Source organism: Ambystoma mexicanum, chromosome 10 (genome assembly GCF_040938575.1).
Source record: "Ambystoma mexicanum isolate Mex_15411 chromosome 10, UKY_AmexF1_1, whole genome shotgun sequence".
NCBI classification, from domain to species: Eukaryota; Metazoa; Chordata; class Amphibia; order Caudata; family Ambystomatidae; genus Ambystoma; species Ambystoma mexicanum.
In genome coordinates this window covers 472,868,555-472,940,643 of record NC_090932.1, presented here as the reverse complement: position 1 = coordinate 472,940,643, position 72,089 = coordinate 472,868,555, and the positions used below count along the sequence as shown (strand labels likewise).

At 44.9% G+C, this 72,089-nt stretch overlaps 1 protein-coding gene across 1 annotated transcript; it reads right to left on the bottom strand.

Annotated features, from left to right (window-relative positions):
• Window positions 1–22,391: 22,391 nt before the first annotated feature.
• On the bottom strand, window positions 22,392–55,521 carry LOC138492889 (alpha-1,4-N-acetylglucosaminyltransferase-like). The gene is made up of 3 exons (XM_069620202.1): window positions 55,453–55,521; window positions 51,856–52,297; window positions 22,392–22,976 (listed from the first exon to the last, which is right to left on the bottom strand). The coding sequence occupies exons 2-3, from the start codon at window positions 52,279–52,281 to the stop codon at window positions 22,392–22,394; spliced, it is 1,011 nt and encodes a 336-aa protein (XP_069476303.1). The 5' UTR covers window positions 52,282–52,297; window positions 55,453–55,521.
• Between the last annotated feature and the right edge of the window lie 16,568 nt (window positions 55,522–72,089).

Genomic DNA, 72,089 nt, shown 5'->3' with positions numbered 1-72,089 from the left:
CGCATCTAGATAGGACTTTGAAGGTTAGCAAGAGCCGCACTTAAATGGAATTGTGAATGTTAGCAAATCCCACACTCAGTACTGTGTATATTAGCCTGGTGAAGCAGAATCCAGGCACAGCCTCCATACCTGCCTATCATATGCAGAAACCCACTTACTGTAGAACCAGCACCTTGCCTACTTCACAGGACCCTCAACTCTAGGTATAGCCTCCATCTTTGTCTGTTGTATGGTGAAACATAATGCATTATGAGACCTGCCCTCTGCCTGATCACAACGGGTACCTAACTCTAGGCACTTAGGCAAACTGAGATTGCCAGCTTTGAGACATAAAACCCACTAACCAAAAAAGCTCAAATTCTGCATACCTAACTCACACAGAAACCTACACAACGACCTATCGCGCAGCAAGACGCACACACTTCGCCACACCGCAACAACAAACAAACAACACATAAGCTGCAACAACAGCACACGAGGCCTGACTTTGATCCGATAATCGCACCAAAGCTCAGCGCACAGTGTATACCGAACTGAAGCCGCCAACAGGGCACCACCTCTCTCACAATCCTACTCCCTCTTCACCTTACTAACCAACCCACCTTCTCGTTTACAGATCCGCCTGAGCGCCTGGGGACCAATTCCGTTGGTGACGGTGTGCTATACAAATACCTTTAAAATGACATATCATAACATTGTTCCTTCCCAAGGACTTAGTTTTACAGCCATCTCTGCCCTTTTGCTTAAAAAGGTCTCCCATTTTCATCCATACAAGGGGCTTGTTTTCACTTTCACTCAAAGTCCTACTCATTTGGAAGATCTGTCCCATTTACTGGATGCCTGTAGTGAAGGGTCGATCTTTTTCAAATATGTAGAGGTGATCCATGGACTTCTCCAGTTGCATTCATTATTTATTACAAACTTCAGATTTCGAATTTGATGAAGACAGATTCCCGTTCAGTAGTTGGTAGTTCAGCCAATTGAAATTATTTGGCTCTTTATGTGGTTCTTTATTAATTAGACACTTTGTAACAGACTGCTGGTTCGTCATTTTCTTGGCGTCAAGACAGATGTTTTCAATATCCTCACATGATAGGACTTTGATGAGTGAGTTGGGGGGTAATGCCATGATTACTTACTGGCTATCTGCTTTACACTGAGTCCAATGCTTCCTGGCAACAGTCCACTTTCCATACACCATCCCATGTAATAACCAACCTTTGTGTATGCTTAAGTGGTAGACATACAGGGGGATTTAGGAGCAGGGGTAGGGCTATTTAAGTCTCCTCTGGTAGTGGTTCTTAATTGAAACAATAAAGAGCTTTTTTAAAGCTATGGGCTTTGTGCATTGTCTTGGAAGGTGAATGTGGCTCACAGGTTGGTACTGTGGTTAGGAAGAGTCATACACAATATGATGGAAACTTTAATTATTTATGTTTTTATTTATTTATATATAGGAGCAACAATGCTCTTTTGATCACAAAAGTGCATACAATAGATAAGAAATCAGATATGACAGGCAGCAAAGTGCTTCTTACAATGGGGTGAGTTTGAGGGACATTCTGACCAAATTGTGATGGGGAGTAAATGGAACAGTCACCTGTGACAATACATAAGTGCACATACATATAGTACGGACAAGCAACATAAGACATTTTTAAGTGCAGATAGGTGGTACGACCAGCTGTACTTGGGATGTGACCATGATGGGTGAAGTGCTAGATAGGAGGCAGAGGAAGTGAGAGACAGAGGCAGGTTAGAGGCTAGGGACAAATGTTAGCTAGAAGGCAGATGAAAGGTAGGTTAAGAGGGTAACTCAGAGGCGAGGAGGTAGGATTTTAGCTTGGTTTTGAACAAATCCATGTGGACTGTTTCTCGAATGTCAGAGGGAAGAGAATTCCATGCAAGTGGAGCAAGAAGAGAGAAAGAGTGGAAGTGAGCGTAAGCATAGGGAGGGCAGGGAGCCACAAGGGTAGTGGAGAAGGCTTATAGAGTTGGATAAAGGAGGATAGAAACAGTGGTGTGTTACTCTGAATAGATTTGTGAACCAGGAGAAGAAATGTAACTCTTATTTTGCATCATCATCCATCCAGCATGGTGACGGTACAAGGAAGTAGGTGTGAAATGAGGAAGTCCTGGTAGCAAAGTTAATGATCTTGTTGAGAGCACAGAAAGCATAGTTGGGGAGGCCAAAGAGGATACTGGCACAGTAGTCCAGTTTAGAGAAGACAATAGTGGTTACGAGATGCTTGGCGGTGTTGAAAGAAGGCGGTGCCTGATTTTCCTAATATTTAGGAAGTTGAGTCGAGCTGTTGTTCCAGTTTTAGAGATGAAAGTAGAGAAGTGTCATAGATGACTCTGAGGTTCCTAGCTGAAGAAGAGTAGGGGAGAGTGTCATGTGGGAACTGCATAGGCAGAGGAAGAGATGAGCGAGAGCTTTTGTCAGGGAAGAAGAGTGCCTCTGTTTTGGTAGATTTTAACATCGGAGAGTGCAAAACCATCCAATATTTAATGGAAGAGAGACAGTTGGATATTTCGATAGAGAGAAAAGAGGAGAGTTCAGGAAAAGCAAGGAGGATTTGTCGTCCGTGAAGAGTTGGTACGAGAACCAACTGGACATTTCTATTGCAAAAGATTTGTCGACATTAAAGTACTGTGAACTAAATTAATGTTTTAAACCTAAACCATGAATAGAAAACAATGCATGTGTTGTTTTTTGGTTGGGGTGCTCTTTTTGTAGGCCCGTATACACACAATGTCTAACAGGTGTATATTTTTCGGACTTTAAAATAACACGTGAATCAGGGCCTTCTTCACTAGATGTCAATCAGAAGCCACTGGAACAGATGTTTTCACAGGAATTGGTGAGGTCCTTGGATTTCCATTCAAACAGTTGGCCTCATGCAGTCAGGATCATCACCATGCATGGATGTACGTATTTCAGTGATCGGTAATTGTGGCTGTGAAATCCACAGACAGATAACAAACACACAGATGGTTTGTCTCTGCATGTTTTTACTCATCCATTCCATTTACTGTCCTCATCAAAATTAGGAAAATACAGGTATGTAAATACACTAAAATAAGAGTGGTTCCAGGAGTGCCGTGAAATGCCAGGTAACATCAGAGAAAATGGCATTAAATGACTGTTAACCCTACTAATATTACTCAAAGTGGTTTCACATGAAACACCTGGCCATGATGGCATCACTAAGAAGGTAGAGAACCCATAGAGCATGAGTCCTCCCATCAAAAGCTGTCCTTTCATAGCCTTAGTGCTAGCATGTGACATCTCTATTACGTGTGTTCACTATATGGAGTGATGGCTACTCAAGTGAAGTGATGATTACTCTGATGTCGTCAATAGTTCCCTGAAATTGATGTAAATAACATAATGTTATTTAAACAGCTCTAGTGAATAAAAATTGCTGCATTCTATGGGTCTATATAGTATACTCAACCCGTTTACCTGTGGCGTATTAGAGTGGTGGCAGGCATGGTTGTGCTGATGCTTGCTGTGATAGGTACTGTAAACCCTGTGGTTTCTGAAAGCTTCACCCTTTGGACAACAAGCCGACACCTGAAATATAGGTAGGTGAGTTTTAGTGTGGATGGCTATCCATTTCGAGTACTCTGTATTATGATATAATTCCCCTACTCATGAGGGATTTCCACCTCATATTATTACACTATTTTTCCCCATATTGCTCACCTAATGCGTTTACGCTGTTTGTGCTGCTAGGCTTCAATATCGTATGTCATGTTCCTCGAGCTGCATTAGGGTCATGGAAAGTGACATCTTATTCTGTTAGAGATAATAGTAATTACGTATTAGGTTAGAATCTAAGTATGAGATGACCTATGTGCTGCTAATGCGGAGTAAGGAGAAATTTACTACGGCTCACCTGCGCCTGTGTTTTGCAAAACTCGGTTACAGTGTTACAGCCGCGTCCATGTGCAACAGAATCCTCGTTGCTAGGCGACTACCGTATTGTGAGCGGCGTGTCTGCTAAGTAAACATGCTCACGTTCACATTCAGAGCATTATGGGAAATTAAGTGCATAAGGCTGATTCTATATTAGTTCAGTCTTGTTGATGAGTTAAACAAGAAAATGGAGTACACACTACTGAAAAGATTTCAATGTGAAAAGTACAGAAACTGGTTGATACATATTATAGTTCAATTTTCATATTGATTTAAACCGAGGTGGAATAAGTTTTCATCTGTGTCGAGTAGTCGAAATAACCACTGGGAAAAGGTAATGAGCAGTTAATGTTCTTAATCAGTTGCCATCATTCCATATTGGTGAATAAAGCAGATTAAATTTAACAGTTTAGAACAAATTATCATCATACATGGAATTAATTCTTCAAATTGTGGTCAACTCATAAGCATCATGTTGTAATATTTCAAACCAAGATCTTGTACATGAAAATTATTCTCAATAAGGCAATCCACATTCTGTAGTATGAGTGTCTCAATTCTTAATCATGTACAGTAAACTGACCATCAAATAATAATACTGTTTCATAATTGATGATCTATTATACAGTGACACCATAGTGTCATGTTATCCTCATAGGTAGCACTGAGCTGATCTGTCCTCTTTGTGGGCATTGATTTAAAGAAATGCATTTAGAGAAAATTCTTCATTCATCCCTCAAGGTTCTAGGGATTCCAGTCTATGAATCCAAAACATTTCTCGACGCGATAGAATCTGATGCATCTTGCCCCCTCGTGGTGGTCTTGTCACCAATTCAAGAATTACAAACCTTAACTGTGAAATTGTGTGGTGTTTGTTTAGGAAATGTCTGGACACTGGAGATTTTAAATTTTTTGTTCGGATGTTTGATTTGTGTTCTGAAATCCTATCTCTGACCCTCCTCGTAGTTTGTCCTACATAATATTGTCCATATGCGCAAATTAATGCATACATTGCCCACTTGCTGTCACACGTTGCATAGTCATGGAGTCCAATTTTTTGTCCAGTGTATGGATGTCTCATGAGTTTGCCTTTCTGAACATTATTAGAGTGGCAACAGTTCAGACATGGGAATGTTCCCTTCACTGCTTTGGAAAGAAATCGCTTTTTGGGTTTGGACATTTTTTCAGCTTTCACTAAAGCATCTCTCAAATTGCGGCCTCTTCTGTATACCATCTATGGTTGATTTGGAAACAGTGTACATAATTGTGAGTCTAATCTTGTTATTTTCCAATCTTTCGTAACCATTCTTCTAATTTGTGTGCTCTGTTGTGAAAATTGCGATGAGTATATTAAGGGAAATTCATCTTTCTGAGCCTTATTACCTGGTTGTAGTAATTCTGTTCTTGTTTTTTGTCTGACTTTAGTGACTGCTCGCAACAGAGAGAGTCTCTTCTGGGAAGCCTCTTTCTTAAAAGCGTTTGATTTGTTCTACCTCCCCACTTGTGTATGATTCTTCTTCGGACACAATCCGTCTGATTCTCAATAGTTGACTCAATGGGAGATTGTTTTTGAGATGTTGTGGATGGTGGCTAGTGTAGAATAGGCTGTTATTGACATCTGTTGCTTTCCTGAAGATGGTGGTGTGTAGTTGATTGTTCTTCGGGATAACCTTGACATCCAGAAAATTCACCTCTCGTGTGCCTATTTCTAGGGGGAATTTAATCTTGGGGTTGCAGTTGTTCAGGTACCTTAGGCATTCTTCGATTTCAGCTGATGACATCACTGGCAGGAACACCATAGATGTATGAAAAGCTGCAATGATATGTTATGATGGGTTATTTATAACACGCTTAATACCCAGAGGTTTCTAAGCGTTGACCCGGGGATCAAACCTGTAGTGCTCTGTGTCATCTGTTTCTAAGACGAGCATGTTGGCCCTGAGCTATCCTTCAGAGACAATAAGCATAAAGAGTTACACATTTAGAAATGGCTACAATGGCACACAAAATGTTTTTTTAGTTACTTTGGATGAAAAATAAATTGCCATGAAATAAGTTAAAAAGAGAACCATGACCTGTAATTTAATGAGGCATTAGAAAGTTAGCCATGTTCGTTACCATAGTGAAGCACAAAAGGTTGTAAGTGATTCAGAGTAGAAAGTGGCATGGACAATGAAGTTGTGCAGAGAGTGGACCGCAGTAGCATGTGATTAGATGGAGCAAGGATGTCAACACAGGGCATGATAACACATGACTTAGTTAGACAGAAGTGTACAAGCAACAGATAGCAAGAGACGGTGCTTTATCGATAACATGTTTCTCTCCAAAAGGTCAAGAGAACCACTGTCTTACTACTCCCTGTATGTTAAGAAAATGTTAAACGAATTGATTGTTCTGTCGGGGAATACTCAACCTGATTGTTTCCTTGTAATGCATTGAAAATAGCTGACTTTGTTACCTGTTTTAAGACAAAATGGCAGAGTGGACTTTTTGCTTCAACAATTTACTGCCATGACTAGAACAAATGGAATCAGCCTTGACTAAATTGGAAAGAATTTGTACTGCAATCTTGCAGAATTTGGATGAATGTCAACAAACCCTTAGAATTTGAATGAATGTCAACAAACCCTTATTGGTAACCCGAATAAAATTAAAAGAAAAATCTACATCCAAGATTGGACATGCACACAGGATGAAAGACTGAAATGTAGATCTTAAGGGAAACCAATAGGAGAAACTTGCAAGTTAAATACCATACCGAAATATCTGCAGGCGTTCCCAAATAATTTTTTCAGAGATCAATTTCTGAAATTTCATTTGAACTTATATCCCACCAAAGAAACTTTCAAACTGAAAAAATCAGATCAAGATTCGATGATTTGTAGACTATGGGCCTTATTACCAGGAGGGCGGTAAGGGGTTAACGGCACCGGTAAAGGTGCCGAATCCGTTAATCCCTTACTGCCCTATTACGAGGTCTGCTCGTGGGACCCACTCAGGACGCCTGGTTTTAGCAGACGTCCTTAGCGGGTCCCGCGAGCGGCCCAGCATGCTAACAACGGGCCCATCATTAACGGGCCTGTTGTTAGCATGCTCTCCATTCCCATTGAGCCCTATAGGGGCTCAAATGGGAATGGGGATGGACCGGGTCCGCGTTCCCTGAATGGGGAAATACCAGGCCTTCCAAGGTCGGAATGGCCCGGTATTTCCCCATTCAGGGAACCTGGACCCGGACCCGAGTTTGGGGGTAGCCATGCCCTTATTAAGGGTATAGCTACCTCCAAACTCGTAATGAGGCGCTATGTCATGAAAGGGATTGTATGGAAACCTTAAATCATTTGGTAATGGACTGCTCAGCAGTAGAGCATCAGAGGCACAATCTAATGACAGAAGTGATCATTAAATTTGGCCACAGATCTAAAGAACAAAGGTGGAAAATGTTGCAGTCAGGTGAAAAACTCACAATAACATTGGCCCTAGTAACATTTTTCATCATTATCTTTCAAAGTATATCTAAAATACAAAAAAACAGATTGAATTATTGAATGTAATAATATTTGGATTTTCTTTTTTCGTTTCTCTCTGTTGCTTAACGTTTTTGTCATGATCTTCGTATCTCCTTTTAAATCATTTTCTTGTCTGATATTCCATTTTCATGTTTATTTTTTTTTTTACATGTACAGGTTTTGACATTTCATTTGCAGTATGCATGCAGCTAATACTACTGTTCAATATATTTTTATTTTTCACTCATACTCATTGTTTGTCACAGTTATTTTAGCTGTGTGCCGGTTTGGTGGTCCTTTTAGTAGCCCTGATTGTGTCCATTTTTAGTCATGTGCGTGGTTCCTTACATGCATGTGTGAGTTTTGTTGTGCTTTTGTGGGGTCAGTATACACATGTGGCAGATCCATGGTGATGTATGTAGTGTGAGTTTGGGTGTGCACGGTCAAAGGGAATATCGTTTGACATGTGCAGCATAAGTGTTTATTGGCCCTCACTGTGTTTGTGAGTGCGGTGGGTGGGGGCACTGTGGGAGTGTTGCATTTTCACAATATTGGCACTTGGTGACCTTGATGCTGTGTGACACACATCTACTGCTTTCCACTTCACCAGCATATGTTTCTGCTGTTAACATTGGCTCTAGTGTTGGTCGACCTCTTGCACTGGCATACACTATTGCCATTTCTTTGTATTTACACATTGGCTGACCTATGCAGCTGTCTCGGTGTGTGGTGCACTGTCTGATTGCCATGTCCTTCACACATGGGAGAAACAGTGATGTGTTTCTTTGGTTACCTATTCTAGTAATAGCACCTCATTCAGGCTCAGGCTGTGGGACACCAGGCTAGTGTATGTTCATGTGGCACACCTTGAAGCTGGTTTTCATGCTGTCATTGTAGGAATATTTGTCTCGGGTGATTCTAAACATGAAATTGTCAAGTGGACAGCAGGACCTCCCTTTGACATTGACTTGTTACATGTGCATGTTGTGAGATGGCTGCGGACAGCAATTCAGTTTGTGCAGCTGCCACACTCATGGATATGGCTGTAGTGTATGCATTTATTTTGGTTTACAGGATGCATGTACCAGTGTACATTCAGGTTGGTGTCAGAACACGGCAGTCAAGGTGCACGACACACCATCGATGGACTGATGATGTGTCACTATGTCAGCGGGAAGCATGCGGGTGATATCCTGTCTGGAGAGGGCTGCCTGCAGGCTGGGGTCACAGGTGATGGGGGCTGGGGGGTGCCATGTGGTGGGGGCTGCCTGCAGGTTGGCGTCATGAGTGATGGGGGCTGGGGTGTGGGTGTCCCATGTGGCGAGGGCTGCCTGCAGAGTGGCGCCCTGGGTGATGGGGGCTGGGGTATCCCATGTGGTGGGGGCTGCCTGCAGGGTGGCATCATAGGTGATGGGGCTGGGGTGTCCCATGTAGAGAGGGCAGCCTGCAGGGTGGCGTCATGTTTGATGGGGGCTGGTGCATTCCATGTGGAGAGGGCTGCCTGCAGGGTGGCATCTAGGGTGAAGGGGGCTGGGGTGTCCCATGTGTAGAGGGCTGCCTGCAGGGTGGCATCACGGGTGATGGGGGCTGGGGTGTCACATGTGGAGAGGGCTGCCTGCAGGGTGCCGTCACAGGTGATGGGGCGGGGGGTGCCTGCTCTGGAGGGGGCTGCCTGCAGGGTGGCATCATGGGTAATGGGGGCTGGGGAGTCCCATGTGAAGAGGGCTGCCTGCAGGGTGGAGTCTTGGGTAATGGGGGCTGGGGTGTGGATGTCCAATGAGGAGGGGTCTGCGCACAGAGGATGCCTGGTGCAGACACACTATTTGGCTCTGGTGCTGGCGGGGATCGCAGGGTGTTTTGCAGCAAAAACGCTGGGGTGCGACCGGGATACGCACAGAGTTTTCACACGATTTGGCTGGGGTGTGACCGGGGTATGCGCAGAGTTTTCACGCGACCACGCTGGGATGCGACTGGGGTATGCGCAAAGTTTTCACATGATTTGGCTGGGGTGCGACCGGGATACATTCAGAGTTTTCACGCGATTAGGCTGGGGAGCGGCCAGGGATTGCGGGGTGTTTTCATGCGATTACACTGGGGTGCGACCAGGGTATGCGGGGAGTTTTTACACGATTACGACGGAGGGCAACTGAGGTACGTGTGGAGTTTTCATGTGATTTGGCTGGGGTGCGACCGGGGTGCATGCAGAGTTTTCATGCGATTACGCTGGGGTGCGCCATGGGGTACGCGCAGAGTTTTCACATGATTTGGCTGGGGTACGACCGGGGTACACGCAGAGTTTTCACATGATTTGGCTGGGGTGCGACCAGGGTACACGCAGAGTTTTCACATGATTTGGCTGGGGTGCGGCCATGGATTGCGGGGTGTTTTCACGCGTTTACGCACAGGTACGACCGGGGTATGTGGGGAGCTTTTACACGATTACGATGGGGGGCGACTGGGGTACATGTGGAGTTTTCACACGATTTGGCTGGGGTGTGACCGGGGTACGCGCAGAGTTTTCATGTGATTTGGCTGAGGTGTGGCCTGGGATTGTGGGGTGTTTTGATGCGATTACGCTATGGTGCGACCGGGGTACATGCAGATTTTTCATGTGATTATGCTGGGGTGCGACCGGGGTGCGCGCTGAGTTTTCACACGATTACGCTAGGGTGCAACCCGGGTACATGCAGGGTTTTCACATGATTTGGCTGGGGTGCGACCAGGGTACGCATAGAGTTTTCACGTGATTTGGCTGGGGGGGGGGGTATTTTTGCATGATTACGCTGCGGTGCGATCGGGGTACATGCAGAATTTTCATGTGATTTGGCTGGGGTGCGACTGGGGTAAGCGCTTAGATTTCACAAGATTTGGCTGGGGTGTGGCCAAGGATTGCCTGGGTTCTTGCGCCATGTTAGGCATTTCGCTTGCTTTTTAATGCACATGGGGCGTGTTGGGGCTGTTACTGGCGCAGCTTGATGTTCCTTGCGCCACGGCTCCTGATGCCTCGGAAAAGCCATGAATACGCCTGCCGCACAATTGTTTCTCGGCGTCACGGCTGGGGCACACTCCTTCTCGGGGTGCAGTGCTTGCACCTTTTGTGTGCTGGATTCTATGAATTGGGCCCTTTGTGTCTTGTTAGTAAAACACAGAGAATATGTAAGCTACGTTTATTACGATTCAGAAGCAGACATTTCATCGTAAGGGGACAGGCTCTGCCAGGGGAAATTTGCAATGGTAGGAGAAGGGGCGAGAAAGGGGGGTTGTGAACACATTTAAAGGCTGAAGCACCAAGCAGAAGTATTGCATGTAATTATTAGGAAGAGGTCGGCCATTGAAGGTTTGTATTTCTAGCAGGCCACATTTTCCAACCCTGTTCCTTAATCCACATCCATTTCCAAAATGTTAAGATAACTCAACAGGTTGAACGCTCACTGATGCAATCTCTGTTTGGTCTGCAGGTCTCAGGTTTGAGTCCCAGCAAGGCCGTCTCCACCTTTCATCCTTCCAAGGTACATAATTGAGAATTAGCTTTGGTTGGGATGGATAATGTGTGTAAAAATGTTCTATGTACGGTGTTAGGCATAAGCGCTATATAAATGACAAATCATTATCATCCACATGTTGCCTACAAACCAAAACAATGACTGATTCAAGGAAAGATTCACATTAGGACAGCCATGGAGAAAGTAACCTTGCCATGAATCATTCAATTCCTGTTGATCAAAATGATCCCTTTGTGCAATGAATATTAGAAGCGAAACATGTAGCTTGTCTTGTAGACAGTGGACCGAGCAGATTGGCTCTTCGCTCTGAGAACATTCACACTGCTCCTGTTCCTTATACCTCTGATAAATCTGTCTGAATTTCCAAAACAACATGCTCTGCATACTCCAAATAAATTATACCACAAGTCTGTGGTTAGATTTTGTGCCAACTGAAAGCGTTTCCATGTGCCTGGTTCCTATTACAATTTTAGCAAATGTCGCAGTTGGTGTGGTGCAAAAAAGGGGCTTGTGACCCCAACCCCTTGGAAAGACAGTTAGAGATAATGCTCCACACTTCAGAAAACTGCGCCACACTTTTTGTTAAGCAGTTGATATTTATTGTGTTTCCCCCTTAGCGATAACACGTGTTTCGACACATCAGTGTCTTTCTCAAATCAGGGGTAATAGTAAAGCTATATTAGAATGAGCATATATTATAAATCAAAAAAGCGAATAGATATAAAAACAGATCATAAAATAAACATGGTGTAGTGTAATCACAGAGATACAAGGAAGGGGGAGGAGGTTGAAGGTAAGTGCAAGAAGAAAACAATAGAGAAAAAAATATAGAAACAATACGTTAATTGAATGCTTCAGTAAAGGTATCATTAATAGATAGATAAGTTGAAAGCAGTTTTGCCCAATGAGGCCTTACCTATATTCCAATTCAAAAATGTTCAATTCATTGTAAAAAACTGTCATGGGATAAATCCCCCTATCGAAAGCGAGGTCAAAAAGTCACGAGTTAACCAACAACTCCAATACATTTGGTTGAATTTAGGTATAATTTGTGATATATAAATGAATAGTATTAGTTGTGCCGTTAGGGGTCTTATTTGTTAATAATAGGATAAACCTTTAATATTTTATACATTGTTGATTAAACAACGGAACTTGCTAAAGCGTAGTCATGTGGCAGAAAAATGCTATTGCGAGCGCGCGTAACATAAACATTCAATTTAGAGCAAACACGGCAAACAAAAAGTGGTCAAAATAAGGCCGTGCGGTACACCCCGCTACAAATGCGCTCGTGTACAGTATATTTAAATGTGCGCGTTATGATTACGTTCGTAATATGGACAGCGTTAAAGTATCGCTCATGTTCATAATACCCCATGGTATGGTTTAAAAGACCATTAAATATGAGAAGCAAACTAGCCTGAAGCTTACCTCCACGTTGCACACCAAAAAATCTTCTGCCGTCTGATTCAAACTGAGAGCGACTTGTCCTGAGTTTACTAGGGTTGTCATAGAAACTCTAGTCCTCCTACCATTTCTATTAGGTCCAATTTAAAGAGTCAGGCAAGAAACGAGCGCCATGTTTTGGGCTCATGCATAGAGAACAATTGTTAATGTGGCTTACCTCCACGTTACACACAAGATCTACTACCGTCTAACTCCAAACTAAAAGCGGCTTGTCCTGATTTTGATCGGATTGTCATAACCATCTTAGTCCTGCTACTATTTCTATTAGGTCTTATTGAGAAAGTCAGCCAAAAGACGAGCGCCATATTTATTTATTTAATTATTTATTTATTCACATTTGTTTCGCGCACAGGCAGCCCAGAGGGCATTGTGGCGCTTGTTACAGATATGAAAATGACTTGTTGTACATACAGTGAAGTCATTACTTAGTTGCAAGAGAAGAGTAGTAGCTACAGGAAAGGAGGAGAAGAGAGGAGAGGAGGAGGAGAGAGTAAACGACACGAAGGAAGAGGAATTAGTTAAACAAGGTGGTTTTCAGTTTTTTTCGGAAGCCAGTGAGAGAGGTTTCTGCTCTGAGCGTGCTAGGTAGTGCGTTCCATAGTTTAGGGGCAATGCAGGGGAAACGTATTCCACCTGCTCTAGCTCGTTTGATGCGTGGGACCGTAAGTTGGTTGGTGTGGCATTGCCTAGCTGGTCTGGTGGAGTGAGATCTGGCTAGCGTATCAGACAGGTATGAGGGTTCAGACAGGTTGATACATTTGTGTGCGGTGGTAAGTATTTTAAATGTAATGCGCGCTTTGACAGGTAACCAGTGCGCTGCCTTTCTGGCTTGCGCAATTTGGTGGTCCCTTTTTGGTATATTGAGAGCTGCTCTTAGTGCATTATTCTGTGTTGTTTGGAGTTTATTGAGAATGGAGTTGGAGGTGCCAGCCAATAGAGCATTACAATAATCTAGTTTGGCTCCAATGGTGGCTCTGGCAATAGAAAGGCAATTATCTTTGGTTAGGAATGGTTTGATGGCATTGATGAGCTTAGTGCTCAGGGCGGAGGCAGAAACAATGAAGTTGACTTGCTTTTCCATGGAGAGTGAGGCGTCAATGTGGACTCCTAGTGTTTTAACAGAAGGGAAAACTGGGATGAGACAATTGTCTATGCAGAAGTTGGTGTAGAGTGGGTTGAGGTTCGTGAGAGTGGATTTTTGACCAAGGATGAGAATTTCGGTCTTATCTCCGTTAAGACATAGGCCGTTCGTGGCCATCCATGCTTGGATGGTGGCGTATATATTCTGGAGGGTGGCTGCGTCCTGATGGTAGAGTCCTGTGAGCGGGAGGAGTACTTGGGTAGCGTCAGCGTAGTTGGTGTATGTGATCCCAAGTGCGTCCAGTTTATCAAAGAGAGGTTTGGTAAAAAGATTATAGAGGGTAGGAGCCGTACATGAGCCCTGAGGGACTCCATACCTGATGATGGTAGGCTCTGCGTTAGCTATATTGGAAAACACTTTCATCGCTCTTCCTTCGAGGAAGGAGGTGATCCAGTGTGTGGCTTGTTTGGAGAAATGTGCGGCCTGAGTGAGATGGCATGATTGACTAAATCAAATGCCGCCGAGAGGTCTAGGAGGAGCAGAAGGGCCGGCTTGCCTTTATCTAAAATGAGGGTAATTTGGTTCTTCAGATCTAGTAAAGCAGTTTCAGTGCCATGACCTTTGCGGAATCTGGACTCCCTTTTACCTAGGACAGAGTTGTTTTCCAGGTAGGACTGTATCTGCATGTGTGCAGCTTTATCTAAGATTTTTAGAAGAAATGGAACCGTTGTAATGGGCCGGTAGTTGTTAGGTTGGGCAGGGTCCAGGGTTGGTTTCTTTAAGAGTGGGCGCACCCCCACCTCTTTAAGGCTGTCAGGGACTTTGCCCGTCTTGAATGAGGCGTTAATGAATGCTGTGATGATCGGTGTGAGGGGTGCCGTACACTCTTTAATGATGTTGGGGGGGCATATATCGCCTTTGCATTGAGATGGTTTGAGCTGTTTGAGGATGGGGAGAGCATCTGATTCGGTGATTGGAGAAAAATTGAATTTGGAGGTGTGCTTATCTTTAGTGGTATTGGCGGAGAGGGTCTGTTGGGGGTGCAGAGCCTTGAAGTGTTCTGCTATTTTATTTTGAAGAAGGTCTATTTTATTTAACATCGCTGTTTGGATGCTATTGCACCAGGCTTCATCCTTAACAATCTCATCTGTACAGATTGGGGGGACGGTGAGCTCTTTAAAGATGGTGAAAAGCTCTTTTGAGTGGGCGGTTGGCTTCCATGACACGTTTATTGTAGGTTTCTGACTTCGCCTTAAATATGGCACTTTTGTATTTTTTGGAAATACAAAGAAAGTCTACTTTGGTGGCATCACAGGGATTGGCCTGCCATGTTTTGAGGGCTTGGCGCTTGCATTGGCGTAGATATAATAAGTCCTCTGTGAACCATGAGTTGGAGTGAAACGATTTTTTTTTCTTTTTTGTTTTCAAAAGGAGCTGCGGCGTTGATGGCATGGGTGAGGGTGTCTTTGAAGATCTTTGCTAGAATGTTGGGGTCAGCGGAGAAAGGAGGTGCTAGACAGGGGTTGTTGAGAAAGGGACATATATTGTCTGCTGTAAGTTTTTTGGAACTTCTGGCTAGCTTGGCCGGTGCGGGTATAAGTGGTTTGGAGTATAAGGATATGGGGATGCAGAATTGAAAGCAGTTGTGATCAGACCATGGAAGGGCTGTGTTGGAGTTGAGGGTGGAGCCACAGGTGTGATCTGCCACCCAATCTAAGATACAGCCTTTTTTATGGGTCGGGGCAGTAACTATCTGTGTGAATCCTAGATCTGTGAGGTTTCTGGCGAGAGTGGTAGCTGCTTTGTCAAGTTTATCATTGTATCCAAGGTTTAGGTCTCCTAGAAGCAGTGATTTGGAAGTTTGTTTGATGTTTTTTCCAAGGAGATGGTTGACTATGCCTGTGAAGTTATTGACAGGGCCTGGGGGGTCTGTATATGACATGAATGTTTACTGTATCTTTAGGGGAGAGGGTGAATTTGGCTGAGAGGATGTCAGTGGTGTCTTCCCCGGTGGTGGGAGTCTGTCTTAAGGCTAGGGTGTCTTTAAAAATGAGTGCGACCCCACATCCTATTTTAGCTAATCTGTCCTGTCTTAAGATCGAGTAACCTGACGGTACAGCTAGGCTGATAGTAGGGCCAGAGGCACAATGCAACCATGTTTCTGTTATGGCTAACATATCTAAGTCTTGGCTGGTAATAATATAATTGACTTCTAAAGCTTGGGCGTTGAGTGAGCGAACATTTAATAGAGCACATTTAAGGTGTTGGAGCTTTTTTGATTGTGGTGGCTTGAGGTTGGGAGTTGGAATGAGCTTTTTGGTAGTGTGATTAGGCTTATTGGTCATGTGATGTCTGGGAGGAGCGACCGTCGGAGCCCTGTTTAGGTGCTTGTGGGTAATAGTGTAGGCTTGTGCACAAATAGTGTCGCTAGTGCGGAATATGGGTGGAATATTAGGCAGGAACCCCTAGGGTTTTCAATAACGATATAATATTATGGGTTAATAGAAATTGGACCTGATTATTCAAAAAATAGAAATATATGTATAATACAAAGCCCGGAATAACAGCTATATAGCTGATATTAGGGGCGGAAGTCCATAGGAGATGTGATATATATATATAATGTATAGCCAGAAAGCTAATAACAGCTATAAGGCTGATAGTAAACACGGGTGTCCAATGGGGAGACTGAACAAATGTCTGATTACGCTGCATAAATAAAACCTTTTAACCAACATCCATAATGCATCGTTTGAGCCTGCGAGTGGTAGTCAATGGGAAAAATGATAGCTTAGATGACACATTGTGCTGGTAAGACATCAAGTAAAGGTACATAGTACAAATCAATATAAACATTAGAATATTTAAAGAAAGTACGCCATCTCATGATCTTGGTTCAGGCCAAACTCGGTTGCCCTAAATTTGCAAATGGTGCGGGCTTCCATCTGGCGTAGGAGGACTTCTCTATTACCGCCTCTTTCACCCAGGGAGGCCTGTATGAGTCCAATAAATCTCACGTTCATTTTATTGTCCAATTGATGATTCATTCGCCAATGTTGAGCAAGTGGTAATGTACAGTCAGATTTATCCATGGTATAAACGTGTTCCCGTATTCTGTACCTAAGTTCTCTTATAGTACTACCAATATATATACGTGCACATGTGCATATAATGGCATAAACTATGTATTTGCTGTGACAATTTATAATGTCATTGATATGGAAAGTAGTTCCTCTTGAATCTGGCCATGTGCAAATTAGCGCATAATAACACAGAGACCTTTTCAGATTCAAGAGGAACTACTTTCCATATCAATGACATTATAAATTGCTGCAGCAAATACATAGTTTATGCCATTATATGCACATGTGCACGTATATATATTGGTAGTACTATAAGGGAACTTAGGTAAAGAATACGGGAACACGTTTATACCATTGACTACCACTCGCAGGCTCAAACGATGCATTATGGATGTTGGTTAAAAGGTTTTATTTATGCAGCGTAATCAGACATTTGTTCAGTCTTCCCATTAGACACCCGCGTTTACTATCAGCCTTGTAGCTGTTATTAGCCTTCTGGCTATACATTATATATATATCACATCTCCTATTTACTTCCGCCCCTAATATCAGCTATATAGCTGTTATTTCGGGCTTTGTATTATACATATATTTCTATTTTTTGAATAATCAGGTCCAATTTCTATTAACCCATAATATTATATCAATATTGAAAACCCTAGGGGTTCTTGCCTAATATTCCACCTATATTCCACACTAGCGACACTATTTGTGCACGAGCCTAAACTATGGCGCTCGTCTTTTGCCTGACTTTCTCAATAAAACCTAATAGAAATAGTAGCAGGACTAAGATCATTATGACAATCCGATCAAACTCAGGACAAGCCGCTTTTAGTTTGGAATTAGACAGTAGTAGATGTTGTGTGTAACGTGCAGGTAAGACACATTAACAATTGTTCTCTATGCATGAGCCCAAAACATGGCGCTCGTTTCTTGCCTGACTTTTTAAATAGGACCTAACAGAAATGGTAGGAGGACTAGGGTTGCTATGACAACCCTAGTAAACTCAGGACAAGTCGCTCTCAGTTTGAATCAGACGGCAGAAGATTTTTTGGTGTGCAACGTGGAGGTAAGCTTCAGGCTAGTTTGCTTCTCGTATTTAATGGTCTTTTAAACCATACCATGGGGTATTATGAACACGAGCAATACTTTAACGATGTCCATATTACGAATGTAATCATAACGCGCACATTTAAATATACTGTACACGAGCGCATTTGTAGCGGGGTGTACCGCACAGCCTTATTTCGACCACTTTTTGTTTGCCGTGTTTGCTCTAAATTGAAAGTTTATGTTACGCGCGCTCTCAATAGCATTTTTCTGCCACATGACTACGCATTAGCAAGTTCCGTTGTTTAATCAGCAATGTATAAAATATTAAAGGTTTATCCTATTATTAACAAATAAGACCCCTAACGGCAGAACTAATACTATTCATTTATATATCACAAATGATACCTAAAGTCAACCAAATGTATTGGAGTTGTTGGTTAACTCGTGATTTTTTGACCTCGCTTTCGATAGGGGGATTTGTCCCATGACAGTTTGTTACAATTAATTGAAAATGTTCGAATTGGAATATAGGTAAGGCCTCATTGGGCAAAACTGCTTTCAACTTATCTATCTATTAATGATACCTTTACTGAAGCATTCAATTAACGTATTGTTTCTATATTTTTTTCTCTATGGTTTTCTTCTTGCACTTACCTTCAACCTCCTCCCCTTTCCCCCTTCCCTGTATCTCTGTGATTACACTACACCATGTTTATTTTATGACCTGTTTTTATATTTATCCGCTTTTTTGATTTATAATATATGCTCATTCTAATATAGCTTTACTATTAGCCCTGATTTGAGAAAGACACTGATGTGTCGAAACACGTGTTATCGCTAAGGGGCAACACAATAAATATTAACTGCTTAACAAAAAGTGTGGCGCAGTTTCTGAAGTGTGGAGCATTATCTCTAACATACTCTGAATAAAAGCTACATCAGTTTCTCAGACTTCTATAGCAGACAAGCATGCTTTTCATATAAGTCCATCTTCACCTGTCAGGTGTGATTTCTTTTAAATCTATGTTATCTGTGCTATTCACTGGACACCTGATGGTTTTGGATATTGACTATGAAAACACGGCAACTGTGCTTGTGTCTCTACAAGAGGGTCCACTAACACTGCCAATAGCAATTTATGAAAATCTCAGAAAGGATCTTATTGATTTCATACTTCGAGTAACAGAGCCTTTTTGTCTCAGCATGACAACCGATTTCGGCACATGGAAAACATGTTAGAAGCTGGCTAGATCACTCTAAACTTCTTCTGAAGGCCATGCAATGTCCACTTCATCAAGTGACTGTAATTTACTCACTATTGCAATAATAAATGACTGTCCTCTCTACCAGCCTGGGCAACACCCCTATTTTACCTGTTAAAACATCTGTTGAGGAGCTATATCGCTTGTGTAGGACCTTTGTGGGGTCAATTATGTATTAGTGCCCCCCTTTTCCAGTATTCATAAATCCCACTAGTCTCTGTATTCCACTCTCTGCTACCTTCTTCACCATTGTAGATCTATGCTCTACTTTCCTTTCTATACCAATTAATTTCCCAATATATGTTTGCCTTCAAAATTCAAGGTTTACAATATACCTGGACTAGGCAGCCAAAAGGTTTCACATAATCCCAAATCTTGTTTTCTCAGGTGTTGAGAAAGGATCTGAGTGAAATTGTATTTCCTGGAAAGTCTGTGCTGATGATATGCAGAGGATTTACTCCAATCTTCACCACTTATGAAACTTTTAAACAAGACAGCTTAGTACTTTTAACCACCCTAGCCATGAGAGTTCACAAAGCCTCCGAACAAATATTGCTGCTATGTCAAGCCAGATAGGTAATTTGGGAAAATAATATTTCTGCAGAAAACCAACATTTTGCAGATACCTGGGTTCCTGCCATTGCAAACATGCTCAAACCTAGCACGATCACTCGGATGTAATCATTTTTAGAATTGCTGGCTATTGTCAACAAAGGACATTACATTATGCTGCCCCTGCACATCCATTTCAGGATCACACACATTTATATACACCCAAGCACTTACAGTGGTCGCTAGAAGCTACCAAACATAATCTCTATAGTGTTACACCATTAGGGCTGCCCAATTCGTAGAAGCCATTCACCATTTTATGCCATGAATGGGCAAGGGTAGTGTTGGCTGTGCTCCTACAGACACACAGGGCTACACCCAGCCCAATAGTTTATTATAGCACTGCACTGACCCCAAACATAGGGGTTCTTCATGCACAACTGATTGGAATATGGGTCAAGTGTCCCATAATACTATGCTGGTCTAAATTGGATTTCTGATTAACAATAACAGATTATGTTATTGGTAACTACCCTTAATCGAACTAAATCTCCCCCATATGCAAGTCCAAAACTACTAACCCCAGATTGCTAAAGTGTACACACTCAAAATCAAATGGCCCAAGTCATATCATACTAATATTTTACATTTTACAGGCAGCGGTAGGAGATGTCAAAGAATAATCAAGCACTGCATGGAAGGAAAAGTATTACATAGTGGTCATGATATTACAAACAAGACAAACTGTAAACAAGTTCAGATTTCTATTTCCATTTCTGATGAAAGAGACATGGTGTCTGCCATCAAGAATTTTGAGACTGTTAATAAGAAGGGACCTCATTGTTTTCTGTTAAAACACCTAATGCACAAAAAACACCTAATGCACAATGATACTTCTAATGAAAGGATATCTGCAAGAGAACAGATTAAGAGGGGTATAGCTTTCTCTGATTTGCAGAACTACTGAAATGTCTGGGAACAATCTGTGATGGAATTGACTACCATCTGTGACCAAAGGCTCATACAAATGAGGCCTGATCTATACCCATGGCCATAATTTAGGATATCTTCATCTAGCAAGGTAAGTACTGACAATGTTCGTATCACGTGTACAGGTCCACATACCAAATAATGGTAGGGCCCTGTGTAGGATGATAATGGGAAAGTGTTATTCAAAGTGGTGTTTAGGGGACTAAGACTCCTTTTGGTTGAGAATGGAAACCAGTAGAAATGGTAGCCAATGGTCCTTCCACAGCTTAATGCACGTGAAAGGTTAATCCTGGACAACTAGTAACAGTTGGTAGTAAGGTCTGTTGGGAAGGAGTAGGTAAACGTGTTTCCCTAGATGAGAAAACATTATTTGATGCAAGGTATAGCTGAATATGGGTTAATGATTCCAGCACAAATGACATCAATTTTACAACAAACACCATTTTCAAGGAGCACATTGACCAAGGACAGGATCAGAGATGTTTAGTATGAATTGTAATAACCCACTTAACTAGACCTCAAAATCTATTTGATCTACCACCACAGATAAAGAAGATCGTAAACGTAGAAAGAGGAATGAATCTGCTGTAGGTTACACATGACACAGAGAAGATTGCCTTCCATAGAGAATATAGTGCTGTCATCTTATGCACCACACGCCTGTCAACAACAGCATTCTCTATTGAACATTGTGTTGATAATGGTATCAATGTTGATTGTTTTCCTCTACTGTTGTTGCCTTAAACACGCAATATGTGTAGTGAGCACCAGTAACTGTAGATCTGTTTGGTACTATTTGTACAAACAAGATATGAGGTCCACACCCTAGTCCTCTTGCACTCGCACAACACAAATGAAAAATGCTCAAATATTGCCTAGCAAGTGTTTGTTAAGAAGTGGGTAAACCCATGCAGAAGCAACTGCTTCAGGCGGATTCAATTAAATGAAAACATTAAATTCAATGTCCTTGATATACTACACAACATGTATGCATAAAACAAGTCCTTTAATTGCAGGCTCAAATGTGTTGTTCAGTCCAGTGCATTTTGGATATTACAAACCATCCTTAGGGACATACCTGGGAAAGTGTCATGTACATAATTGTTGTTACATTATGGAAATCTACTTCTTTTGTCCGTATTAGTTGTGCAGTTGTTTCAAATTTACTTGCCTTCATCATGCCTGGTTATTGTTACGATACATACTATTGGAAATAAAATGTAAATATTTTCTTCCGAATATGCTCTTCTATCATAGTTTATTGTGTGTAATTTAAAAAAAAAAAACATTCACTAAACATACCTTCTAGTTGTTCATCACGCTACAGCATGTCATCAAAAGTCTGCTTGTGAATTAATATATTTAAATGAGGAACCCTTTTCTGTAAGAGCTTATAAAGTTCCTATCTAGGACAACATTTCGATTTTCGAAGTTATACTCGCCGAGTTGGTTTCTGCTAATGGCTCTTTACTTTGTTTAAGAGCAAACCATTGTCAGTGATTCCAGAAGAGGTTCATAACGGATACCTCTGTTGTGGAACGCTGAACAGCAATGTGCGCGTACTATGACATCATCATGATGTGACTTCACGCACGTCGTGATGTCATCACGCATGGGTCCCATGCATTGTTACTATTTTTTTATCTTGTTTTATATTGTGAATAACTTTGTCAACCAAATTGAACAAAATGTTTTTTGTAATTAACATGAACACTTTGTGATCCCTAAATTATAACCATGTGACATAAATAGTCAATTAAACTGCGTATTTATCACATTCAACACCTCATTTGCAGTCTGTTCAAGTTTCAATACCTAACATGCATGTTTTGCCCTCAGTGAGCATGCAAAGTGAGTAAGGGATAGTATCAGGTTTATTGAATTAACAACTAAATGTTACTATTTCAATCCTATCAGTTGAAGCTACTCCGAGAAAATGAGTTCAATCCTCTGCTGTTGTGTCCTCAAGTTACACCCTCAATGTATTTTCAATGAGAAATTCATATGTGCTAGGGCAGTACGTTTTGTACAAATGTTCCACCAGAGTTTTACTCCCTGGAACTACTGATCTCCCCTCGTTATTCAGATGTTTCCACAGATACAAGGCGTAAGAGTCACTAAAATCTGGGTAAGTCTCCCAGACCTCATAGTACTTCCTCCATGAACTAAAGCTAAATGGAAAGAAACGATTTGGATGCAGAAAAGCAATCTTCTGGCATTTGGAATCAGCTACTTCCTCAAACAGTGGGAGGGTACACAGTTCCTTCAGCCTCATGGTAAATAGAATGGGACCCGGGTTCACCCAAATGCTTGCATTGAAATGATCAGGAAAGTTGTTCATGCAATCCCAGATGAAGGTATTGTGGCGGCCAAAGCTGAAGACCGCATTGCTGGAATACCGTGGTGCTTCCGCAGCTAGAAAGTTTTCAGCGCGGATGGGTCTAATGGAGATGAGATCCGTATCCATGTAGATGCCACCATACTTCCATATGAGTGCGAGTCTGAGGGCATCGGAGATAACAGTCAGATGTTGCTTTTCGTTGCTGGGTTCAAACTGGAAAAATGAAAAAAATATATATTTTACCAAATATTTCATACATGTTGGACATCATTTGACTTGTTTATTACAAGAGTCTTTAATGGGAGTACCGAGGGTCATGAAGCTGATAGGGGAACCCGATGCTGAAAACCCTCAGTGGCTCCATGGATGTAAGTATGACATTGACCTGGCAAAACGGGGGAGGGGATTGTTTTTATATTGAGGGATTGTGATGCAATAAAGAGATAAATGTTAAAGAGATAGATTTTGACTAGGGTCAGGAAAGATCAAGTGGTAAACTGTGTTATGGGGTAATCAGAAGAAAAGACCAATTTAGAGTTGGGAAGACAGCTGTAGTGTATTTATTAGTGTAGTAAATGCTGGCTCCAGCCTCATGTTGTAAGACAGCTGTGAAAAGTGGACTTTTTGTGTACAATTGTATAGATTGTGGAGGATGTGAAGTTGTGGTGTGGATCGAGGAGTGTGGTCCAGTGTGGGAGCAGTGAGGTGGTGCTGCTTGGAGCATGAGTACAGTTGCGATGTCACTCAGAAGGTTTGAAGGGAACAGCAAGGAGGGGCTGTTTCAAGAATGAGTGTTGTTTGTGGTGCCGCTCTGAAACATTGGGCGATGCAGGAAGCGTGGTCTCAGAAAGAGACCCAGAAGTATGAAGTATGAAGTATGACATGCAAGAGAAGTATTCTTGTGGAAGGGTGTGAAATGGAGGTAAAAGTGGGTGAGGGAGAATTGAAATAAAATGTGCAAAGTATTGGTAAATTAAACTGTGACATGTTATCATGGGAGACACTCCATTATTCACCTGTGCAAAGTATTAACCCAGTATAATGACAAAAGTTTGAACTACCACACACAGTGGTTGAAGGACACATCAGGCCAAATGTTTATGCCTTGGCCGCAGGAAGGCACTCACTCAACGACAACAGTGCAACACATGTGCACCTATTTAAATGCCGCACATAAGGAAAAACAATTACAGAATAGATTAGCCATGTATGGGGAAGAGTCAGAGCAGCCACCCGTGAAATAATGGATGCTTAATCAGCATGATGAAGGGGGCATACCACCCATAGCTCCACTTCATCCGCCCCAGAGCAGTGATCCATCTTTGGAACCACAGGGATTATATCCGTTACGAGGATTAAAAGCAGCAGCAGGGTACAAAAATCCCACATATACGTGCCCTGCATACAGTAGTGAAGACCTTATAAGTGGAGAAAAAATAAGTAAGGAAGGACCAGTGTCCACTCATGTAGAATATGACAAGCATCACAATCTGAAGGCAAAATTGACAGAAGCTGAGGAGGAAGTCCAGAGAGAGAGAGAGAGGAAGACAGTGCAACAAGGATGAGATAGCGATTGTACCAAATGAATGGGTAGGAAGACAGATAATTCTCAAATTGGATGGAATGGGTATGAACGATTGTAAAGAAAGAGAAAGGGAAGTTAGAGAAAGACAGGAAGAGGAAGAAGACAAAATACAGGCGAGAAAGAAAGGAGGAATGAAGAAGAATGTGAGTGTGAAAGGAAGCAAGAGGCAGACAGGGAAAGGGAGATGAGAAGGAAGCAAACATGAAAAATGAAGAAGTGAGCAGAGGGAAAGAGAAAGGAAAAGAGAGGAAGATAGGGAAAGGAAGAGACAACAGGATTTAGAAAGAAGGGAACAGTGATGAAAAGAAGTTGATGATAATATTAGGGGAGGTATGCTCCCAGCAGAAAGAGAGAGAGAGAGAGAGAGAGAGAGAGAGAGAGAGAGAGAGAGAGAGAGAGGAAACAAGAACAGAGAGAATGAGTGAGGAGCCTAGAGAGATGCTACAAGTAAGTGGATGGTATCCTTAAAAAACATACTCTTGCAGATGAAAGAGAGGAAGGGGCTATATGAAGGAGGATTGGCCATCTGTACAGGAGCTGGAGGGGTGGTACCAGTAGCATAAAGGAGAGTAGAGGAGAGTCTTCGCAAAATGGGGAAAGACTATATATTGGAGGAGGTGATGAGTGGAACATATAGTACGAGTCCCCTTGGGAGACAAGAATTTGAAGATAGAGAAGAAAATAAAGGTGATGGCAGTGACGAGACTATGTTAAAAGATGCAGAGAGGAAAGTGGAGAGGAGAAGGCAGCACAAGTCCCTTCTATGAACGTGGGGGTAGGGAAAGAGATACTGTGGTTAGATTTGGAAGAACCAGCGAGGAGGCCTGAGCCCATTGAATATCCCAGATGCCCGAAGATGCAATCAAACAGTTTATAAAGTAGAGAACACTGTATGAGAATAGACTGAGGAATTTACCAGGATGGAAGAGAATTAGTATGACAGATGCCTGATCAAGAGTGTAGCACTCAGACAGGGCACTGGATTTAAACAAATCCAGGGGAGGACTGCCACAATGTATCTAGTGGCCCTAAATGGACAAATACAATTTTATTTTTAAATTGCATTACTTACGTTAATGGATCTGTGAATTAGAGAAAATTACAGCTGGGATGACCTTAGCAGTAGGTGACATAATAATACCGCTTTCTGCCATAGTAGGGGAGCAATCAGATGAAATTTGGAAGCAAGAATGATATTCTGGGGTGACAGCACAAAATACTAACCATGACAGAGCACCTTTTAATAGTAGTTAAGCTGGCCTATGGAGAGCCCTCAGGGTTCAGTACCCAGACTTGTCAGACATGACCACAATTATGATTCATAAAATGAGAGTAGATGAGGATCCCACAGCTCATATTTAGGATATTCTGAAAAAAATGGGGTTAGAAACAAGAGAACCGTGGGACAAAAATATAACTATTTCTTATCACATTTTATGTCAGGGACTTACTGAAGAAGTGAAAAGACAATTGAGAAAGATTGTGGCAATGGAAGCAAAGCCATGGGTGGAGATACAACTGACAATTGTTCACCATTGTAGGTTAAAGCAAGAGAAAGACAGTAAGAGAGTTGAGGACAGGAAGATTGACCTACCAAAGTTAGTTCAGAAGAAATTCACATTTTCAGTGGAAGGCGCTATATTGTCAAGTGGAGGGGAACGTTTTAATGCACAAGGAACACAGCAGATAAAGCCAGCAGTGAACAGAATTTTTGCAGAAAGGGGAGAATATAATTATTTTCCCTGAGGGTTTGCAACCAGAGGCAGACAGTTCGGATTTCAAGATCCAGAAGGAGGAGGGTTTAATAGGAGGGCAACCTAGATTTGGAGGACAGCCACAGCAATGTTGGACATGTGGGAAGATGGGGCACATTTCACGCATATGCAAAAGCAGAGAGGGATGCAACAGGACTGACAAGAAGCAGATCCAAGACGGGGGACATCATACCCCAACATATAGTGCAGAGCCACCTGAATATTATGCCCAAGATCATACGCAGTATCAGGCACAAGCACCATCAATACAACCGACACAACAAGGGATACCACCCCAAACACAGCAAACACTGATGCAAACACAGCATGCTCCAATGCAGCTACAGCAAACACCAGTGAAGACATAGGCACTAGCAAAACCAAATGCAGTGACAACATGGAACGCAGAGATGTTGCCACAGGCACCTACATCTAGAATATGGGGTGTGACAGTAGTGGGAGGGAACCCTTTCACTGGCATAGGACTGGACATGTATCCACAATTGGAAAGCCTGCACAAAGACTTGATGTGTTCCATCCTATCAATTACACTACACCCACAAGAGGAACCAAGGGTCAGAGTGACCATAGGTGACAAAACATTTTCCTTCTTAGTAGATACAGGGGCGACTGGATCTTTTGTTAAAGACGGAAGGTTCCCAATGTCAGGCATTGCCATGAATGCACAAGGATTTTGTGGCGTGACAACTATGGCTTCTTTTATAAATGCTTTACCCATTACCTTAGGAGAACACAACGTCTATATGCCATTATTATGTTCCAGCAAGACCCCAGTTAACATATTGGGGAGAGACCTGATGAGAAAATTAAACATGACAATAGAATATACTGGCCAGGGGATGTTATGTTCTACCTCAGGGATTCATTATGTGAATGCATAAGAATTCATAACAGCATAGTCAGGAAGCACAAAGAGGAGTGCCATTAAATCTGGAAGTATTCCATGACAGGGTACACATATTGTTAGCATGCCCTCCAAGAATACAAGCCTATTGCAGTTACCCACAGAATGTTGTTTTGACCAGAAGTACCCACGGAGGTGGGGGAAGGGCAGATAATTCCAAATGAGTTAGAAACAGCAATAGTGAGGGATGACAGAGTAAGTTTACACAGAGTTGATGAGAAAGGGGCAAACTGGAGAAAAGTGATAGCTCTTGACAAAGGGCATAGATTGATTGACTTAACAGGTGAAAGCTTGCTTACATATGATGACTCAGATGATGTTTAATATAAGTCTTACATATCAGTTAAAAATTGAAAATAATGAGATACCTCAGAGAATGTCAATAATAAAAAAGGTACTGTTCTCTCGAGGAAGATTTGGCATATGTTCAAGCACATTGTGGACCATAAGTCCATATGACATTGGTCTATTGAAAGGAGTGGAGGCAGTGAAAATTAAATTGAAGCAAGGAGCTATTTTATCACACGTAATACAATATTCCATGTTGAAAGAAGCTGACAAAGGTATCTATGAGACAACTGCTGCCTTAGTAAGACAAGCAATATTAATGTCTTCAGAATCCCCATTTAACAAGGCTGGGTATCCAGTGAAAAAAGACAGGGGGGTCCTGGCGATTTAATCAGTACTTGCTCCCCCTGTACAATATTGTTGAGGATGAGATCCCATTGATTCCAGACACAACGTTATGTAATATCCCATCCAAAGCAAAATATTGTACAGTGATTGATTTAAAGAATGCATTCTTTACAATAGCTTTCCATTAAGAGTGCCAGAATTTGACCTTGTTCAATTACTGTGGGATTAAAGTAAAACATACTTGGTTACCCCATGGATACTGTGAAACCCCATCGGTCTTTAACTAAGTGCTACAGATGGACTTGGGAAATGTAATACTTGACAGTACAGTAATACTATATGTAGATGACATTTTAGTGTGCAGTAACACAGAGGAAGAGTGCAGGAGACACTTGGTAAAGCTGACGACAGTATTGGCCGAGAAAAGGTACACATTTGACAAAGAGCTAATGCAATATTGCTAGGGAAAAGACCTATATATTGGCCAGCTAATATCAAAAGAATGAAGAAAAGTGACTCCTGAAAGAGCAGAAGCAATCATGAAGACACCCCAGCCAGAGACAGTGAACGGGTTACAGCAGTTTCTAGACCTCTGCAGTTATTGCAGGGAGAGGGTTTTTGACTACAGCACATATGTAAGGCCACTTTTAAAAGGACTGAAAAAGGCACAAAGAGATAACAGTGATGTAGCCTGGATGGGCGAGATGATAAACGGCTTTTATGCATTGAAGCTAGCAATTAGCAAAGCTCTTCTGCTTGGGATCCCTAACTACAATGAAGATTTATTTTTATCCTCCCATTCAAATGGAGTAGTGATGTTGGCTGCCCTCACACAGAAAATTACCATGGGACACAAACCATGAGCATCAATAGTGGGATTTTAGATCCAGTCATGAGAGGTCATTATCCCTACGGGCAAGCACTGACGGTGGCAGCCTTTACGATTGAGAAATCTGCCAGTATAACTAAGGGCTGCACAGTTAAATCATATGCTGAGCATGCCCTAAAGACCCCAAAAGCACATTGACCACGCAGAGTGCCTCCATTTATAAAGTACTTAAATCAAACTCATTGATTAAAATTGTCAGGTGCTGAGTGGTAAATCCTGCCAGATTTATAGCCGAACCAGTAAAGGAAGGAGATAACGTACATGATTGCACTAAGTACACTGAATACTATGATGAAATACTTCATGTCAAGGAAAATACTCTAGGAGGGGGCATAAGTCTCTACACTGATAGGTCATCAATAGACCAGAGAACTGGCGAATGACACAGAATTGAAGAAAAAAGACAATGACAGCTTTGAAACAGTGACAAGCGCGAGATTGTCAACACATTTCTCAGCACAAGTGTCAGAACTGGTAACAATGATTTTGGCACTTGACACACATGAATAAGAGGTGGTAACAGTGTATTCAGACTACACCTATGTGATATCAACGGTACACAGAGGACTCTGTCTTTGGAAGACGGGAGTTTCCTGCACATAGATGGCACACCAGTGCAGCATGCACCACTAAGGGACAGGCTCATAGATGCACTTAAACTCCCATCAGCCATCACCATGGTGAAGTGTACAGACCACACTAGAGGTGCAGATTTGATTTCTCGTGGTAATGAGGCTGCCAAACTTGAATCAAAAAGAACAGCATATTTTCCCAAAATATCTGACAATGTGACTGCACCAAACAAATACAGATGTACACACAACATGGTGATGAAGGAGGGTTTTAATACACTACCTATAGCACACATAACCAAACTAAATGGAAGGGCACCACCAGAAAAGAAAGAGTTATGGAAAAGAAAGGGTGCTCATTGTCCTCCACAGACGTAATGTGGAGGCAGTACAGCACGGGTAAACCAGCCATGCCCCTAGGACTGGACTGCTTACAGTAGCACTAGACCAATTGCATTACCCAACACACACATCAAGATAGTGTCTTGCAGTACTGATTTCGGAGGACTTGTTGTCCCAAATTTGGCTGAACAAGGCACTAATTTTATTGCTAATTGTTTGACATGCCAGAAATTCAGTGCTGGGCATACTCTGCAAATAGTGAAAGGAGCAATACCCCATCCTACTGGACCATTTCAGCATTTGCATATTGACTATGTAGAAATGCTCCAAATTTGTAATCGCTATAGGTACATTCTAGTGGACGTATGTCCCTTTTCCTGATGGATGGAAGCAGGTCCATGGACACATCCAGATGCCACATGTGCTGCAAAGTTCCTCATATGTGAGGTATTTCCAAGGTGGGGAGTGTGAGAACTGCTCAGGTCTGACGATGGACTACATTTTGTAAATGAAGTGTGTGAGAACATCACTATCCTATTGGGTATAAAGCACAATTTCTCACCAGCTTATCACCCACAAGGAAACAGCTTTTGTGAGCACCTCAATGGCCTCCTAAAGTAGCAAAATGCCAAATTAAGAGACATCGAAAAAAGGTTGGCTCCATTGCCTTGCTTTAGCCCTATTTGCATTACGCAATTAGCCTGGCTATGATCATCACTTAACTCCACATGAGTTGGCGACGGGCTCCTGAATTCATACCCCCCTTGCTCCTCTCACTCAAGCTCAAATGTATTTAGAAAATGCTGCCACTGTGTTTGGGAAAGAAAAACATGTTTATTTGACAGCTATGAAGGACTCTCTTAAATATATGTTTTGACAGGTATAAACAAGGCAGGGCGATTCAACAAAGACTGATAAAGCGAATGTACAAGTTGATCCAGATGGTCGACTGAAACCACTAGTAGTGTTTCCAGGGAATAAGGTCTTTTGTAGGAACATCTCACGATGGAGGCACAAGCCATGCTTAAAGGGACCGTTCATAGTAGAGGCAGTTAAACAGTCTACAGTGAACGTTCAAGGAAGGCATTCCTTGTGGCATCTCAGCAACGTCAAACTCTATAAAAGTGAGATCCACCCGTCTGCCAATATGGAGCATAAAGGTCAAGAAGACATGATAAGGATCGAAACAAGGTCAAGAATCAGAGCCAATCAGCAGGAAGAAGAATAAAAGCACATTGTTTTTATAGATACAGCCAAGTCAGTTCAACATCCTTTCAATGAAGCTTGCCTGAAATAAAGTAAGACAGTTCTACTGTAAGAGGAAAATAACAGATGTTCCCTTTACCAATTTTACTTTTCTTAGTCTTGTCCTTTTTCTGAAGCTTATCCCTCTTTAGGAACTTGGAACCTCTGCATAATCATATTACTATTCAATCTAAAGACTTACAAAGTGTTGGGAAGACATTTTCTCTCAACATTGACAAGGTTTTTCTTGTGAGCACAAGTTTTCTAACGATACAAAAGAAACGCTTCTCCTGATGTAAGAATGCAATTGTTGAACTATATAAGATATTCTCTTTTAGCGCCTAGAAGAGAGTTTACTTGCAGAGATTTGCAGAATGTAGATAGTTTAGCAATAATGATAATAGCAATGTTTTTTTACATTTTGTAGTCTTAATATAATTATTTTTATCACCGCAAGAGAAATGATAATTTATAATGTGCCTAGCTGCCCACAGGTTAATTGTGCTCCTACAAATGTATAAATAAATGTTAAAGAAAATAATAATGCTGCTAGACCAGTAAACAAGTGTATAAGCACTGTAATAACGATAAACAAAATGACACCAGAACAATTCCCTGTTGTAAGCACACAGTTTCAAAGACCAAAAAGAAGTGCGCCAGATTACTCTAGGCACCTGAGCAAATATATTGCTGATTGTGCTCATGTCACTAATAATTTGTGGTACCATCACATAAGCAAAGTAGGGAGAGAGATCTAATGAGAGCTGTTATGTGTACTCAATCAGTCCCTACGCCATGAGCGCTTCCAGGACATTTGTGGCCACATAAATACTTGCACATAGAGCTCACTGCCTAATGCACTGGGCACTTCGCACAACTTGGGTGAAATTCCAAGGAAGATGGGCCACCTTGTGATGGATGACAAAAAAGTTCCCGCACAGCTACAGAAAACAAAAAGCTATGATGGATGAGCCTGGAAGTAAAAAAAAAAAAAAGGTGATGCAATACACATAAGACCTGAATAGAGCAGAGGTTAAAATAACAGACCATAAGTTATTACAGTGCATAAATGCCACAGGGAAAGAGATACCTGGGTGCTGGGAAAGACATCCATTACTAATATATGGACAAGTATTTACCTCAGAAGCCTGGGTTGAGAGAATGATGGGGTACAACACACTCCTGATAGTACCAGTAGAGGTGGTGCAGAATGGAAATGATATACACTTCAAAAAATGGACAAAATATTCCAAATTGCTCATATGGGTAGAGGATGAAGCAGGTCCCTTATCCATAATCGCCATAAATAATTCCATTTCCCCAAAATGAAAACACACATGAGACATAAGAGGTCCCTTACACTTGCACGCATGAAGAGGAGTAACTATAATTCAATGAATATGGACACTACATATGACACCATAGCAGATGAAAATGTATTTTATGGTAGAACTGAGATGTTTTTGCATCTCTCTACACTGCCGGGTTGCAGGCCAACACGAATGCAAAATGGCTGCAGATAACCCACCGATAGCTGTTGCAGACAGTAAACACAACGGTAAGAGGCTTTAATGCCATAAGGGAAGAGCTGAGGGCAATAAGACTCATGACCTTCCAGAACAGGTACGTTCCTGATCTCATAACATTAATGGAGGGGACGTGGGCACAGAAATTGGACCTTCTTGCTTCACATGAAGACCCGCCCACGATGAGGAGAATGGAACCCCCACAGATGCCTTAACCGCCTTAATAGTAATACACGTACAAATGGTGGAGGATGTAGATGATATTGTTGATGATGACGGGTTTGATTACCTGTTCTCATGGATCCTTTCCTGGTTGGCTAACGCATATAAAGAAAGTACTGATGGCCATTTCAGTACTGGTACTATTTGCCTTCTGTGTTCTAAGAATTTCAATAAGCCAATGCAAAAGCACTGCCAAAAAAGCAGTAAGAATGAAAATAGTAATAAACTTGGATACTCACATTCACAAGTATACCCAAACAGATGACCTTCCTCCTTACCCAGGCAATGGAAAGCCCTATCGCCCCTGCAAGATCAAAATGTATTTGTCCTCAGGAACCTCTCAATTACACTGAACATTTTATATATTGTGATTCCAATGAGGAATGCTGCTATATGGCCTGGAGTGTGGACAAACATGTTAGACATACATATTGCTGGGGGGGGGAGGTGGTGACAAAGATATGGAACCCCAAAGAGCCCTATGTGGGTGAGAGCAGAAGGAAGAGTGTGGTTGAGGACTCAACCAGAGAGGGGAATGTTAAGAGGCAGATGAATACGTCATTCATAGCTTCTGCCCCTCCCCAGCTCAATACTGCACAGGTGAGAAACGTTACTCACTAAGACAATGGTACCACCCTTATCCCATGTAGGTACAGCAGGAGATGGACACAATCTAAGCTGAAGATGGCACGAGCAACCAAACTAACATAATGACAACACTTGTGCATGTATTAGACATAAATCAAGCACACACTCAACAAGAAGAAGGCAAACAATAGGTAGCACATGCATTTATACATGAAGAATATTAACATAGCATCCATAAAACATGACAAATACTAACATAAGCAATGTATAAGCATAATGCAACATGAATGACATGCAAATATAACTCACTAACATAGAAACACAACAGTAATGGGCAGCCATCATTTCGAAAATGGAAGCCACAACATGCTTCTAAGTAAACAAAAGGCCTAAAGGCTTCATAATAACTCAAAATGCTCAAATAACAAAATACAGATCAATGCAGAACTCAGACCGTCGCTAGCAAACCAATCCAAGGTTACCATGAATAAGGGAGGATAGGAACAGCAGAGAGAAAGACTACCACCCGCGCATGCTGCACTCCCCTAGGTGGATTCCACCCACCCTCCCCCAGTACTGCTGAACTAACTTTATAGCTACTGCATAAACAACATTTTTTTTTAATATGATTCCAGTGCTGCTGCTGAGAAACATGCAGCAACAACTTTTTGCCAAACACCTGCTTTTAAACTAATTAAAAAATAGTGGGCCCTACCCGCAATGCAAATCAGAATCCTTAGGGTTGTGCTGTCTCACCGGCACTTCAAAGCCACTTTTGCAAGTGGCCTAAATTGATTACTACAACGCAATTGTTGTTTAAAGTGAACTTGACAACTGTGGAATGAGCCAATCAAATTCAGGCCTAAAAGAAAGTTTTACCTTTCTTTTTAGGGAACATCTGTTCTTTTCTGTGTGGGCAACTGAACAGAGACAGAATAAAAGCGGATATTGAATGGTTGAAAGTGAGACCAATGAGCAAGCCCATGCATTGCATGATCAGGCACTGGACATGAATTCAATTGTGAAGGTGGCTGTCCATGCCCTCATACCACTGAGAGTGCTTTTTACCTGGGGCAAATTGTGAAGATCTCACTAAGGATTTGTAAAATAATGTAATGGTGTAGTTTTCCATAAATTACATCGAATTGAACCTGAGTTTCTAATTTAGATCCCCATTTCTGCAACACACAGTATGAACATTGCTTCTATTTAATAGGCTCACAAACACACACAGAGGTGTACATATTAATTGAATTTTGAGGCAATTCAAACAAGCCAGCTACAAGCCCAGCTGTGGAACTCCAATTACCATTCAGCAAGTAGACATCCAGCTCCTCTACCTTCCCTGTGTGACCCCACAGTGGAGGGATACCCCCATAGAACGAGACAAGGGGAGCCTTATTAAGTAGGTTCAGCCTCTAGGCTAGGTTTTGGTTCCCCCTAAGGCCACTAATTTGTAACTACTCGGCCCTAGGCTGGCTGCAGGTGAAGGTGACAATGCCATAGACAAGGAAATGAGCCCACCTGCATGCTAAGTTGTCTTGGAAGGTTTAAAAGACCCTATATGGGCATGAACAGAAGACAGGATATTCTGAAGACTTCAGATGCAAGTGGACAAGGGAGAGATGTATCTGAACACCAGCCCTTGTTTAAGTGAGACAAGAAATCCCACATCCCACCTTGTTGGGCTCAGTGAGGAGCTAGGATATTGATGTCGTGCCAGGATTGAGTCTGAAAGCTAAGGACAGGCCCTGCAAGATCACAGTGCTAACTTGTAGGTGTAAGAGATACAGGTGGTGTAACATTTCAACTAGGCTAGTTCTCAACAGAAACAAACGGGGGATGTAGGAAGTGCTCCGCATTTCAACCATGCAGAAATGTTGACACAACTCAGACTTCTATAGTGTACGGCTGTATACATAGAATGTGTTAATAATGTGCAGCATAGGTGTACTTTAGTGCTGTTGTCGGGTACTGGTATGCACCAATATAGGGGTAACTTGGGATTTACCCTCTCATGGCAGTGCACTGCAGGTAGTGTAGGGACTAATACCTAACTTCTAACAAAATTAACCTACTAACTCCTAACCCATGACAATGAACATTTAGAATGGCATAGCTGAATCCACAGCACATGGTGCAAATCATTGGTGAAAATCATTGGTGCAAACTTAGGGCTCAAACCTGGGTGTAGAGGTGGACTGCAAACACAGACTCTGCAGTGCTGTTTAGAAATAAATGCAGGAATTAAAACTGCTTTTGCAATGGAGACATGACGGTTAGAGAACATGGAATGATACTTTTGTTTAAACAGCCCATTGTGTGAGCTACTAGTGCAAGAAGCCAGAATAAAAATGTAACATATCAATTCCGGCACCCATTGAGCCAAACTCTGTTCAAAGGTGACAGTGAAAAAGAATAGGGACTTCTGGAAGTTTACAGAAGGCTTATCCATGGCAGAGGAGGTGTCTGATTGATGCTTGACATCACTACCAGAGACGGGGAGATCATATAATTTATGCAGATATATATGTGAAATGGGCTGGCAGAGAAAGAGATTTAAAAAAAGGTGCATAGAGAAAGAAAGGAAGGTCGGCTGGGTCTGCTTGCTAAATATACAGAGAGAAAAGTCAGAGAGTTCTTGCTGTGTGGGGCAGAGCCAAGATTGCAGGGGCTTTTGCTGCTAAATGAGAGACAGGAGGAATATTGCAGAGAGAGGAAATTAGTTGGGTGCTCTTCCTTGATACAAAATGCTATGTGTTCAGTACTGTATCAAAGCCTGAGACTCTCACCAAGAGGACCTGGATACAGTGAGGATAATTGCAAGCTGATTCCCCATGTTATAAATGCATACATTTACAGGTGACCTCGTAAATCTACTGTGGGTAATTATCTAGCAGTCCAGTAAAATAATGGTGAAGAAATTATGCATATAGTGCTGCACCGAGCCCTGCTTTTGTATGGGCTAATGATCCCGGAATAAGAAGAGCAGCTGTTAGCCCCATGTTTTTGGCAAGCTAGCAATCCTCACAAAATATCCGACATTGGCCTTGAGAGTGGGCTAGTTATAGACCCTGATTAATTTCAAGTTCTGGCTGGTGAAGGTGCAGCACTGTACCATTACCGGGAAGTGAAGGGGCACTTACTAAAGTTGCTGAATCGGCCGGAAATGTGTATATCCTTCAATGATGTTCCGGTCCATTTCTCTGTCATCTGGTGAAGGAGATGAAAATAGTGTCTGACAGAATGTTAGGCCTTTCTGAAAAATGGAGCTTGGAGGGATTTTTTTGTGTACTCAAGCTCTCTTAGTGGCCTTTCATTTAACGACTGCTGATGCACCCAATGAATCAACTGAGGAGGTGTTTGGGAAGTACATTGTTTTCCCAGAGGTCATATGAAAACTCAGTCAAGCCCACAACACTTCAGACTGCTAGTTTTCTTGTATACATTCCTATTTTACTCTGAATCCATTGATGATAGTGGGGCCGCCACTGTATTTTCATTCACCACCCATAGCATCCAGTCCTTCCCTTGCATTCTACCTAAGATTGGGTATGTGTACCACCTTCCCATCATACTGTTGCCAGCTGCTGTAAAACTACATGTGAGGTCTGCAACTCTGTTGAATGAAAGTATACCCTAAACTCTTCAACTTCTAACTCATGTTCGCACAATTCCAGGAGCCAGCAAGATTGAGAAAATGACTATGTTTGTAAAAGCATCAAGTCATGATCAAAACGGCTTAACCCAATGAAGTGCACTAGACGACCTCTACAACAAGGAATGAGTTATGCTTCTGGTGGTGCAATGTTATTTTAATTTATTGGTGTCTTAAATACAGGTGCCAGATCGCACAAGGGCTTGATGGCATCAACGTCATCTGGTCTCAGCCAGGATGTAAAAACATGTGCAGACCATTCACCTTTAATTAGGATTAGTAAGCACGTTCTTTCAAGTCACAAGAGAGTATGTTCCAAAATTTCTAAGGAGACATAGAGGGTATAAGTGAAAAGTGTTGGGAAGTAGAGGAGTGAGGAAGGAAGGGTAGGATTACAATGAAAGTAAGTTTAGTTTATGAACGATATAAAAGTGCTATAGGGTCTGAAAGTGCTTATCAGGTAAGTGCTATTGTGGTAAATGTTACATGGAAGGCGGAGAGAAGGGGTGGCATGCAAAGTGTAAACCAAGGTGAAGGAGGGGCCTAGTGAGGACTGTCTGGGTTGTCCAAGTTCTTATAAAGTTGAAAAAGGGGGGTCCAGATGAAGGAGCCAGTGGAGTCATGCGGGTCAAGTGTTAGGTGTATGAAGGTTGTAGCAGGTGGTGTGTTATTTTTTTGATTGAAGGTGGGCAGAGTACCAGTATCGGGACGCTTTTTAAAGATGTTGAACTTGGGTTCTTGTGAGATGCAGTCTGGTAGTATGTTCCAGAGGGCGGGGGCAATTGAAGAGACTGATCTGGCTCCATATATTTTTGCCAACATTTGAATGGTGTTAGTGCAGTCTTATTTTTTGACAGTAGGTATCTGAGTGGTATGGCAATATTAGGGAATGATTGGAGGCTTAAGGGGCGAGAAGAGTGGTTGGTCTTGAGGGCAATGTTTCAGATTTTGAGTTTTTTAGGACTTTAATGCATAATCAGGTAAACATTTTTAGAACTGGAGCGATCAATATACGATCATAAGGTTTGAGGTGAGTATGCATTGTGCTACAATTAGTCTAGTCTTATTTTTGATAATTTCTATCGATGTTAACTTTTCTGAGGACAGACCCATTTAGAGAGACTTGCAGTATTCTAGTTTTAAGAGTATTAGGGCATTATCATCAATATTTTAGGGGTGTTGCAATTAGGGGAGTATCTTTCTGAGACTGTGCACAGGGTCTTTTTTGTTCGATGATGTCATTAAATGAGTTTTACAGGATATGTCAGTGTCTGTTATGATTCCCAGGATCTGCGCTTCTGAATTAGGTTAAGGGGGTTCCTAGATCAACAGGTATATAAAAGGAAGGTGATGAATGTGTTGGGTACCATAAACCATGAGCTCTCTATTGCTGGTGTTGAGGCATAAATTGTACGGCTGTAAGGCACCGGTCCTTAGAGTTGTTTGGTTAGATGTTTGGTGAAATGGAGAAGGCAAGTTGTGTCTTGTCTGCACATCCTTGAAATGCTGTTATGAATTTTTTCTATAATATGTCTAAGGGGCTTGAAATAGGCATTAAAGAGCCATGGGGATATGGCGAATACCTGTGGCCATCCTTGAGCAACTTCCCTAGGTATTGACAGGAAATCTCTGACATTTACTGTGGTGGTGCAGTTTTGGAGTAAAGACTCAATTCATTGAAGGGCAAAGATTTGTATTTATAGGAGAAAATGTGGGTCTTTAAGATCTGGTAGGAGTGTTATCTAGTTCAATCAGGATTGTTCTCACATGTACAGAAGTGCAATTTCAGTGTTTCTTTGGGTCTGAATCCAGAATAATTCTGGAAAAGGCTGTGCGTTTCTGAGAACTGGGTGAGTTGGTTGCATGCTTGTTCTGCCATGATTATTGCTAAAAGGGGGGCCCCGGGGGGAACGCGCAGCGTTTCCCCCCGGGGAGTATTTTGGCGCTGCACACGGCCAGCGAGTGGCCGTGGGGGGGTAGAGCGCCTGGTCCCGGGGTATTTAAGGGCTCAGGGAAGGTTCGGGAGGCAGGCGACGGTTAGGACTTGTCGATTGTACAGGTCCCGTTGCCTGCTCCCGAGCCTTCCCTGTGTCCTTGGGCCTAGCTGTTGGTTAGTGCAGGTGAGGTGGGGGATTGAGGAAGAGTTAAGGAGGGTAGGTAACTTAATTATAAAAAAAAAAAAAAAAAAAAATTCAGGTCGTTTGGGTAGCAGGGTAGGAGGGGTGCCGTAGATAAGACACCCCTCTCGGCTTACCGGCATATTTAGTTTGCTGGGTACTTCAGGTGGGCGGCCCGCGAGCGGGGGAAAGGCTTGTGGGGCTCCGCGGCGGCCGTATTTCATTTCGGGGCGACGGTTGGCTGAAAGGGGAGCGGAGCCTCAGCTGTTTACACAGAAGCGGGTACGCGGGGATTTCTTTGTGTTCCGCCCGCTCCGCTCTGTAAGTTTAGTTCAGTGTGCGTGGGCGTTTTTTCGTCAACGCTCGCGCTGATAAGGGGCTTGGGCGGCGGTTTTAAAGGAGCCGCGCCCAAGTTAGTTTAGAGTGCGGTGAGATCCTGACACAGCCAGGTGGCAGTGCTCTGCCTGTTAGCAAGTGCTAACGAAGGTTTTCTTTGGTGAGTCTTGTAGGGCTCCCGCTTTTGGAATAGGGGTTAGGAAAGGGGAGGGTAGGGTGTTAAGTGTTAGTGGGGCAGGGGGAATATCAAAAAAGAAAAAAAAAAAAAAATAAATAATTTTTGGTTAATTTATTAATTTACTATTTAGCAGTAGGGAAGCAGTTTCCAAAAAAAAAAAAAAAAAAAAAAAAATATATATATATACAGTAAAGGTAGGGTAGTTTAAAGTGGTGGCCGGTTATTATTGACTCTAGTAGGTGCGTGTGTGGTTTGGGTTTCTTTTTGGGGGGCGCTTTGCTCCTTTTTGAGTTTCTGAGGGTACAAGTTGGAAAGGGCTAGTCCACGGGTAGGTCCCGGCTCGGGGGCATAGATTATTTAGGGCAAGTTTTGAGGGTTGTATTGGCTGGGCACACACATTTTAGTGTGCACAATGACAGGCCGGGGGGCGAGCAAGAAGGGGCTGGTGGATGCTGGGGCCTTGAGGAAGGCTCTGGAAATCATTAGCAGGGCAACCACAGCCCAATTGGAAAGTGCGGTAGGGGAAGTTACGGGAGAAGAAGGGAGCGGTGGGGGCCGGCCACAGCGCAGAGCGGCGGCAGACGGTGCATTGGCAGCGGTGGTAGCCTGCACCCCTACGGCAGGAAAAGGGGAGATGTGGGAATCTAGGGGCAGGAAGATGAGAAGGGAGATAGACAGGAGGGCAGAAGGGGGTTTAATGAGTTCAGGGGATCAGCCAGAAAGGGGAGAAGGGTATGATAGCCCCAGGGTAGAAGGGAGTTCTAGGGAAGGTAGAGTCCGAGGGAACAACAGTGGGGGCAGGGGTGGAGGACAGGTGGGTGTGGCGGGGCAGAGAGGAAGAGGGGGTAAATACCTACAGAAGAGTGCGGGTGGGAGAAGGAGGGAGAGGTCCCCGTCACTTGAGGAGGGTAGGGTGGGGCGCGGAACGGCCCCCCCGGATAGGAGGACTGGGGGCGGAGGGCGCTGCGCAGCCCCCGCGGTGCAGATGGAGGTTGAGGGTTTTGGTACGGCCCCTCCTCAGTCAAAGCAAGGAGAGCCTAGAGGGCACAGCACGGCCCCTAGCAACGAGGATGTCAGGGTGGAGGTCGGAACGCCTCACCCAAGAGAAGAGGACCAGGCAGAGGTTCCCACAGCCCCGCCGGGAAGACGTCAGAGGAGTGGCGGGGCGGACGCCCCGGGCTCGGAGGAAGATCTGCAAGTTATCTCGGGCAGGAGCCCGCATCCTCAATGGTATCTAAGGGGTGATGAAGTTGGTTGGGATGAATATGGGGGGCAATGGGAATTTGAGGATTACAGGGAGGAAAGGGGAAGGGCGGAGGAGAGAAGAAGTTCAAGGTGGGACGGGGAAAGGGAAGTACAAGGGGGTCGGGGCGAAACGGGTCGAGGAAATTATTGGCTGGGCGATTGTGCTGACATGTTTTGTCCCCGCAGCAGGAGCCCTCTGAGATTGGAGAGGAGGAGCAGCGGTGTGGAGGCCAGGCCGCAGATGGCAGGCGTGGAAAGAGGTGAGAGGGAAAGGGAATGGTCATCTGCATGGCAGAGAGGGGGCACAAATAGGGGGTTGGGGGATGACCGGGGTGGTCTACAAGGTGTGATGAAGGAAGTAGGGGTGCAGGCTTTTGGAGCGGAAGGGGTTGGAAAGAACATTTGCTCGGTGGAGGTCCAAACGGACAAGGTGGCGGAGCCATTGGGGCTCGAGGTGCAAGCGGGAAAAGATAAAGAGGGGGAGGTAAAGGGAAAGGAGAAGAAATTGCCATACATGGGGATAACAAAGCCATTAGGGGCGCATTTGATGGCAGCAACCAGGGAGAAGATACAGGGAGGTGAATTTGTGGATGTCTTCAAGTTGCTGCATAGGGAAGTGAGAGCGAAAGAGGGGTCCAAGGAGGAAGAGAGAGAGTTGGCTTCACGCCCGAGGGTCCCGGTGACCATTGAGAATTGGACGTCGGCGTTTATCATTTATGCCAGCGTGTATTGCGAAAAATTCCCGGAGCGTTGCGTGGCTCTGTTGAAATACATGGATGTAATAAGGAAGGCCTTCACGAGTTTTGGGGGCTTTGCTTGGGTAAGGTATGACGAAGAATTTAGAGCAAGAATGGCGGAGGACAGTCAGGCGGTCTGGGGGGAGATAGATATGGATCTGTGGCTACAATGGATGGCCCCAACGAGGCCAGCCCCGACATTACACACGGCGAGCGGGCTGCCAGTGCCTTTCCGGCCCTTTCTTGGTCGCCCCGCCCATGAAGGGGCGGGGGGAGGAGGCGGGGGCCAATCCTCAGCAGCATGCTGGGGGTACAATAAGGAGAACTGCGCAAGAACGATGTGTAGGTTTAAGCATGAGTGCAGCAAGTGCGGGGGGAAACACCCTCTCACGCAGTGTTTCCAACAAGGAGACAGGGGAAGGGGGAGAGGGGCAGGTAGAGGGGTTGGGGGGAAAAGCTTTTACTCCAATTAAAGTGGAGGCGCTGGAGGAGTGGTTGCAATTCTACCCGGATAGGGAAGGTGCTAAGATTTTGAGTGAGGGTTTTGGGCAGGGGTTTAGATTAGGTTACCAGGGTCCAAGGGTGCGGAGATGGGCGGAAAATCTGAAGTCAGCAAGAGAGAACATGGAAGTGGTAAGGAAAAAATTGAGCAAGGAATTGGAAGCGGGCAGGATGGTGGGTCCGTTTGATGAAGTACCGGGTGACCTAGTAATATCTCCACTGGGGGTGGTACCCAAGAAAGCCCCGGGGGAGTTCAGACTGATTCATCACTTGTCTTGGCCGGAGGGTATGTCAGTTAATGACTTTATTGCCCCGGAAGAGTGTGGGGTAGTGTACGCGAGTGTAGACCAGGCGGTGGAGCTAATAAGGAAAGAAGGGCGAGGGGCCTTCATGGCTAAGTGTGACATAAAAGCGGCATTCAGATTATTGCCAGTGCACCCAGAGGATTTTTGGTTGTTGGGGTTGCAGTTTGAGAACCATATTTACATAGACAAAGCATTGCCTATGGGTTGTGCAATCTCCTGCGCGCTGTTTGAACGATTTAGCTCTTTTTTACAGTGGGTTTTCTCATTCAGCTCAGGGTGGGAGAGTGTGTTGCACTATCTGGATGACTTTCTGTTTATTAGCGGGGCAAAGAGGGAGGAGGATTGCAGAAGAATGCTAAAGTTGTTTCAAGACTTGATGGAGGAGTTGGGGGTACCATTAGCCGAAGACAAGACGGAAGGGCCGGCAGTGGTGTTAACATTCCTGGGAATTGAGTTGGATTCAGTGGCCATGACCTCACGCTTGCCGCACGACAAGGTGAGCAAATTGGTGGCACTGTTGGAGAAAACAGTAGGGGCCAAGAAAATGATGCTGGTAGAGATGCAGAGACTGGTGGGGCATCTGAACTTTGCATGTAAGGTGGTGGCCCCGGGGAGGACGTTTTGCAGAAATATGGCAAGGTCCATGGCGGGAGCGAAGTGCCCACATCACAGGATAAGAATATCGGGGGCAGTGCGGGAGGATTGCAGGATTTGGTTGCGTTTTCTGGAGAGTTTCAATGGAACGTCTATGTGGTTGCAGGGAGATCCAGTGACTTGGGAAGTTCAGATTCTCTCGGATGCAGCGGGGGCTGGTGGATTTGGAGTGTTTTGGGGAGGAAAATGGTGTGCCGAAAAATGGCCGGAGAGATGGTTGAAGGAAGGGAGGAGCATAGCGTTCCTGGAGTTTTTTCCATTACTAGTTGCATTGGAGTTGTGGGGGAAGGAGCTGCGAAATAAGAAGGTGAATTTCAATGTAGACAATGAGTGCGTGGTCCATGTGGTGAACAGGCAGTCAGCGAGGGATCAGAGGGTGGCAAGATTGATGAGAGAATTTGTCTTGCGTTGCATGGAATGGAATGTGGTGTTTAAAGCAACACATGTGCCAGGGAAGGATAATGGCATCGATGATGCATTATCTCGTTTTCAATGGCAGAGATTCCGTGGATTGGCTCCGGAGGCAGATCGGGAGGGGCGGCAGATTCCGAAGGAGCTGTGGAAGATAGGAGGATGAGAGCGCTGGCACTGGTGGAGGGTTCATTGGCCGCGGCATCCAGGAAGTCATACAGGAGGGCCTGGGAGGAGTTTATTAGAGGAGGAGCTAGTAGTTGGAGGGGTAGATGGGATGCGGAAGAGCGGAGGAGGGATGATGTGATTAATTTCATACTTAGGTGCATTGACAGGGGCTGGTCAAGGGCAACAATAACAGGAAAACTAGCAGGGATTTCCTTTTTTACGGAAAATGGTTTTGGGGTTTTCAACCAAGTGGGGGGGAGATGGCAAGTAGGATGTTGGAAGGATGGGCAAGGGAGAGTAAGAGGGACAAAGATAGGAGGAGGCCGATATCGGCTGAATTACTGCAGAGTTTGATTGAGGTTTTGGGGGGAGTTTGCTGGTCGGTATGGGAAGTGGAATTGTTTGCAGCTTGCTTTACATGGTTATTTTTTGGGGCATTTAGGGTTTCTGAGCTGGTAGGGGGAAAAGGGGGGCTAGGGGGGCTGCAGTGGGATGATGTGCAGATCACAGAAGAAGGGCTAGACATCAAGATTAAAAAGTCAAAGACGGATCAGAAGGGAAGGGGCTCCTGGGTCCGGCTGGGTCGAGGGAGCGAGGGTCTATGCCCAATTAAAGTGGGCAAAGTATGGAGGGAGCGCTGCGGGTTTAGCTCTGGTCTGGTTTTCCAGCATGCGGATGGATCCCCGGTTTCAGCAGCGCAGGTTTTGGGAGTATTGCGTAAGGCGCTGGGCAGGGTAGGGGAACAGGGGGAGGAGTTTGGGACTCATTCTTTTAGGATGGGCGCAGCATCTGAGGGCAGCAGGTTGGGTTTTTCTGAAGAACGGTTGAAAAGCTTGGGGCGTTGGAGATCGGGAAAATACAAGGGTTACGTCAGGGATTTTGGGAAGAGGGATTACTGAAGACAGTTGGTGGAGGACTTGGGGGGCGAGTTGTTTTGTTTTGTGTAATAAGTTGACTTGTCAGTAATTTGTGTAATTTTTGTTTCAGATGCTGTGCAAAGAAAGGGGGAGTTGGCGCAAGTTTGGATTGTGGGACATTCAATTGTGAAGTGGGCTGGCAAAGAGGCGGAGAAAAGGGTGTTTGGTAGACAGCTGGGGTGCAGTTATAAAGAAGTGGTGGTGAGGTGGCATGGTTTGGGGGGCCTGAGATGGGATCAGCTGCTGCCCATACTGGCAGGAATGAGAGAGCGATATGGGGTTCCTCAGGTGGTGATGCTGCATGCTGGGGAGAATGACCTGGTTAGGGATACGGGGGTGGCTCTGCTGAGAAAGATGAAGAGGGACTTAGGTTGGGTTAGGGATATCTGGCCGCAAGCAGTGGTGGTGTGGACGAAGTTGTTGCCGAGAAGAGTTTGGAGGGGTGCAAGGAATGAGGGAGCGATAGAGCGGGCTAGGAAGGGGATAAATAGAGAAATGGAAAAATTTTGTGCGTCATTGAAAGTGAGGGTCATGGACCATAAGGAGATAACATATGAGGGGTTTCTGGTTTTTAGAGGGGATGGGGTACACTTGTCCATATACGGAAATAGCTACTACCTGGCGGATTTGAGTTCATGGCTGGGAGATTGGGTAAAAAGTTTGAGGTAGAAAGAGGGGGGGGGGGGTTTGGGGCAGAAAGAACTCCTCAGGGGAGGGTTTTTCTGGTGCCGGGGGCATGGCCCCTTTTGATGTGGGGGGGGGAAGCACAATGGGGGAATGACACGGGAAAGGAGGGGGTGGCGCTGCTTGCACAAGCAGGTCACCCCGGTGGATCAGGTATTGAGCCTGGAGGGGCATGGCCCCTGGGGAAAAAGCGGGACACCTGGAAAAGGGGCAAGGATTCGGTAGGATCCAAGGGATCATTTGGGAGGAAATGGGTTATTTAATTATTTAATTGTTGGGGGAAAATGGGAAATGTTTAAGTTATTTTAATTGATTGTTTAAATAGCCATTTAGTTTGTTAGGCCATGGAGCCAGTTATGCGTTATGATTGTAAGCTTTGGCCTGTCACATTAAAGCGACCTTTTCCACTTTTAAATGAGTCTGGGTTTTTGTGCAGTAAGCCAAAAGGGGGGCCCCGGGGGGAACGCGCAGCGTTTCCCCCCGGGGAGTATTTTGGCGCTGCACACGGCCAGCGAGTGGCCGTGGGGGGGTAGAGCGCCTGGTCCCGGGGTATTTAAGGGCTCAGGGAAGGTTCGGGAGGCAGGCGACGGTTAGGACTTGTCGATTGTCCCTCCCTCCCACCCCTTCATTTTGTTTAAGGAAGTTATTTGTAATGGGGGGGTCGTTTTTTGGCAGGGGAGGATGAGGAAGAGGGGGGGGTTTTTATGGTTTGGGGGTCGGTTAAGAGGGCGGGGTTGGTAGCTTGGCGTGACAGGTCAGGGCATCGGGGAAGTTATGTGTAATATTGTTGCTGATGTGGCAGGTCAGGCTGGCTGCAGGTCCCAGGTAAGAGGAGTTTGGTGTAGAGGGGAGTTAAAGGGGTCAAGAGTGTTCGGGTGGCCGGGGGCATGGCCCCTTTTGATGTGGGGGGGGGAAGCACAATGGGGGAATGACACGGGAAAGGAGGGGGTGGCGCTGCTTGCACAAGCAGGTCACCCCGGTGGATCAGGTATTGAGCCTGGAGGGGCATGGCCCCTGGGGAAAAAGCGGGACACCTGGAAAAGGGGCAAGGATTCGGTAGGATCCAAGGGATCATTTGGGAGGAAATGGGTTATTTAATTATTTAATTGTTGGGGGAAAATGGGAAATGTTTAAGTTATTTTAATTGATTGTTTAAATAGCCATTTAGTTTGTTAGGCCATGGAGCCAGTTATGCGTTATGATTGTAAGCTTTGGCCTGTCACATTAAAGCGACCTTTTCCACTTTTAAATGAGTCTGGGTTTTTGTGCAGTAAGCCAAAATGGTAGATTATAGATGTTACACGAACTGTCGACTGGAACGGATTCCCCTGTCTGGGTTACCCTATTTGGCTAGTGATGCATCTGTATTTCTGGTGGGTTTTTTTCTTTCAATAATGCAGAAACTGTTGTTTTGCAGCATTGAATCGGTGTTACTTATTGAAGCCTTGATATGATATGACAAAGTCATTTATAATGTGCCTGTACACAAGTGTTTCTAGGAGCAACAAGACAAGGGAGAGAAGACAGAGGGAGGACAAGACAAACAATCTTATTAGGCCTTGTGTCATTCAGATCATGCAAGAGCGAGAACGAGAAGTCCAAGGGGGAAGTTGGGGGTGCCAGGTAGAGGGATGGACAAAATAGGGCAGCAATGCTCTGAGTAAGTGAAGCACAGGGCAGTGTGGCTCTGGGTAAGTGCAAGGAGGCAAGGGACTGTAGAGGTTACAGAGACAGCCCTTAAGCGTGTGGAAGGCCAGGATGCAGTGCAGGAGTAACTGATCAAAAGAGAGCCTGGTACCCAGTGAGACTCTCAGGGTAGCCAAGCAACCAGTCGGCAGGCAGGTAGGTCAGCAAGCGAGGGAGAGAGAGAAAGCAGAGAAGAGGAACATTTTGAGCTGCTTCTAGAACTTCAGGTGGTCGGCTCAAGTTTGAGAGGGGCAGAGAGGCCATTCCAGAGGGAGGCACCTGTAGAGGAGAGAGAGAGATCTACCCACACTCTCTGCCTGGAGAAGCATCTGACCCTTAGAGAGTTGGAGGTCGCTGTTATCGCAAACAGATCCTGAAATGTCACAATGGGTGGTGGCTACACTATGTCAATTTGCCACACGTGTTTTGACCAACATGGTCTTATTCAAGGCAGAACGCATGCGTACACCAGACAAAGGCCAGGTCCTTCACTAGAAGGAACCTTGCAGGACTGTGGGGATATTATCACATATTGCAAATCAAATTTGAAGGTTAGACAGAGTGAGCAGAACCAATTGCAGGGGCACTAAGTCAATGGACTGATAAATAGCCTTCTAATCTGTTATTCAATCCTAACCGGTACTCTATCACCAACAAAGAATTTGATTTATTTCAAGATTAAAGGTGCTAATTTAGGAATTCTGCCTTGAAAAAGACCATGTTGAGGAGGTGGAGCTGGTAGTGGGATTTCTTGGTGACATCCGAGATGTGAGGAGAGAAAGAGAGAGTGAAGTTGAAAATGAAACCAAGGTTTTTTGCCTCAAAGGAAGGTGAAGGATGAGGGCCCAACGAGGGTGGCCAGAGTGGGAGATGGAAATCAGGGGTCGCAATGAGGAGGATCTCAGTCTTACTGGCATTAAGGCAGAGATGTTGGAGGCGCACCAGTCCTGAATCACGGATAGAGTCAGGAATGAGCAGGAGAGGGGAGGAGAGGAGGCTGAGGGGAGCCTCAAGGAGAGCTGAATGTCATTCGCATAACACTGAAAGTTAGAGGAAATGGTAGAAATCACATGGGCCAAAGGGGGCAAGTAAAGGTTGAAAAACCAGGGTGAGAGGATAGAGCCCCTATGGAATGCTAGGTTTGGAGAGAGAAGTGGCGGAGAGAAAGGAACCAAGTTGGACCTGTGAGGGGCGGTCCAAGAGGAAAGAGGTCAACCACTCCAGGGTCTGATCCGTGATGCCCAGGTTCTCACTGAGTTGATTGATCAGGATAGTGTGTTTGACCGTGTCAAAGGCAGAGGAAAAATCAAGGAGGATGAGGACAGAACCAATGGTGGAATCAAGATTAGAGAGCAGATCTTCAGTGGTGTTCAGGACCGCAGTTGCAGTGCCTCTGGCAGCACTGAAGCCAGACTGATGGCTATGGATACAACCAACAGATTCAGTGTGGATAGTAAGCTGGGAGATGGCCAACTTTTCCAGGAGTTTGCCCAGGAAAGGGGTGATAGAGATTGGCCGATAGTTTGCCGGACAGGTAGGATCGGTAAGTGGCTTCTTGAGGAGGGGGTGCACAAGGGAGTGCTTGAGGAGAGAGGGGATAATTCCAGTGGCGAAAGAGTGATTACAGAGATCAGCCAAGACTGGAGCAAGTGTGTCAATATGGTCCTTGATGGTTCTGGAGGAGAAGGGGAGCACCTGTTTGGCCAACACTTTCATAGATCGGACTTGTCTAGAAACTGTGTCAGGTGATGTCAGAGAGCAAGAGGAGAAAGGAGGAGGAGAGGGTGAGTTGGCCACAGGGTGGGCAAGAGAGGAAGAGGAAGATGAGACAGAGGACAGCATGTCCTGAGTTTCAGTGGTGAAGTGTGAGACCACAGCCGTACAGAGGGCCTGGGAGGGAACAAGAGAGGTAGAGACTGCAGCAGGATTGGCCAATTACTTGCAGATTTTAAAGAGAGTGGCTGTGTTTTTAGAAGCTGCAGAGAGGCAGGCTTGAATGTGGGCTCTCTTCTTGGACAGGACGGAGAGTCTGTCTTGCATTTGGATCAGGCAGCAGGCCAGTCTGTCAGAAGATGCGCCTGAAGCCATCCACTTCCTCTCAGCCACCCTGCACTTGCACTTCAGGATGGCGAGGTTGGAGTCCTACTAAGAGTTGCACTTGGAGATAATCTTCAGCCGGATTCTCATGACGGGATCAAGGATGTGCAGAGTGTTGGAGATACAAAAATGCATATTAGAGAGGGCTTTGTCAATGTAAGGCAGGGGTAGGAGGAGCAGAGAAAGTAGAGGCAAAGGCATCCACTGACACACGCTTCATGGGCCGAATGACTGCAAAGGTAGGTGACAGAGCTTGGGACTGCTTTGCTTGAGGGATAGAGAGTTTCAGGTGAGAGGAAAGTATTACATGGTCAGTCCAAGAGAGAGGAGTGTTCAGAGGGTTAGAGAGGGGGATGTCCGAGGAGATGAGAACATCCAAAGTATGTCCTGCAGAGTGTTTCGGACGATAGGGCAAGAATTGAAAAGAGAATGTTTGTGAGAGTCTGTCTAGAGGAGGCACTGATGTAGGTATCAGTGATAGGGAGGCCTGGGTTGGAGACCAGAATGTCTCTCTAGAACTACTTCCTTCTAGACTTAATGAGGTGGTTAGGATAAGAGATAGAGTAGCAGTTAGAGAAGATGAGAGAAAAAGAAAGCACCATCAAGGGTGTGAAGGAGGAAGGTGGGAGAAGGGTGCAAGAGAAGAGAGACGCGCAGCCCAGTGCTACACAACGCAGGATGCGCAAGATAGGGTTGGGGTCAAAAGCATGGGAAGACGCAGGAGGAGAAAACAAGTGACTAACAATAGTATAACGGCACCCCTTGCACGATGTGGGACCTAGAGAGTGGGAGAGATCCTGATGGGACATTGTTAACAGAACCACAGTTACCACAATGTAAAACACCCAGATTCATCTTTCCTGAAAGGGGGAATTGCAAGATGTGTCATCTATTAGACTAATAGCTGTTCTGCTAGCCTCCTGTCCAAACTAACGTGGAAGTCGCAGTTCATGCATACACTGGCATATCTTCACACCAGGGTCTGGAATGTTGATTAATGCCACTTGGTGAACATGTGAAAACCATGGCTTTTTTATTTTTATTAAAATAAGACGATGCAGATCATTTTGATTCTGAAAGGACAGTCTGCTAAACTAAACCCCCTTTCAGAAATAGTGGCATGACAAGAGCCTAGTGCATACATATGACCTTACAGCACATGCCTCCTGACAATCTCATCATTTGCTCATCAGTTGTGCTGGGCAGGTTCATAGATCACATGTGCACCCCTGATAGCTGCTGTGATCCAATGTCACTGCAGTCAGAGGGGGCAGTTCAACGTAAATGTGGTAGTGTGTCCCTTATCAGTCTGATGACAGAGTACATCTAATAAAAGCCAAAACTGCTTATAGTATGGTGGCTGATAGGAACACACAATTATTAAAGTCACAACAATTTGATATTATAGTGTCCGCTCTGTAAGCTCAGACCAGCTATGAAAGGCAATGTGTAGTCATGCAAACATGACTAGCTCCACTTTAGCAAGTGAAACAACAAGCAGGCTGTTGCCTTCCCTTGAATCCACGGGAGGCAGGTTATAACTCCCGACATGCACAGGAGCACTGATCGATCTCCTGGGATTCCTGCTACAAAGGGGTATTCAAATAACGTGCCTGTTCTACTACAATAGGGCTGCTGTACAGAGGCACTGAATCGGCGGGCACAGGAAAGTTGCAGAGTTAGAGTAGACAGAGAGGAAAAAGTGGACTGGAGAAAGGGTTTTACCATCTTGCTTTGCCGCTGGGGCTCATTCCCTTCCTGTCTACGCCATTTCCTGCAGGACACAGGGCTCTGGGGATGATGCAAGAAGGAAAGGGTAACTTTATAGAGTGACAGGGATTGAATACCTTTCAGCAGGCTTTCTTCTTTCCAATCCCCAGTGACAAATTGCCTTTATAAGGAAAAAGACTCCTGCTCCATTTGTGATTCATCTGGGGACTTTCAAGACGATAAGAAGAATTCACTGGACCTCTGTAAGGAGTCGAGTCCATTACAAAGTCCAACAGGAGGTATACCCTTCAGGCAGTGCCACTTTTAGATTTATAATTGTGATTACTGATAGATTAGTTGCAGTGTTGGACTGAGTAGGTGAGTTAGCCACTACTTATCCCTGTACTCCCGCAGTGCAGTAGTAATTTTGTCGTGGGGACTGTCTGCAAAATTCTCTAAAGTCACCATCTTTCAATTCATGTCTTTTATCAGCAGAACGCTAGGAGCATGGTCATCTCGGGTCAGTTAGCTGCTGCGCGTGCAGGCTCCTGCGTACATCCAGATATTCAGATAGCAGAATGGAGCTAATCATCTACTGCATATACAACACTGATAAGGCAAAGATTGTCAAAAGAGGCTTTAGATGTGCAAAAGTTCAGATATAGACAATAGGGTCGCAACACATGCCCCGTGACTATCCAACTATAAATGTCGGAATAACAGGCGCTGGACACAACGATGTTCAACACGTGATAGGGTCCAACATAAGATGTTGGGGAAGTAGTGAAGAGAGCTACGATAGGGTACGTGTGTTATGGGTTTCAATGAAGTGTCTCAATCATGGCCGCTGAGGTACCACTTTACCATGGAGACAGAAATCTTCAACTCACTTCCTATGCTTTTCCCAGGAAGTGAATAAGCGCCAGCAGGGAGGTGCCAGTACCACAATGGTGATACATCTGTACGGCTTCTTTGAACTTACAATTCGTCCAACCCCTAACAGCACTGGTTCAAGAAACAATGTGGACATTCTGGTAAAGCCGCCAGAAAAAAGAAACAATGAGACATAGTTTTATGCAAATAGGCATCACACACATACTCCGAGCCTGTCTGGGTAGCATTGTACCATTTATTGAGACAGAAGGCCCCGTCTCAAACAACTCAAACGAAATTGAAGGAAAAAACACCGGAAATTCAGGGGCAAGTCTTGTCTAAACATGCTTCTCATTTGAAAACCTTTTTGTTGACACAGTTGAAAGATTTCGGATACATTTCCGTAAAGGACATTAAGGAAAATCCCCTGAATGATAATCAGTTTCACTCAATCTTCCAACAATTGCATACATTTTCCAAATATGTAGGGCTCTACTCAGGCTAAACATGTGGTAGCAGCTCTCGACTTACCTCTCTGTACCAGGAATAGAGTGGCGTGTCCTGGAGAAGTGCATCCATGTTCAGCGGTAGCAGGAAAACATTCCCTAGGGAGTAAAGGGGCGAAAAGGGTTTGTGGGAGGTATTTATATCATCCAAAGTAAGGTTTGCTAGCCCTTCCATGAGAAGCACCACCGGCCTATCAGTGTAAATTCTGCTGGCTGATTCCACAGCACAGGAGACCATGGGTGAGAGCTGCTGGCGGTCACTGGTCTCCAGAAAGAAGACAGTATTGCCAGATCCCAGGACATCGTCTACCCGGAAAGGCTTCTTGAATGGAAGAGGCCTGCAAAACCAACAGTCCGGCTTGCGGGTTAATATGTAGAGGATGCAGATTGCCACGAATGGTACGATAAGGAGGAATATCCGGACAGGCTTCCTCATCATTGCTGATCGCATGATTCTAGTCTGCAAACTAGAAAAAGGGAGACAAAGACAAACAAACATTATCACATTCAGTTGTCAATCAAAGGGTGACTCATAGCTTCAATTCCTGGATGAGTTGGCTTTTTGCTGCAGCAAACTGAAAATGGGAGGAATGGTGAATACTGAGGAGTTGACCGATGCTGACACTTGCAGGTCTCCTCCAAACCACAACCCTTGCAAACCCAGTACTTGTACGTCACACCTCTATTCACTGCTTGTTTATCTGTGCAACCGGCTGTTGCCATGAGGTGTGGCTTTGCCAGTCTGTATACACACACACCGATTAGGTCTCATATGTTTACGTGCATGCCTGATGAAGCCCCTCGTACCATGAGGCAAGGCTTTGTCAGTCTGTATACATACCCCTACTATTTCTCATATGTGTAGCTGGATGCCTGATTTAGCCCCCATACCATGAGATGAGGCTGTGCCAGTTCTGAATATACACCGATTCGCTCTGTAACCCCTATGCGTAAATAAATAAACGGGTGCATCCATTCCTGAATTCCAAGCACATTCTGCATTTAAAGAGGACAACTCAGCCCTTTCCCAAAGTCAATGATCCCAGAAGGTAGATCCCACCTGCAGCCATGCTCTTGCCGTTGCATATTCTTGAGAGTGTTCACTATCCTGTGGAAAATATGGGAAGGAATAGGAATGCCTTATTCAGGGGTCCGTCTATGGTGTCATCAGATGGGGACCATGTAGACTTTTCCCTCCCCAGATCCACACAGCCCTTCTCCTAGCACTCTGCAGCTCTCAAAAGAGATGTACATTACAGGAACACCACATAATTGCACCCAGTGTGTCACCCTTTGCTACTCACTTGCTAGGAACTAGCATCCCTTCCCTATGGGCCCACTTAGCCTGAGCAAGCACGACATATGGCAACAGAATATCGGCAACTCTGAGTTCAGTCGCAGACAGGGAGAGTAAAAGCCCACTATACAGGATATCGTGGGGAGAGAAGGAAGGAAGGAAGGAAGGAAGGAAGGAAGGAAGGAAGGAAGGAAGGAAGGAAGGAAGGAAGGAAGGAAGGAAGGAAGGAAGGAAGGAAGGAAGGAAGGAAGGAAGGAAGGAAGGAAGGAAGGAAGGAAGGAAGGAAGGAAGGAAGGAAGGAAGGAAGGAAGGAAGGAAGGAAGGGAGGAAGGAAGGGAGGAAGGAAGGGAGGAAGGGAGGGAGGGAGGGAGGGAGGGAGGGAGGGAGGTCGGTTTGTTAGATATCTCCAGCGAGTGTGGGCAATATATGACATCATATAAATACTGTGCATGCTGATTCAGGCCATTCAAGGACAACGAAGTGGATATGTTTTCAATCTGGGGAAAACATAACACAAAGGCACAGCCGTAAAACACTCGAGAAATAGGAACTTGAGCTGGTTAAACGATCCCTGGCCTTTAGTTGAAATATTACCGCAATATTAATTAGACTATTGCAGAGTTGACAAGACCATGAATTATCGGGACAATAACGAAATAAAGACAGGGCACTAGCAGGATTCCTGCTCAGGTACTGAGGAAGAGATCGCTCAGGCAATGATGGGTGTTAGCTGGGTGCAAGATATAGAAGGGTGTGATTCTATGAGCCTTGCGCGTCAGGGGGGTGATGCAGAGGCATTAACAAGCGTTTCCATTACCCACCCCACTATATCGTCCAGAGAATGAAGAATTGATGATTCGTTCACGGTTCATGGTAAGCAGAACCCTGTGTCCAGTGCATACCCCACTGCTGACATGCGGAGCAGGCATGTACATGGCTTAAGTCTTAGGAGGTCAGAATGGAACATCTATGAACGCAAAACTTTGTGACAAGGAAGGGACACTGAATATGATTGAGAAATCAATCCCCCTAGTTCATACTGTGAAGGGTTGAGAGGGGAGGCTGGAATGAGGTTAGAGTACCCCTCACTGAATGAGAAATGGCTGCATTGAACAGCACCCCAGAATAAATGGCAGGTGGCAAATATGCAGGCCTACTACAAACAGGGGATCCAGTAGAGCCAGGGAGTGGAGTAAAGCTAGAGACCATGCAGTACACGTGTCAAAAGTAGGCGGCTAGACGGTCAGAATACAAGAGCCAGCAGTGCTCGTAGACAGATTACGACAATCTGGCACCTTTGGCCGCTGAAAAGCAGGTAAGGAAGGATCAGCTCCTCTAAGTGACCTCTGCATTTTGGGACTAGTCAAGATTAGGCCGGTCCACCAGCTACATTACTATCCACAGAGATCCGTGGCAGGAAGGGTCTTCTGTCCTATTACCCCATCTCCCATGTGGCGGAAATGGCACATGACCCCAGCCCCCTGTAGGCACAGCAATCTTAGGCGACAGTGGATGCAATTACCCGGAACCCTTGTGTGCCCAAGACCCTCTCCCTGCAATTTTGGTTCTTGATGGTAATGGGTAAGCCGTTGGAATCCGGGCAGTCCAGGCTTTCCATACCTTTTTGCAGCCATTACCAGAAACAGTAAAACAAAAATCCCACGCACCAGGTGTGCATGGCAGGCAGCATTAACATGACACTCCACAAGATGTTTGCAAGTCTAAAAAAAAGCAGGCGGAATCCGTAGGGATTCAAGTATCTCCGCACAGATGAACATCAGCGCATTTGCTGCAATTAACTGCTGTGGGGGGTGGGATCAGACTTGACACTGACTGTGTAACCCAGCGCCGTGCTACCGATGCAGGAAAAGGGCACACAACTCCGATCCGAGCGCTCCTCCTCTGCGTAGCAAAATGCCATCAAAGAAAGAAGTGAACAAGCCGTGGGGAGAAGGAGGGAAATAAGCGGACAACGGGAGAGAGAAAGGGAAGGCAAAGATGCAAAGAAATTCCTAGGCGAGAGATGGAGTAAGAGGCGAGATGGGGTGCAAGGGATGTCTCAGAAGCACATAGCTGAGGGAGGGACTATATAGAGGGTCACAAAAAAGCAAATAAGACACTGGAATAGTGAGGGCTAAATCCTCAGGAGAAATGGAAGAGGTCAAGGAGCATTGGGAGACAGGGGGCGATGCAAAACTAAAAGAGAAACTTACATAGAAGAATGACAGGAAAAGTGAATGTAAGGAATACATTGGAGAACGGTAGACTATTTAAAAATGAAACAGGAAATGGAAGCAGAATCTGAGTATATATCAACGGGCTTACGTCTGAATATCACGGCACGTCAGGCGGACACTGGATGCACAGAGAAGTCTTGATGGAGACAGTCGACCTCCGATGCTTCTGCGAGACAGCCTTGGGGTGGAGAGTAGGCAGGAGCTTTTCGTGTGGCTGTGAAAGACATCCATTCTCCATGTTTCCCAGTATCATCCACGAATAAACAGGGACAGTTTGCCTAGCATTGTCTCAACGGCGAGATTAGATCAGGTTAGACCCGGCTTTCTTTCAATCTTGAAAGCCCTTGTCTCCTGCGATGTGGCTACTTTGTTAATAAGTCACCTCCCTCCTGCTGCCAGGTTGAACGGCTTTGCTTTGTGCTCCCCGGGACCACATTTCACGTAGGACAATCTGGCTTATTAACATGGGCCCTGTCCCTGTCAACGGAAAGTTTCAGTGCTTAATTCATAAAAAAATTAAGTGCCAGGGCTCAAATATTTTCTAGCACTCCAGTGACCCTGCTGGTGGCCAGTTCTCCACTACCGCTGCCAACACCCATAGCTGCTCCTCACAGTGTTGGCATATTTTGGGTTACACTACAGCTTGCACCCGCTCATTGTGATTGATGGATGCACTGCCTATCACTCCTTCACAATAAATGTGAGTCTGAGACAATAAGTGCCACGGCTGATCCTTGGCTGACACCCCCGCAAATTAAGCACTGAAAATGTTGCCATGCAAACCCCCCAAAGCCCCACATTTGGGTTTAATTTTGACACTTTTAAAAGTCTTATGAATATTAAAAATTGGAGAATGCAGGCACCCTGCATTCCCCTGTGTGACGTGTGGTTGGTTCAGCCAGCCCTATACGATTCTGGAAAGGTAGCATGTTTTTTCCTATTATAAATCCATGGCTACAGCTATCAGTAGGAAAGGGAACAGAAGGGTCTGGACGAGATGCTTACACTTTGGACTACTTGATATTTGTGTGAATGCCAAGCTAGGATGTCATATGTATGTTTTCATTTATTGGTGAGCTGCATGTTATGTTATGTTATGTTGTTTTATACCACGCACCGCTACCGCCCAAGGGCAGTCTCCAGGCACTCATGCCACTATTTGCTTTCTGAGCAGAGACGTATTGCAAATGGACGAGCCAAAACTACCCACAGGGCTGATCCATGCAACGAGAGAGCTGGAGAGCTTGTGCTTAAGCAAGTTCAGCACATTCTGTGGGCCTTTTAGAGGTTTTACTCACTATTTGTGAGTTCTTTTAATGTTTAGCTTTTGGGAACATCCTTACATTCTTACTACTCAATAGATGAAGACTTTGCAAAACCCTTTAGCACCCTTTCTGATTTCTTTCGGGATCCCTCTTCCTTACTTTTCCACCTTCCACCCAAAAAAGAGGATAAAGAAACCCTGGAATCCTAGATGGCAGTCGAGGACTAGTAGTGCTAAATCTACCTCACTTGAGAACCCTACAACTTTTAGCTGGACTGCTGAATTATTTTTCCCTATATCTCAGTGAGTGGGACATTTTTTCCACCTCACAGATTATTTCACTTTTTTATGGGTGTAATTTTTAAGAATCTGCAGAGTGTTCTTTTCATTTTTATTTCTTTTGACACCTTTTTTGGTATATACCTTTTATTGTTGCAGGGTTGCCCTTTGGACTCCCCTTTTACTTTCTCTGGCCAACATTGTGAGAACTACAGTTCCCAAGGGTAGAAATAATATGTTTATCCCTTCTACATTTTTTGGGGTGAAAATCAGCCCTCTTTAATGGCTGGTGGCAGTGATCCTTTTTACTAATTCTGTGCACCTTTACCACAGGCTGTTTCCACAGATACAGTGAAGGCACCCAGCGGTGTCAATTTTACCAAAATGGCCCCTGTCTTCTTTTTGTGCCATTTTTGTGCATTTTGTCCCTTTTCGGTTCTTCCCCTGCCATCCAGGGTAGTAAATTCCTTTGTGTTAGTTCAATCTACGGCGGAAGACCTAGGTCAACCCTGTCCCGGCTCCAGAGTGTCTGTGAAGGCAGGAAGCGAGGCAAGAGTCCAAAATTCGACACCCCATTTGTCTTCCAGCCTGCCTTTGAGAATCCAGTTCTAACTGGGAGGCAGGCTGTCCTAAAAGGACTGCCAACCCCCCAGGTTTGTATGTTGCACGCCTGTTTGATTGGCTGGGTTTCTGTCAACCCGAGAAGCTGAAGAGGTAGTCGACTACTGGACCTGAATCAAAAGAGGAAGATGTAGGAAACGCGGCTGAGATGATTTCCAGTGACGGGAGAGCCTGCTGTGTAACTGGAGCCTGCTGTAGCTCTTCCTTCCAAGTGACCTAAGGACTCCAAAAACAATGACCCTGAATCAGAGCCTAGTGAGATCAACTAGATGCAAGACGACCTGCATTTTGAGCCATCCCACGTTGTGTTTTGACCTTGCGGGGCTGCAATACCCCAATACCCTGGGAACTTGAGCCTTCGGGTGGTGCATGGTCTTCCAAATTCTAATTCGAGCTGAAACATTGGTGGCATCCTGCTGAATATCCAGAAACACAATTTGAGAACATGAATTCCCCTCATCAGAGTTCTGGACCAGATTATAGACAAGAATGCGACTGCCAATATTCAGCCTTCTCCTGACTCCTGAAAAGGGTGCCAAAACCACAGAGCCACGTCCAGCCATGACAAAACCCTTGCCTGGAGCCTTCCTCGTTGATCCCTGCAGCAAAATCCCTTCTATTTTCCTGTCTTCAGTCTTCATGACAAGGAATTCATTGGCCAGGTTTTTGGCTGCAGATCCTGAAGTCTCCCCTGATGCAAACTCTTCTTCTGTGCTGAGGTCCTGTGTTGGCGGGGGTATTTACTTACCTTAAGGCTATGTGATTTCTGTAAAGCTTTTGAGGTGTTTCTTGTGATTGGTAGTCCTCTCAACCAGTTCACCCAGGCCCACTGCTGTAATCCCCCCAGGGTGTCTTCTCAGAAATCCCTGGACCCATTCAACCTCTCCAAAGTGAAATACTTACTTGTTTGAACAGTCCTTCTGAGGAACTCTGACTTCTGCTACTTCTTTGCCTATCCTGACCTGTCGGTTGGACACTAGAGACTTAGTGAACCCCCTTCTGCCACTGAGAACACTCATGCTCTAACAGGGAAAGACTTCCAAGGATGGGGCCTGTTGCCTAGGAAAGAGAACAAGTGTTTAAAAGTGTACTTACTTGTGCAGGAGTTGGTTGGTAACTGTCACTCTGAGAGTGAGCAGTTATAAAAGTTCTTACTTACCTTGAATGTGTTCTACCATTCTGAAAAATATATGTGAGGTTATTTTACTCACCTGTGAATTGATGGTGCCTCATCCCAAATGTAATGCTTTTGGCTTCACTTTACTATTTCTTTTAGAGTAACTGTAAATGTACACCAACTGGGTCTTGCTTCCCCTACCCTGCTGTATAGCCTGTCTAGAATAAGTGTGCATTGGCTTTTTCTTACCTTGAATAGCTGTCTGCAATTCTTAATAAGTGTATTGTAGGTTTTACTAACTTTGGTCTGCCTTGTGCCATCCTAAACTAAGTTAGAGAGTTATTGCTTACCTTAGTCTGTGTTCCACTGAGCTGAAAAGGAACTGTAATAGTTTATTACATACTTAGGTATTTCCTGCCTAGAACAGCTGTGCGCCATTCTTAAAAAGTGTTCTGAAGGTGTAGCTGACCTTGGTCTGACTGGTGCAATCCTAAATTAGTGAAAATAGTTATTTCTTACCTTAGGCCCTCATTCCAACCCAGGCGTTAAGGGTTTAACGGCGTCGTCGGCGCCGTTAACCCTTAACGCCTGATTTCCACCTTAACGCCTGCTTTTAGCAGGCGTTAAGTACCAAGTCGCTAAGCGTCCTTGGCGCTAATTACAGCACTGTAATTTAAGGTGCCGTAATTAGCGCCTTCCCCACTCCCATTATGCCATATGGGGCAAAAATGGGAATGGGGAAGGGTAAATGGGGATTGGGGATTTACCGCCCCACTCACCTTGGAATGGGGCGGTAAATCCACCATCCACCGTGGTGTAAACGGAGCCCGTTTACACCATGGTGGTAAAGTATGGAACTTACCACCTGGGTTGGAATGAGGGCCTTAGTCTGTGTTCCACTGATCTGAAAAGAAACTGTAATTGTATATTACACCACAAGGTGTTACAGAGTATACCTGTGTGTTTTCCTGAATGAAGTTATATGCTTACACTGTTCCATGAATTTGTGTTCCACTATCCGGAAAAGTATTGTGGCAACAGGGTTGGTTTACTAAGTGATTTCTTAACTGAGTGTCACTGCATGACTGCCAGGGTCTAATATCCTTGATTTACTGTAAGGTATTATGAAAGTAACTTATGGTTTTACTCCCCATGTGTAGGTGTGGCCTATACTAAATGTGTATGATAAGGTCTGACTACCCTATGGTGTTAGTTATTCTGAAGAAGGTGTATGCTTTAGTCTGTGTATCTTCAAGCATTTTGTTGTGTTTTTATAATGTGTTTATGATTCTATGACAAAGTATTTACCTCAAGACTTAATGTGGCCTAACTGTATTTATAATAAACCTTTTTTTTATATACTTCTGGTTGTGAGTGTTTCTGCTGAACCCTCGGTATACTACAAGTTCTTTGAACCTTCATTCAGTCCTCTCACCCTCCTAAAATAAGCCTGGCTGCTCTGTCTATGCTACCATATACTAAGGTGGTGCAGACTTATACCAAGAGTGGAGTTTAGTACGGTCTCAGTTGTATGGTTTTACTAAGCCTTTAGTTGAACATCTGAAAAAACAGTCCTAACAAGGACTGGCAAGGGACTCAGGCTCTGGCTCCCTACATCTCCTTTATCCTGAAGCTGGCAATGTCAGGATGCCTGACAGCTGGACTCTGCAGTGACTTTCCTGGCATACTTCATAGGAAACGTATGAGGAAACAGTCATCAGATTGTGATATTGCACCTTGGCATCATACCTGCTTCTGTTCCTTTCAGCATTCCTGTCCCCACCTACTCTGGCAAATTCATAGGTCTGCTCCAATTATTTTCATAGTGTTTGACATGGCTCAGGTAGTTGAATCCACAGGTACCATGTGGTGTACCTGGAAGCACAGGTCCACCAGTAACGGGGCCTCACTGTCAAACATGAGCAAATGGGGGGAGTAGCCAGTTGCATCATTGCAAGTGCAATTTTATGCCTGATTCTGTAATGTCTGTGTGAGAAACCTGAAGGTGTCTCCCTAGCTAGTCCCCAAGGATCTATCATCCAGGTGCCCAGGACACGGCCATCGCTATTGGATCCAGTTCCTTGGGGTGGACCAGCGAAGGAGGATTACCTGGATGGGGGTCTTTGGGGCGTGGAAGTGGGACACCGACGGGTGAGACTCGGTATCCCCCTTCTTTCAACACCTTTTCCCCATCCTAACACATATGATATTTCAAAACACTGCCCTCCCTTTTCCGACACAAACACTTTTGCACAACACGAAAGACAACGGACTAACACCAGAACCGTTTACCTGACATGTCCCAATACAAGGGTCAGGCAGTCAGGCCATTGACCGGAATCACACACACCTGATAGCCCTTTCCCTTCCACATAGGGATAAAGCACAGGACGTGCAAGGCAGACTGCACGAGGTGAGAGCTAACTCAGCACAGCAGTTCAAAAGGCAGAGAAAGACAGCGTATGGCTTGGCGCCCTTGGTATGTGGATTCGAGACCGACCGAGGGAGATCCAGAGGTGAAAAGTTATCACCTAAAGTCTATTTTGAAAAGGAACTTGTTAGTTGTTTGTTTTTGTTGAATATATCAGGCCCTCGAAGACAAAAGACTTCTTAGTGAAAAAAGACGTAACCATTGATGAACCTGATAGCCAGAACAGAACTGTCGACTTGTGTTGGGAAAGCCTGAGTGTGTGCTGTACTCAGGCGATCCACCTTGTCCCATGCTTCAAATGTGGAGAAGGAAGCCCCCTGGCAATCACATCCTGACTTATTATTTGTGAACACTTATTTCCTTATTGAAAACCCTTTCCCACACTCTTTCTATAATTATTTGTAATGATTTGGCAAAAGTTTTTTTTTGGTATAGGCCTTTTTCTATGACAAGACACCATAAGGACTGCCTTATTTTTCATTTGATGGTCAAAGCTTGCTCCCATCTTAGATTTAGGTTTAGGTTAGGTGTTTTTCCACCCTGCATTTACAGTTTAATAAACACCCTTTAACTGTGATCACGTGTGTTTTTCTTTACTGTTGCCACCATGAGTTGCTTACAGTCTGTCTCCAGTGGGACTTCTATTTGAGCATTAGTGTGCCACACATGTCAAATAGAGTCCTATTAAGACGCTTGGGCTGAGGATCTCACTGACGGTGGTGGCGGGGTGATCATATTCTTTTTGACCCCCACCAGCTCTAACATATGCCTGATCAGGTGTGATTTATTGCCCTGATCAGAGTTGATTTGCGCCAGCTAGCCATATTGTGCAAAGAACCATAGAATCTTCACCACAGTACCTGCCTTTTGATCTTTTGTTGAAGAGGCCTGGCCAGAGTGGGTCAAGTGGTGAGTTACCACCAGGATGTTCAGAGTTCTGCTCAAGAATTAGAAAGTCAATACAAACCAAGTCCATGTGCCCAGAGCTCTGGAGGTGGTGCTTATAAGCTGTGGGCAGAGCTGTTGTTTCTCTGATTAGGCAGTGAGAGCAGTGTTGTTGACAGGTTCTGACCTCTGCTGCCAAGCAAGGCCAGCAGGACCTGTTTTGGACCAGTTCAAAAGTGTTGTCACTGCACAGGTTCCCACATTGGTCCTGCAGGGCACACAAGACAATGGGCCTCATTACACGCACGGCGGTGGACCAAGGTGCTATTAGCACCTTGGTCCATGCCGGTAAAATACAGGCACCGCCTTGGTGGAAAGGGGAATTACCGCCCTATTCCAAGGTTGGTGGGGCGGTAATTCCCCCTTCCCCCATTGCCCTTCCCCATTTTTGCCCCATAGGGCATAATGGGAATGGGGAAGGTGCTAATTACGGCACCGCAAATTGTGGTACCGTAATTAGCTCCCTGGTCCCTTTGCGGGTTGGTTTTTAACGCCTGCAAAAAGCAGGCGTTAAATTCTCCAACCCGCAAAGGGACCTCGTAGTAAGGCGGTAAGTTACCGCCTACCGTGTAATGAGGCCCAATGTGTCTAAACTTTGGAGTAAGTTAAAGCAATGGAGAACAGTCTCAGATGTGTGTTTCTTTGTACATATAAGACCATTTATTACAAAGGTCTATCACTTCCGGAGCAGGATGGCGTGTTCCAGGTCTCTTCTGAGACCCGGAATCCCTGCGTCACTGTGTCTTGGCCTGAAGGAACAAAATTGAGCAAGGACATAAGTGTCCCACTGCTGAGTGCTTAGATGAACACAATCCTCAGAGATAGCCACCTGTAGGTGGTGGAGTTTATACTAAGATGAATAGTTGTAACAAATATTTTGATGAGACGATTCAGTAAGCTGCAACAGGGTTTTAATTAAATTGCAGCGGGTGTTTTCAATACACGTAATCTTAAGCAAAAGATACATCAGCCGGTGTACATTTTTGAGGTTAATTAAACAGTTAGTCGGGTACAAATGCTGGATATTTGTGGTCTCAATCAGTTGCTTCTACGTCTACTAGGGTGTCCTTGGGAAGGAAACCAGCAAACTTAGTGATGTGATAGCATATGAGTAACATAAGTAATCAGAACAATGTAAGGTTGAACAACAACAACACATAACAATGCAGAAGGTCAACACAACAGTGTTTCGGCCAGGAAGTGAGTTTAAGTGAGCTCTGGTGGGACGGCCTTCCCGCCAAGGGATGACTCGAGGTCGGAGACTGGATGTCTGCAGCGGAGTGTCTGTAGACCTCGAGTCATCCCTTGGCGGATTGACACAGCGTCACCCGACGCTGACCTGATGAAACACCCTACATTTGGGTACCTATAGGATCAAAAGACCTTGTAAATTCTAAACAGTGTATTTGGAAACTGTTTTCTTCCAAGCCACTGCGCTCCCCAGACCCGACCTCTTAAGATACCTCCGCCTTTGGAATCATCTTGTCCTGATGAAGGCCGTCCCACCAGAGCTCACTTAAGCTCACTTCCTGGCCGAAACACTGATGTGTTGACCTTCTGTATTGTTATCTGTTGTTGTTGTTCTCACAACCGGTCTTTGAGCGGTGAGTCTACAAAGTCTATCTTCTGTTGTCAACCTCTGGGATAGCTTGCTGGTTGGTGCTATGCTCAGCTGCAGTGGTTACCAGATTGAACTGAGCTATGACCATGAACACAGGCATTCTCATGATCTTGTCTATGATGTTGGTAACAGGTACCCTTGGGTTATTAATGTCCCTCTCCAATTCACTGAGGACAATGCACTGGATCAGCAATCCCATGTGGAAGCAACTCTTTCTCAGGGGCCTCCATCACCAACCAGTGGGACTTGAGTCTGAAGTGAGCTGAACACTTCTTGCTACCATGATTGTGCTGCCGGGGCACTGTCCTCTGTCTATAGCATGATGTGCATAGCCCACCCCTGCACTGGGCCATCAGACAGAGACCTGTTTGCAATTCGTTGGGTATGTTGGCCTCCTTGCACAGTGGGTGTACAAGCAGGTGGCTGTTGTAGCAGAGAACAGCAAGATGTCGACATAAGAACATCGAGGAATTAGTGCCAAGGATCATCAATGTGTCCGGATTTTAGGGCATCATCAGGACTGGGATGGGGTGCCACATCATCACTCATGCTGGCAGTCGGATCTGAGGGGTCCAGGCCAGTGCCTTGCATCCTAGATCCAGTCTCTGTGGCATATGGGGCAACTGGTGGCCTAGATTATTTTGTCTGTACCACTCTCAGTCACAGTGGTGTTGTGGGAAGCCAAAGTGACAGAGTCTTTGTAGCATGGCAACGTCTTTGGATCCCATGTGGTGATAGAGGGGGTGCTAGCAACAAATTCTATGTGAGAGACCAAAGGAGGGGCAACTGTCCCTGTTGGTTTTTCTGGAGATGGCACAGACAACACTGTGGAGGCGGCAGAGCTAGCCCTAGCCACAGTCTTGGACATTGCTCAACCACCTGTCTAGCAGGAGAAGATGGTGCTACAGTGTGAGTGGTAGGCATGAGCTTGTCAGTAAAGCTGACTGTTGTTGATGTGCTAGTTGCTCGGCTGGTAGCACCTCAGTGGCATTTCCTGACTAGCTGTTGATAGTCTTTCTCTCAGCTTCAGTTGGAGGAGCATCATGGACAGTTTCTTGGATCCTTTCAGTATCTGTTGACTGTACATCATGTTTTTTGAGTGGCCTCACTACCTCCTTTTCCCTGGATCAAATGAACAGATTCTCCAGCCTGGTCTGGTATTCAGAATGTTTTTCGTTGGGTCCCATCTAGGTAAAATCGCACGATTATTTCTGCCTCAGATTCTGCTGTGTCAAAGGCACCTTGAATTGTACAGAGTATCGCAGATGATCATGGATATGGCGGAGTGCCCCTCAAGGACTGCACTACCTTGAGTGCAGGACCACAAAGGGCCTCATTTGAGCGTTGCTTTTTCTTCTTGTCAGAGGTGTGCCATTCCTGCCATGTTAATTGAGCATAATGATTCCATGCTTGAAAGTCAATTTCTCCTCTGGGGTGTGCACCTACCCAGTGAAGATCTGTAGGTAGGTAAAGCTACTGTTCTTCAGGGCAGTGTCCCGGGTCTCCTGCATTAACACCTTAAACAGATCTGCAAGGTGGTTACCAGGACCTGGGCATTGGCTGGAGCAGAGCTAGTGCTTGTACAGCCTAACGAGGAGGAGAATCGGCTTCAGGTACTGTTGAAGGTATTAATGGTGTGGCCAAGTAACAGGGGGCCTGACCCTTTGGGCATATGAGGATGTCCGTGGTAGTGAAAAGCAGTTCAGTAAACCGTTAGATGGTAGGTAAAGGGGGGAGAGGCCAGTGCTCAATGATGGTGCAAAGTCACTGCTGGAGGAATAGATCATGTTTCTGCCACAGCTCAGTCCACAAGGGATATTATTTGGTGACTGCAATGTCCCCATACAGCAGGGATAGTAAATCTTGGCTGACAACATCACTGTGGGCATAGCACGAAAAGTGTGCACCTATCACCAGTACATGGGATCCTTCCCACACAACCTACCTTCCCTATGATGTTCAGAGCTAGGTCTTTTAGCAAAACAGGGGAGAAGCCGCTACATCGCAGCTGGGATGGACGCATAACACGCTTGGCCCACCAACCCGCACCTGCAAACCGGAACAAACCACCAGGCCTAAACTAGGGCCTGCCGACCTTGCTTCCCACAGACATTCACTGCAGCGATATCTCAAGGAATACGTAAGAACCCAGAGGCGAGATTGCCCACTTAAACTTGCTCACTGGAACATATTGGCACACCCTCCTGCAGCAGCGGACTCTACCTGCCTCCCTAACCGAATGAGATAATGCCCAAGAGGGCGAACAACAAGAAGACAAGTGGAATGATAGAACGGTTTATGACATCAGCGCCCAAACAACCAAATATATTGTCAGTGGTCACCACCGGCCTGGACATGGCGGCTTCAACACCACCCCAGAATCTGCAAGAGGTTATCACCGCAATGCAACAAGGTTTTGCGGCAATGAATGACAAACTGGATGGCATCAATATAAACATACTGTAATGAGGATGCAGATGGAGAAAATAACACACAGAGTCACTTAAAACGAGACACGGATAAGCACAGTAGAAGCTACAGTAGGGAATCTACAGACCATAGTGATTGCCATGGCAAAGGACTTGGGCACCGTCAAGCTGAAGTATGAGGACTTGGAGGCAAGGTTGCAGAGAAATAACATCCGTATAGTCGGGCTACCCGAGGATGCCATGACAGGACCAATGGAGCAGGTGGTGGAAGACTTCCTGAAAACCACACTGGGTGACCAAGAGTGTTCTGTAATGTTTGCAGTTGAAAGGGCGCATAGGTCCCAGGCGGAGAGACCCAAACCAGGCGCATTTCCCCGACCTATTATCGCTCGCCTGATGAACTATAGGGACAGGGACCTAATACTTAATGCAGCCAGGGAAAAAGGAGAAATCCGGCTGGGGTCGGATGTGATCAGAATATTTCCGGACTACACCCTATTGGTCCAGCAGGAAAGACAGTCCTTTATAGGAGTGAAGAAATTGCTCAGGGAAAACCCGATCCAGTATGCTATGTTATATCCCGCGAGGCTACGCTTCCAGTTCAAGAATAAGAGCTATTTCTTCACATTCCCAGAAAAGGCTGCTACTTTTGTGGAGTCAATGTTTAAAGATGTAAAGGCAGGCGCTCTGTTACCAGTCTTTAGCTTCTCCTCCTAACGCACATTTTCATGACTTCATCAATCTTCAGGGAGGCTGAGTTACTTTGTTTTTTCAGGCAGGTCTGCATTTCTGTTTCAGGTGTGACAAGTTAATTAGCTCTGAGGATTCTGGTACTTGTATTTTTCGCACTTGATTTTGTCTGGCAGGTGACTGGAAACAACTCCCTCCATAGCACAAATCTTCCCCTTGATGGGGGGAGGGGGAAAGCCATGGTTGTGGCTCTCCAATGTAAGGCATGATGGCCCTGCTGCACTGCCTTTCCCGGGATTTCTGTAACAATGTTTAAAGATGTAAAGGCAGGCGCTCTGTTACCAGTCTTTAGCTTCTCCTCCTAACGCACGTTTTCATGACTTCATCAATCTTCAGGGAGTCCTTTGTGGAGTCCAACATTCCCCTACCTGGAGCACAGACAACCACGGATACTGTTTGAAAAAAGCACAACTGTCCCAATTAAGATACCGCCATTGAGACAACACTACTGCCAACACCGCGCATAGTTCAGCATTGAAGCCGACGGTCCTATGTGCGTCAGACGTGTACAAGTATCTGGTGCCCAGACTAATGAACACACAGGAATTATTGTGAACTAAGAGGCCAATTAATGACGATGGCTTTCTTTCATGAGAGCTGTGATAAACAACAATGGCAGGTATACATAAGGTGTGCTAGAAATGTGTGTTAAAATTGTTAAGTTGACAAACCGGGAAGACACTTAAGGGACATATCATGCGGGCACTACAGGTCGCCACAGAAACAGACGCCCCTAATGCAAGTGCATGGTTTGTTATGAGAAGTTTTTGGGATGGGGGTGGAAGAGTGGGGGGCGGACTACATAGTTGAAGGTTGGGGCACTATGAGGGAGCGGGAGGGGGATTGGGATAACAGTTGGGGTGAAAATGTTAAACCACTGCACGGACAGGTAAAGGTCATGGTACACGAGGTTACATACCACACATGCACAACCATTGACACGAGAAAGGTGATGGCTGATCCCAAACAAACAGGAATTAAACTAATGACCCTGAATGTTCGGGGCCTGGGTCATCCAGTGATGGCGCGTAAGGTAGCTGCATACGCAAACCGACAGGGAGCACAGATCCTACACTTGCAAGAAACACACTTGCAGGACCACCAAGCCTGTAAATACTCCCCCAGCTGAGGAATACATTGCTACTACACTTCCTATTCTAGCAAAGCCAGGGGGGTCATGATCCTAATACACAAAAACCTACCCTAAATGCATTACTCATCAGAGGCAGACGATCATAGCAGATATGTATTGGTACATGGACAATTGGTCACGACGGAAGTTCTGTTGATAAACGTCTATGGCCCTAATATAGAGGATCCCCAATTCTATGGCCTACTCTTTCAGAAATGCGCGTCAGACCCCGTGGCACATATACTCTGCAGAGGCGACTTTAACACCATCCTCAACACCGAGTTGGACCGCACCTCCTCCACCCCCCGATCCCTGTCCAACAAGGCCTGAACGATTCAGTTGCATATCACAGATCTATCCCTGCTAGATGCCTGGCCATCTCTGCACAAGACACAACGGTCCTTCACATACTTTTCTTCGGTATACAATATGCACTCTCGCATAGACTTGTGGCTACTGTCATGCATGGCTACGCTTGGGTGACCGATGTCTGCATTCTACCCAGGACTCTGTCAGACCACTCCCAGTGGTGCTGACCATAGAAATACCGGAAAGGGACACCCCAAAGAGCACATCAGTGATTTAAACCCGCCTCACTTCTAGACCTGGTGTTTAAACTAAACATAGCGCAACATATGTCAGAATATTATGGGAACAATGAGGGCTCAGTAACAGCTAAGAGCACACTATGGCGGGCCTTCAAAGTTTACATGAGAGGGATAGCGATGTCCACTGAGTTTGGGGTATTGCAAGACATCAGACAGGAGCTCAAAAGAGTAGAGGAATCCATAGCCCTTCTACAGGCATAGTATTTAATAACACCAACACCGCAGGTCACCTCTGAGATTAAGGCACAACTGGACCGATTCCGAGAGGCAGCGTAAAGAGGGATCCAGTACTTTGATAGACCAGCGGTGGCCCGCAGATATGGGGAACAGGACAGGCGGGGCAGACTACTGGCCCAATTTGTGTGCACAGAGAAGGGCAGTGTAAATATCCCCTGCATAGCCAGACAAGATGGGGTGGTGGTCACAGAAGTGGATGAGATTAGTGGGGAGTTCTATGACTTCTACAGCAGTCTATACTCACCTCAGAGTAATCCACAGACACATAAATAGAAGACTACCTTTCCACAATACCAATGGCATTACTGTTGGAAGAATCCTGCAACATGCTTGACGCCCCATTAAACTGGTAGAAATTAAGACTGCAATAAACAACCTTCCTGGGGGAAAGGCACCAGGGTCCGATGGTTTCGGAGCAGAATTCTATAAGGAATTCACAGAGACACTTGACCCTCGGCTCTTGGCGGTATGGACTGAAGCTCAAGACATTGGCATCCTCCCCGACTCTATGCGCAAGGCTGAAGACAGGAAAGCCACCAGAGGACTGTGGATTTTTCCGATCACTGTCTCTTATTAACACAGATGCAAACATGTTTGCTAAGGTCCTGGCTTAATCACTTAATCCGGTGATGCCATACATGGTCCAAATCCAAACCGGATTTGTGATGGGAAGGTCTACTGTGACCAACATACGTAGATTTTACGATCTAATGGCTGCGATCCCTGCAGACGATAAAGGTGTAACCATATCCCTGGATATGAGATAGGCCTTTGACACAGTGTACTGGCTGTTCTTGTTCAGGGTCCTCCACAATTATGGTTTTGGTCCAAACTTCACCAAATGGGTCAAACTCTTGTACACGGAACCGTATGCCAGGCTGCTGATAAACGGTGCATTGTCGAAGGTGCTTACCTTTGCGGGTGGAACCATACAAGGATATCTGCTATCCCAGTTATTATTTGCACGGGTAATTGAGCCACTTCCTGACTTTATGCAGACACAACACATCGCAGCGGGCATCCCTGTGTGGAATTGATCACATTATACGCCAACGACATCCTCCTATTCATCAGAAACCCAGAGAGATACCTCCACAGGGTGCTGGGGTGGTTCAGGAGTTTGGAAGGCACTCAGGCCTGTGGTTAAGTATTTCCAAATCAGAGTTGATCCCACTGATGCTGCCCACGAGACCTGTGCAGACTGTGCTGGGCACCTAAGCAGATAAAATATTTGGGGGTAGAAACAGCGCGCACAGCAGACCTGGTCCGAGCCCTTAATTATGAAGCCCTGGCCATGGCGGTGTGTGCCAGGCTGAACCGGTGGAGCCCGCTCCCCAGTTCACTTATGGGCTGGGTGGCCTTGGTCAAAATGATACCACCCAAATTGTTCTACCTCTTCTGCACAATACCGCTGTGCCAGGCAGGGCTTTCTTCAAGACAATCACTACTGCCTGCTCTGCCTTTGTGTGGCAGGGGAATGTGAGGGCGAGCTGGGGTCGCCGCACGCAAACATACGAAAAAGGAGGACTCCATGCACCTGATTTCAAGGTGTGCTACATACCTGCCCAGGCATACCACGCTGTGCGCTGGATGCCATGAGTACCATGCACTTCCTACGCCGCATTAGAAGCAAGGGGGAGGACAAGCGCCATGCTATTACATGAAATCGGGACCGGGATAAGGGGAGCCACTAACCACCTGAACCCAAGGCTGGCTACACACCAGGCATGGCAAAACTGACACAACGACCCAAAGGCACAGTGCTGTACAGCCCCCACATGCCAGAATGGGATGTCCCTCCCCTGCCCACCACTACAGACACCAAAATCTCCACACACTGGAGGGAGACGGGAATAATGCGACTAGGATACCTGTACAATGGGGGCATGTTCAAATCCAGGGATGAGATTAAGCTTCAGATTGATGACACTCCACTCCGGAAACTGCAGTACCTCAGAATGAGGTCAGCAGTAGCCGCAACATGGGAAGAGTTCCCCAGTGAACCAAAGTCTCATCCATGCCTTAATTACATAGATTCCGCCGGAACAACCAAAAAAAAGTCCTCAGGACTATATAAAATGGCACTTGAAACAAGGAAAGCACAACTCCCGAATATCAGAGGGGAGTGGGAGGGGGTTCTAGGGGTTGATGCACATTGGGCCAAACTATGCAATCAATAGGGTACACCTCACACCTATGCGATTGAAGAGAATGTACCTGGGATGCTGAAGGAAATGCCCTAGATGCGGGGAAGCTGACGCAGATCTGAAACATATGCTATGGGCGTGTGGGAAACTCTCTGGATATTGGGCAGGAGTGTGCAAAGCACTGGATGATATGGTAGAGCAACCTGTGAAGTGGGATCAAGCTATATGTATGCTTGGATGTGTGCTCAAAATGAACATGACAAACCGCAAACTCATAAACATTGGTCTACTTCTGGCTAAGCGAGACATTCTAATGAGATGGAAGAGAGAGCAACCGGCCACGGTCGTAGACTGGGAGCATGACTTGGTATGGGCAAGTGACCAAGAAGAGACATTCTCTGGCCTGCTCCCTGTCACAAATAGACCTAAAGACATCTGGGGGGGGGGGGGTTCCGCAGATACTTGAGTGGGAGGACTGAAACCATTTGAAATGATAGTGAAGAGATGTGAAGAACTAGAAGTACATTGGTTGTAACCAGCAAACTTTGTATTATCAATGTTACTGTGTGCTCATAAAAAAGCATTGCCTGTTACTGTTATTTATGTTATCATTTATTTGTTTTGGTTCCGTTAAGTGCTATTTGCAAGCTCTAAGAAATGTGTTACATATGACCTCCCTGAAAGCTTGTACACTTAAAAAACAATAAAAATAAATCTGGAAGAAAAAAAGCATTGCCTGAAGATGTTAATTGTGCAATTTAAATAAAATTTAAAAAAAACACTGCTTGCCAAGGAGAAAGTTGTCACATGAACATCTTTAAGGACTGCATGACGGTCTTGGCACCATAGGTCACCAAACTGGTAAACTTATCATTCACAGAAGGCAGTGTTCCCGCATCGCTCAAACAAGCCTGGATAACTCTGATCTTGAAAAAAAGTGATCTTGACCCCTGTATACCTAAACACTACTGGCCCATATCAAATGTTCATAACTTTCTGCTCAAAATCTTAGACCGGGTGGCCTACTTGCAATTTCAAGAGTTTCTGGAATGTAGCAACATCCTCAACCCATGGCAGTCTGTCTTCAGAGGCAAGGATGGCACAGAAGCTGCCATGCTGGATCTCAAAGCTAATCTGGCCGGTA

What these genes read in the sequence shown, in the direction of transcription:
- LOC138492889 (XM_069620202.1), bottom strand. Translation starts at nt 52,281, where the DNA reads ATGCGATCAGCAATGATGAGGAAGCCTGTCCGGATATTCCTCCTTATC. An exon ending in TCTATTCCTGGTACAGAGAG is followed by an intron (nt 22,977 to 51,855) that starts GTAAGTCGAGAG and finishes TCATTTTTCCAG; the next exon opens with TTTGAACCCAGCAACGAAAA.